The sequence below is a fragment of the Pseudophryne corroboree genome, chromosome 6 (assembly GCF_028390025.1).
Source record: "Pseudophryne corroboree isolate aPseCor3 chromosome 6, aPseCor3.hap2, whole genome shotgun sequence".
Classification (NCBI taxonomy): Eukaryota; Metazoa; Chordata; class Amphibia; order Anura; family Myobatrachidae; genus Pseudophryne; species Pseudophryne corroboree.
In genome coordinates, this window is record NC_086449.1 from 250,647,256 (window position 1) to 250,719,344 (window position 72,089).

General features: G+C 44.9%; 2 pseudogenes; one reads left to right on the forward strand and one right to left on the reverse strand.

Annotated features, from left to right (window-relative positions):
• Positions 1-22,491: 22,491 nt before the first annotated feature.
• On the reverse strand, positions 22,492-22,610 carry LOC134937509 (5S ribosomal RNA; annotated as a pseudogene).
• A 5,672-nt stretch (positions 22,611-28,282) lies between these two features.
• Positions 28,283-28,401, forward strand: LOC134937510 (5S ribosomal RNA; annotated as a pseudogene).
• Positions 28,402-72,089: the final 43,688 nt, after the last annotated feature.

A 72,089-nucleotide genomic window follows, 5' to 3' on the forward strand; every position in this document is an offset into this window, starting at 1 on the left:
GCATTGGGAAACATCCCCTAGGGTGGACAAGGCGCTCACACGCTTATCAAAAAAGGTGGCACTGCCGTCTCAGGATACGGCCGCCTTAAAGGAGCCTGCAGATAGAAAGCAGAAGGCTATCCTGAAGTCTGTGTATACACACTCAGGTACTATACTGAGACCTGCTATTGCTTCAGCATGGATGTGTAGTGCTGCAGCAGCATGGTCTGATACCCTGTCAGATAACATTGATTCCCTTGACAGGGATACTATTTTGCTAACCATAGAGCATATTAAAGACGTAGTCTTATATATGAGGGATGCACAGAGGGACATTTGCCGGCTGGCATCTAGAATTAATGCAATGTCCATTTCTGCCAGGAGAGTATTATGGACACGGCAGTGGACAGGTGATGCTGATTCTAAAAGGCACATGGAAGTTTTGCCTTATAAAGGTGAGGAATTGTTTGGGGACGGTCTCTCGGACCTCGTATCCACAGCAACAGTTGGGAAGTCGACTTTTTTACCTCAGGTTCCCTCACAGCCTAAGAAAGCACCGTATTATCAAGTACAGTCCTTTCGGCCTCAGAAAGGCAAGCAGGTCAGAGGTGCGTCCTTTCTGCCCAGAGGCAGGGGTAGAGGGAAAAAGCTGCACCAGACAGCCAGTTCCCAGGAACAAAAATCCTCCCCTGCTTCCACTAAGTCCACCGCATGACGCTGGGGCTCCACAGGTGGAGCCAGGTGCGGTGGGGGCCCGTCTCCGGAACTTCAGCGACCAGTGGGTTCGCTCACAGGTGGATCTCTGGGTTCTACAAGTGGTATCTCAGGGATACAAGCTGGAGTTCGAGGCGTCTCCCCCTCGCCGTTACCTCAAATCAGCCTTGCCAGCTACTCCCAAGGAAAGGGAGGTAATACTGGCGGCAATTCACAAGCTGTACCTTAAGCAGGTGATAATCAAAGTTCCCCTCCTTCAACAGGGACGGGGTTACTATTCCACAATGTTTGTGGTACCGAAACCAGACGGTTCGGTGAGACCCATTCTAAATTTGAAATCCTTGAACACTTATATAAGGAAGTTCAAGTTCAAAATGGAATCGCTCAGGGCGGTTATTGCAAGCCTGGAAGAGGGGGATTTTATGGTGTCACTGGACATCAAGGATGCTTACCTACATGTCCCCATTTACCCACCTCACCAGGAGTACCTCAGGTTTGTGGTACAGGACTGCCATTACCAATTCCAGACGTTGCCGTTTGGTCTGTCCACGGCACAGAGGGTATTTACCAAGGTAATGGCCGAAATGATGATACTCCTTCGAAAGAAGGGAGTTATAATTATCCCGTACTTGGACAATCTCCTTATAAAGGCAAGGTCCAAGGAACAGTTTTTAGTCGGAGAAGCACTATCTCGGGAAGTGCTACAACAGCACGGCTGGATTCTGAATATCCCAAAGTCGCAGCTGGTTCCTACGACGCGTCTGCTGTTCTTGGGCATGATTCTGGACACAGAACAGAAGAAGGTGTTTCTCCCGGAGGAGAAGGCCAAGGAGTGGTCATCTCTGGTCAGAGACCTCCTGATACCAAAACAGGTGTCGGTGCATCACTGCACGCGAGTCCTGGGAAAGATGGTAGCTTCTTACGAAGCAATTCCCTTCGTCAGGTTCCATGCAAGGATCTTTCAGTGGGATCTGTTAGACAAGTGGTCCGGATCGCATCTTCAGATGCATCGGCTGATCACCCTGTCCCCGAGGGCCAGGGTGTCTCTGCTGTGGTGGCTGCAGAGTGCTCATCTTCTCGAGGGCCGCAGATTCGGCATTCAGGACTGGGTCCTGGTGACCACGGATGCAAGCCTCCGAGGTTGGGGGGCAGTCACTCAGGGAAGAAACTTCCAAGGACAATGGTCGAGTCAGGAGACTTCCCTACACATAAATATTCTGGAACTAAGGGCCATTTACAATGCCCTAAGTCAAGCAGAACCCCTGCTTCAAAACCAGCCGGTGCTGATTCAGTCAGACAACATCACGGCGGTCGCCCATGTAAACCGACAGGGCGGCACAAGAAGCAGGATGGCGATGGCAGAAGCTACAAGGATCCTCCGATGGGCGGAGAATCACGTGCTAGCACTGTCAGCGGTGTTCATTCCGGGAGTGGACAACTGGGAAGCAGACTTCCTCAGCAGGCACGACCTCCACCCGGGAGAGTGGGGACTTCATCCAGAAGTCTTCCAGCTGATTGTAAATCGTTGGGAAAGGCCACAGGTGGACATGATGGCGTCCTGCCTCAACAAAAAGCTAAAAAGATATTGCGCCAGGTCAAGGGACCCTCAGGCGATAGCTGTGGACGCCGTGGGTGTACCAGTCGGTTTATGTGTTCCCTCCTCTTCCTCTCATACCAAAGGTACTGAGGAAATAAGAAAGAGAGGAGTAAGAACTATACTCATCGTTCCGGATTGGCCAAGAAGAACTTGGTACCCGGAACTACAAGAAATGATCTCAGAGGACCCTTGGCCTCTGCCGCTCCGACAGGACCTGCTACAGCAGGGGCCCTGTCTGTTCCAAGACTTACCGCGGCTGCGTTTGACAGCATGGCGGTTGAACGCCGGATCCTAATGGAAAAGGGCATTCCAGTTGAAGTTATTCCTACGCTGATAAAAGCTAGGAAGGATGTGACAGCAAAACATTATCACCGCATATGGCGAAAATATGTTGCTTGGTGTGAGGCCATGAAGGCCCCAACAGAGGAATTTCAGCTGGGTCGATTTCTGCACTTCCTACAGTCAGGAGTGACTATGGGCCTAAAATTGGGATCCATTAAAGTCCAGATTTCGTCCCTGTCTATTTTCTTTCAAAAAGAACTGGCTTCACTGCCTGAAGTTCAGACGTTTGTTAAGGGAGTGCTGCATATTCAGCCCCCTTTTGTGCCTCCAGTGGCACCTTGGGATCTCAACGTAGTGTTGGATTTCCTAAAATCACATTGGTTTGAGCCACTTCAGACCGTGGAGTTGAAGTATCTCATGTGGAAGGTAGTCATGCTGTTGGCCTTGGCCTCAGCTAGGCGTGTGTCAGAATTGGCGGCTTTGTCCTGTAAAAGCCCATATCTGATTTTCCATATGGACAGGGCAGAATTGAGGACTCGTCCCCAATTTCTCCCTAAGGTGGTATCAGCGTTTCATTTGAACCAACCTATTGTGGTGCCTGCGGCTACTCGGGACTTGGAGGATTCCAAGTTGCTGGACGTAGTCCGGGCCCTGAAAATCTATGTTTCCAGGACGGCTAGAGTCAGAAAAACTGACTCGCTGTTTATCCTGCATGCACCCAACAAGCTGGGTGCTCCTGCTTCAAAGCAGACTATTGCTCGCTGGATCTGTAGCACTATTCAACTTGCACATTCTGCGGCTGGACTGCCGCATCCTAAATCAGTAAAAGCCCATTCCACGAGGAAGGTGGGCTCTTCTTGGGCGGCTGCCCGAGGGGTCTCGGCTTTACAACTTTGCCGAGCTGCTACTTGGTCGGGATCAAACACTTTTGCAAAATTCTACAAGTTTGATACCCTGGCTGAGGAGGACCTTGAGTTTGCTCATTCGGTGCTGCAGAGTCATCCGCACTCTCCCGCCCGTTTGGGAGCTTTGGTATAATCCCCATGGTCCTTACGGAGTACCCAGCATCCACTAGGACGTCAGAGAAAATAAGAATTTACTCACCGGTAATTCTATTTCTCGTAGTCCGTAGTGGATGCTGGGAGCCCATCCCAAGTGCGGACTTTCTGCAATACTTGTATATAGTTATTGCTTAACTATAGGGTTATTGTTCTGAGCCATCTGTTGAATGAGGCTCAGTTGTTGTTCATACTGTTAACTGGGTATAGTTATCACAAGTTGTACGGTGTGATTGGTGTGGCTGGTATGAGTCTTACCCTGGATTCCAAATCCTTTCCTAGTAATGTCAGCTCTTCCGGGCACAGTTTCCCTAACTGAGGTCTGGAGGAGGGACATAGAGGGAGGAGCCAGTGCACACCAGATATAGTACCTAATCTTTCTTTTAAGAGTGCCCAGTCTCCTGCGGAGCCCGTCTATTCCCCATGGTCCTTACGGAGTACCCAGCATCCACTACGGACTACGAGAAATAGAATTACCGGTGAGTAAATTCTTATTATAGCAGTAAGGTACAGTAGGCCACTGCTGTACCTACCTCTGTGTCGTCAAGTATACTATCCATCCATACCTGTGGTGCATTTCATTTTTGCACAGTTTGCTGACCACCAGTATATAATATATAGCAGTACGGTACAGTAGGCCACTGCTGTACCTACCTCTGTGTCGTCAAGTATACTATCCATCCATACCTGTGGTGCATTTCAGTTTTGCACACTTTGCTGACCACCAGTATATAATATATAGCAGTACTGTACAGTAGGCCACTGCTCTACCTACCTCTGTGTCGTCAAGTATACTATCCATCCATACCTGTGGTGCATTTCAGTTGTGCGCAGTATATATAGTAGTAGGCCGTTGCTATTGATACTGGCATATAATTCCACACATTAAAAAATGGAGAACAAAAATGTGGTGGTTAAAATAGGGAAAGATCAAGATCCACTTCCACCTCATGCTGAAGCTGCTGCCACTAGTCATGGCCGAGATGATGAAATGCCATCAACGTCGTCTTCCAAGGCCGATGCCCAATGTCATAGTAGAGAGCATGTAAAATCCAAAAAACAAAAGTTCAGTAAAATGACCCAAAAATCAAAATTGAAAGCGTCTGATGAGGAGCGTAAACTTGCCAATATGCCATTTACGACACGGAGTGGCAAGGAACGGCTGAGGCCCTGGCCTATGTTCATGGCTAGTGGTTCAGATTCACATGAGGATGGAAGCACTCATCCTCTCGCTAGAAAAATGAAAAGACTTAAGCTGGCAAAAGCACAGCAAAGAACTGTGCGTTCTTCTAAATCACAAATCCCCAAGGAGAGTCCAATTGTGTCGGTTGTGATGCCTGACCTTCCCAACACTGGACGGGAAGAGCTTGCGCCTTCCACCATTTGCACGCCCCCTGCAAGTGCTGGAAGGAGCACCCGCAGTCCAGTTCCTGATAGTCAAATTGAAGATGTCACTGTTGAAGTACACCAGGATGAGGATATGGGTGTTGCTGGCGCTGGGGAGGAAATTGACAAGGAGGATTCTGATGGTGAGGTGGTTTGTTTAAGTCAGGCACCCGGGGAGACACCTGTTGTCCGTGGGACGAATATGGCCATTGACATGCCTGGTCAAAATACAAAAAAAATCAGCTCTTCGGTGTGGAATTATTTCAACACAAATGCGGACAACAGGTGTCAAGCCATGTGTTGCCTTTGTCAAGCTGTAATAAGTAGGGGTAAGGACGTTAACCACCTAGGAACATCCTCCCTTATACGTCACCTGGACCGCATTCATCAGAAGTCAGTGACAAGTTCAAAAACTTTGGGTGACAGCGGAAGGAGTCCACTGACAACTAAATCCCTTCCTCTTGTAACCAAGCTCCTGCAAACCACACCACCAACTCCCTCAGTGTCAATTTCCTCCTTACCCAGGAAAGCCAATAGTCCTGCAGGCCATGTCACTGTCAAGTCTGACGAGTCCTCTCCTGCCTGGGATTCCTCCGATGCATCCTTGAGTGTAACGCCTACTGCTGCTGGCGCTGCTGTTGTTGCTGCTGGGAGTCGATCGTCATCCCAGAGGGGAAGTCGGAAGACCACTTGTACTACTTCCAGTAAGCAATTGACTGTCCAACAGTCCTTTGTGAGGAAGATGAAATATCACAGCAGTCATCCTGCTGCAAAGCAGATAACTCAGGCCTTGGCAGCCTGGGCGGTGAGAAACGTGGTTCCAGTATCCACCGTTAATTCAGAGGCAACTAGAGACTTGATTGAGGTACTGTGTCCCCGGTACCAAATACCATCTAGTTTCTATTTCTCTAGGCAGGCGATACCGAAAATGTACACAGACCTCAGAAAAAGAGTCACCAGTGTCCTAAAAAATGCAGTTGTACCCAATGTCCACTTAACCACGGACATGTGGACAAGTGGAGCAGGGCAGACTCAGGACTATATGACTGTGACAGCCCACTGGGTAGATGTATTGCCTCCCGCAGCAAGAACAGCAGCGGCGGCACCAGTAGCAGCATCTCGCAAACGCCAACTCGTTCCTAGGCAGGCTACGCTTTGTATCACCGCTTTCCATAAGAGGCACACAGCTGACAACCTCTTACGGAAACTGAGGAAGATCATTGCAGAATGGCTTACCCCAATTGGACTCTCCTGGGGATTTGTGACATCGGACAACGCCAGCAATATTGTGCGTGCATTACATCTGGGCAAATTCCAGCACGTCCCATGTTTTGCAGATACATTGAATTTGGTGGTGCAGAATTATTTAAAAAACGACAGGGGCGTGCAAGAGATGCTGTCGGTGGCCCGAAGAATTGCAGCCCACTTTCGGCATTCAGCCACCGCGTGCCGAAGACTGGAGCACCACCAAACATTCCTGAACCTGCCCTGCCATCATCTTAAGCAAGAGGTGGTAACGAGGTGGAATTCAACCCTCTATATGCTTCAGAGAATGGAGGAGTAGCAAAAGGCCATTCAAGCCTATACATCTGCCTACGATATAGGCAAAGGAGGGGGAATGCACCTGACTCAAGCGCAGTGGAGAATGATTTCAACGTTGTACAAGGTTCTGCAACCCTTTGAACTTGCCACATGTGAAGTCAGTTCAGACACTGCCAGCCTGAGTCAGGTCATTCCCCTCATCAGGCTTTTGCAAAAGAAGCTGGAGAGATTGAAGGAGGAGCTAAAACAGAGCGATTCCGCTAGGCATGTGGGACTTGTGGATGGAGCCCTTAATTCGCTTAACCAGGATTCACGGGTGGACAATCTGTTGAAATCAGAGCACTACATTTTGGCCACCGTGCTCGATCCTAGGTTTAAAACCTACGTTGTATCTCTCTTTCCGGCAGACACAAGTCTGCAGAGGTTCAAAGACCTGCTGGTGAGAAAATTGTCAAGTCAAGCGGAACGTGACCCGTCAACATCTCCTCCTTCACATTCTCCCGCAACTGGGGGTGCGAGGAAAAGGCTAAGAATTCCGAGCCCACCCGCTGGCGGTGATGCAGGGCAGTCTGGAGCGAGTGCTGACATCTGGTCCGGACTGAAGGACCTGCCAACGATTACTGACATGTCGTCTACTGTCACTGCATATGATTCTCTCACCATTGAAAGAATGGTGGAGGATTATATGAGTGACCGCATCCAAGTAGGCACGTCAGACAGTCCGTACGTATACTGGCAGGAAAAAGAGGCAATTTGGAGGCCCTTGCACAAACTGGCTTTATTCTACCTAAGTTGCCCTCCCTCCAGTGTGTACTCCGAAAGAGTGTTTAGTGCAGCCGCTCACCTTGTCAGCTATCGGCGTACAAGGTTACTTCCAGAAAATGTGGAGAAGATGATGTTCATCAAAATGAATTATAATCAATTCCTCCGTGGAGACATTCACCAGCAGCAATTGCCTCCAGAAAGTACATAGGGACCTGAGATGGTGGATTCCAGTGGGGACGAATTAATAATCTGTGAGGAGGGGGATGTACACAGTGAAAGGGGTGAGGAATCGGAGGATGATGATGAGGTGGACATCTTGCCTCTGTAGAGCCAGTTTGTGCAAGGAGAGATTGATTGCTTCTTTTTTTGGTGGGGGCCCAAACCAACCAGTCATTTCAGTCACAGTCGTGTGGCATACCCTGTCGCTGAAATAATGGGTTCGTTAAAGTGTGCATGTCCTATTTATACAACATAACGGTGGGTGGGAGGGCCCAAGGACAATTCCATCTTGCACCTCTTTTTTCTTTCATTTTCTTTGCATCATGTGCTGTTTGGGGACAATTTTTTTGAAGTGCCATCCTGCCTGACACTGCAGTGCCACTCCTAGATGGGCCAGGTGTTTGTGTCGGCCACTTGTGTCGCTTAGCTTAGTCACACAGCGACCTTGGTGCGCCTCTTTTTTACTTTGCATCATGTGCTGTTTGGGGACAATTTTTTTGAAGTGCCATCCTGCCTGACACTGCAGTGCCACTCCTAGATGGGCCAGGTGTTTAAGTCGGCCACTTGTGTCGTTTAGCTTAGTCACACAGCGACCTTGGTGCACCTCTTTTTTTTTTTGCATCATGTGCTGTTTGGGGACAATTTTTTTGAAGTGCCATCCTGCCTGACACTGCAGTGCCACTCCTAGATGGGCCAGGTGTTTGTGTCGGCCACTTGTGTTGCTTAGCTTAGCCATCCAGCGACCTCGGTGCAAATTTTAGGACTAAAAATAATATTGTGAGGTGTGAGGTGTTCATAATAGACTGAAAATGAGTGGAAATTATGGTTATTGAGGTTAATAATACTATGGGATCAAAATGACCCCCAAATTCTATGATTTAAGCTGTTTTTGAGGGTTTTTTGTAAAAAAAAAAAAAACTAATCCAAAACACTCCCGAATCCGACAAAAAATTTCAGGGAGGTTTTGCCAAAACGCGTCCGAATCCAAAACACGGCCGCGGAACCGAATCCAAAACCAAAACACAAAACCCGAAAAATGTCCGGTGCACATCACTAGAAATAACCCACCCAAATCTAACTCTCTGCAAATGTTATATCTGCCTCCCCTGCAGTACACATGGTTTTGCCCAATTGCTAACAAACTTGATGCTGCGATCAACTCAGAATTACCCCCAAAGTGGGAAACATTGGGGTTGATTCAATTCAGCACGTTGTTAATAGCACCGGGAAGGAGGTCCTGGAGTTATTCAATTCAGTGTGCTGATAAGTCTAAGTACAGGATTCCTGCTTGCAAAAATCCGATAAAACTAGTGCTGCAATGCTGTTTTGTGCCATTGCGCAGGGCAAACAGCGTTGCAGCGGGGCACTTAAATGCTAATTCTTGCAACTAAACACCCGGTATAAGGCATGAGTACTGGCATTCTCTGATATAATAGCGCATTGAATTAAATAGGTTTCGGACTTCCTTCCTGGCGCTTTTTACATTGCGTTAAATTGAATCAACTCCATTGTTGGAAAGACCCACACCTCCTCTATAGTTATTGTAGGAGATCCTAGATTCTTTTACCTTTCCACCGGTAATGCAGAAGTAGAAAACACATTCCCAATCTATTTTTATGTCTATTTTATAGTCTATTGAAAGTGAAACTGGAAGCCCAAGTCCACTGCACATGCACAAATCTATTAATATGCTTTCCCAATGTCCTTGCTAAGTGGTAAATTTCCATTGTCAACTGGTATTGCCGGGGAACTCAGATCACTCAGCAGTTCTGGTGACATTTATTGTGAAGCCGGGTGATACAAGATTTTTTCTTACTACAATTAACAGTTATTTAAAATGGAATAAGTATGTAATGTTGGTGGCAGGGATCCCGGCGTTCATAATACCGACGCCAGGATCCCGATTTAAGAACTCCCGACAGGGGTGAGTAGAGGCTATTCCCCCCTCTCCCCAACCCTCTGTACCTCCAGCCTAACCCTAACCTCCTCCCTTCTTGCCTAACCCTAACCCCCCATCCATACTACCTAAACCTAACTGTCCCTCCACCACAGCCTGACCCTAACCAACCCTGGGGGTGCCTAAACCTAACACCCCGTCCCCGCAGCCTAACCCTAACCTACTTTACCACCGCTGCCTATCCCAAACCCCCCGTGTGACACCTAAACCTAATCCCCACCCCCTTCCCTTTCCTAAACCTAACCTGCCAGCTGGTCTTACTGTTGGGACGCCAGCCGTCGGGATTCCAGCGTTGATCTTCTGCCCATTTCAGAGTTCCGGCGTCGGGATTCCAATGTATGTCAGCATCTTCACTGCATCCCATTTTAAATATTTATTTGTCAAAAAGTGGTAGAAAAAAAGTCTAACTCTGTATTGTACATACATGAATATCTTATTTTGTAAGTGAAATGGGTAACATATGAATAGGGGAAGACCGTTTAGGAAATTTAATGGATTTCAGAACTTTGTTTCACCGCACTACAATACATTTTGAATGCAGCTGCAAGGCTAATCTTCCTAGCAAGACGTTCATCATATGCTGATCCTCTCTGTTAGTCACTCCATTGGTTGCCCATATTATGCCATGTTCAATATAAAATACTTCTACTCGCATATAAAGCTGCACTGTTGCTTGCTACAGTGCAGGCTGAGCAGTACCAGGCGGGAGCCATCCTGTTCCCTATTGCAGGTGTTAGCATGGCTCTTGGGACAGACTTGGATCCTGCTGTGAATCACACAGGTGCTGATGTACATGCAGGTGCCCCTTCAGGGCTTGGAGCCCGGAGGCAGGAGTCTCCCTTGCCTCTGGGAGCTATGCCCTGGGTTCTCATTAATGTTGTTTTTTTTTTTTTTTTTTTGGTTTGACAAGTTGACATTGTCCCTGTCAGGCTGTGGTGACGGGGTTTTCCCTACCTGATAAATGACTCCTATTGGGGTATTATTATTATTGGCCGACTGTGCATGCGTCTGAGTCACACTGTGTTTGTGCCGTGATGGTGGTCGCAGAGAGGAATGAGGCAGGGACTGTTTGGGGGGGTGACAAAAATGCAGGCATGTTGTGACCATTTTCAGTGTCTTACCTTGAAAATGAGACTGCACTCTCTTACGCAGCTACAATGGCTCCGGCTGCCATGCTGCACACCCATACGGCTACTTAGAAGTCTGATAGCCCACTGATCAGTACACAATGCTGTGTCCCTGTATGCCACCGCTGGGATTTATAGAGCCGCTAATGGGTGTCTCAGTACAAATCCAGGCGGCAGCGACATCTGCATAGCCACTGCATACACATTTGCAGCTGTGATTGCATTTACGCACACCTCTGAATCAGGCCAGAGGCTCCACCTTAGTGTGCATGCCAGCGCTCATATTCAGTGTCAGGATTTGTAATATTTGTGTATCCGACTCTGTCTCAGAACTGGATGCAGTTGGGTTAAAGGAATATGTAAAGCTGGAGGGTTTTAAATAGCTTCTTTGCGTTCAGGTGATAGTAGCCAGAACTACAGAGAAGGTACAATATGAAAACTAGCGACCGGTAAAGACCCAGATCTGGGCCGCGGAATCTTACCCCACCAGTGGTGTCCACCATGGATTCCAGTAAGGAAATTTGGGCTCAGCTGCCCCCGACGGGCTGGTTGTGCTTTCTGGCTGGGTCACCTGTGCTAGCATTAAGAAGTGAGAATGTGAATCGGTCTAGGGACAGATAACCAAGGGATATCGGACTGGTTCCGATGACTGAAGTCTTGGGACTGGTACTACGCTGAAGTAGACAACCGATAGACTAGAATTGGACAGAGCTCCAATGTTGGATGACTCCAATGATCTGGAGAGTTTGTCTGGTGGATAGGGATATTGCACCAATGATCAGGAATATCAGACTTGCACTAATGGTCTGGAATACCGGTCTTGCACCGATGGTCAGGAATGTCGGACTTGCACCGATGGATTGGAATATTGGACTTGTACCAAAGGTCAGGAATATCAGACTTGCATCTATGGTCAAGAATATCGAACTTGTACCAATTGTCAGTAATATCGGACTTGCACCGATGGTCAAGAATATCGGACTTGCTCCAATGGTCAGCAATATCGGACTTGCACCGATGGTAAAGAATATCTGACTTGCACTGATGGTCAGAAATATACACTCGATAAATGCTGATACCAGATTTAACACAGGAAGAGTCTGGGTCACAGGTAACGCCCTTATGTTGGGTACACACTGGCAGATAGCTTGGCCAATCAATTGATCAACCAATATATGTTTTGCCGATCTGTAGATTTATATGCAATATATCTGTGAAAGACGTCTTTTGGTGCCCATACACTTGTGAGATAATCGGTGCTAACCTTCGATTTCGACTGCATCTGTGAGAGAAATCGAAGGATTATATGCACATTTTAGGTACCTTTCGACGCGAGGCACGCCGGTCGAATCTCACGTCTCAAGATAGTACGTGCTACACTTAATATTTATCGAATCGCAGTGCGAGCGCATGTGTTTTTAAAAACACATGCTATATATCGCACTGCGATGTGCGATGTGCACCCGCCAGGGAGCGGCCAGAGGCCACTCCCACCCAGTGGTGATGTGCCCATCACATGACTACCATGCAATCTATCGCATGATCGCATGGTAATCACTTTGGCAGTTCAGGTTCGATTTCATCGCACCTGAACTGACGGTGTGATGCCCCGTGATGTCGCGTTGCGGGGCATTGCACAAGTGTATGGGCACCATTTCACAGATATAACAAGAAAAACAACCGGAGTGCACTATTTAATCTGTTAGTGGATTTTATTATACATTTTTTTAGAATATATCACTATAGTTGATACCGGCCAGCATCAATACACATTAGTACAATAAATATAAAAATAAACATAAAAACTACTATATTGCCATATTACTTAAAATTGACTGTTTAAGATAATGACCTGTGCAGCTGCTCCATGAACTTATAAGCAACAAAGTCTCTTTCCCTTAATCTTCAGTGATACTTTGCAATCAGCACATGTTCCTTTAACTCCACAAGCCGGATGTAATCATATAAGTCATGCACTTAAAAGTTATTTTACTTGTGATTAATACTTGCACTTAGTATAATATGGTTAATAGCTTTTCACACTCGCCTCCCAATTAGTAAATAAGAAGCATTCCTGCATGGCCATGCAACATATATTGGGCAGTCCAAAGCTTTCATGAACAGGTTAGTTACCAGAGTGTGATTGTAAACTGTTCAGCAGCTTGTAACATGGTTTAAATGATAACCCTCCCGGCTGCAGCTCTTCCAATCAGCCTTATCTGGAGTCCGTGTGTGGTCACTCTTCACTTCTTTAACCCCTATGAGCAATGGGGTAAATGGTAGCCAGCCGGCCGACAAGTGAATCTCCGCTGTGTCCCGCAATCTGGGAGAAGATACAGATGCGTTTCCCAGCCTTCCAAACCTCGGCGGCTTCCTCAGTGCATTTTTACACTGAGGAAGCCGCCGAGGTTTGGAAGGCGGGGAAACGCGTCTGTATCTTCTCCCAGATTGCGGGACAAAGCGGAGATTCACTTGTCGGCCGGCTGGCTACCATTTACCCCATTGCTCATAGGGGTTAAAGAAGTGAAGAGTGACCACACACGGACTCCAGATAAGGCTGATTGGAAGAGCTGCAGCCGGGAGGGTTATCATTTAAACCGTGTTACAAGCTGCTGAACGGTTTACAATCACACTCTGGTAACTAACCTGTTCATGAAAGCTTTGGACTGCCCAATATATGTTGCATGGCCATGCAGGAATGCTTCTTATTTACTAATTGGGAGGCGAGTGTGAAAAGCTATTAACCATATTATACTAAGTGCAAGTATTAATCACAAGTAAAATAACTTTTAAGTGCATGACTTATATGATTACATCCGGCTTGTGGAGTTAAAGGAACATGTGCTGATTACAAAGTATCACTGAAGATTAAGGGAAAGAGACTTTGTTGCTTATAAGTTCATGGTGCAGCTGCACAGGTCATTATCTTAAACAGTCAATTTTAAGTAATATGGCAATATAGTAGTTTTTATGTTTATTTTTATATTTATTGTACTAATGTGTATTGATGCTGGCCGGTATCAACTATAGTGATATATTCTAAAAAATGTATAATAAAATCCACTAACAGATTAAATAGCGCTTTCCCGTTGTTTTTCTTGTTTTTGCTGTTTAAAAGGGGTTTAAAACCAATTACCCCAGGGAAAGCAGCTTTTTTTCTGTACAATAACAGCGCAGGATTTTTTCTGTTCTTTATTTCACAGATATATTGCATCTGCTGTGTCTGCAGATATATTGGTGCATCTTTCTGTGTGTATGAACAACCCCCATCTGCATATAAAGCTGCCGATAGATTGAACAGCAGATATATCTTTAAGATATATTGGCACATCTTTTCGTGTGTATGAATAACCACCATTAGCAGATATATCTGCAGATAAGTTGAACTGCAGCCAGTGGCGGAACTAGCGAGCGGTGGGCCCAGGTGCGATAAAATGCTTTGCCACCCCCCACCCCCTCATCCCATCCAAGTCCACCCCCTCACCCCTGGAGAGGATCTGGTGAGGGGGCCCTGCTCAGGGCCAGAGAAATGCATACCTAGCATTTTAGCACTGTATGCAAGAAACAGCATCGGAGCCCCACCCCTGCATGCAAAGCAGGGGCAGTGCGCGCCGTAGGCAGCCACAAAAATACATAGGGGTGTGGCTCTGTGGGGAAGGGGTGTGGCCACAAAATAATACCAATTCATAAAACGGTGCACAGTAGTCTCCATTATTCAAATTGCGCCGCACAGTAGCAACACTACACCAGGTAGAGACCCCTTTACACCTTACGGCGGACAGATTCCCCTTTTTACACATTACGGCAGACAGCATCCCCTTTTTACATATTACGGCAGACAGCATCCCCTTTTTACACATTAAGGCAGACAGCGTCCCCTTTTTTGCACATTACGGCAGACAGCATCCCCCTTTTTACACATAACGGCAGACAGCGTCCCCTTTTTACACATAGCGGCAGACAGCATCCCTTTTTTACACATAACGGCAGACAGCGTGCCCTTTTTACACATAACGGCAGACAGCGTGCCCTTTTTACACATTACGGCAGACAGCGTGCCCTTTTTACACATAACGGCAGACAGCGTACCCTTTTTACACATTACGGCAGGCAGATTCCCCCTTTTTACACATTACGGCAGACAGTCCCCCTTTTTGAGAAAGAAAAGAAAGAAAGAATTATACTTACTCTCTCCGCTGGCTGAGGCTCCTCGGTGCAGCTTCTGGCAGAGATCACAATTCCTGGGCAGTAGAGAAGGAGGAGGAGGAAGGTGGAGGAGGGAGCCGCAGCAGCGCTGTATTATTGGTGGAGGCGCTGCTGCTGCTGCCCCAGTCCTTCACCATAGGCTGTTCTCCGCCACTGTGAATGCTGGGATGCGCTTCACAGCGGCGGAAGGCAGCCTATAGTGAAGCAGACGGACAGCAGCAGCAGCGCCTCAACCAATGAAACAGCGCTGCTGCGGCTCCCTCCTCCACCTCCCTCCTCTTCCTTCCCCTCGTGTCCGCTGAGCTCCTCTCCGGGCGGCTGTGTGCTGCGGGCAGCGGTTGCCCGCAGCACACAGCGGCATGTAATGAGTCAGTTTGACTCATTACATGCTTTGGGCCCCTGGACAGAGGCGGGCCCCAGTGCAACGCACTGGTTGCACTGGCGGTAGTTCCGCCTCTGACTGCAGCTATATCTGCCAGTGTGTACCCAGCTTTAGGACTAGACTGGTATGGAAAGAGAGCACAGCTACAATACTCACACACAGAGCTGTGTGACTTATGGAACTGACAACCTTGGCTCTGCAAAGCAGGAAGCTTTATACCCAAGGCTGAGTCTGGATTGGCTGGAGAAGTCACCTGATTGACAGATTGAGCAGGATTGGCGAGGATGACATCCTATGATGCTGGACAAGGTGGTGCCATCCATGCTTCTGCCTCGGCGGGAACACCGCTATGCGGAACACCAGGCCTGCTACCCAAATCATGCACAGTGCCTCCTTGTGCGATAACAGCGGCTTCAACAAAGTCTGCAACAGAGACCATCTTAGCATCAAGAGCTATGCGACCCCTCACCACTGAAGCACGCCAGCATTTTACCAGCGATCGACTAGGTATGGGCCTGACTATTTGACTATTACCTGGAGTCTTGCCATTCAGGCTCTGATCGATTTATATCAAGCCCCAACCCAGAGCCGGCCCTAGCCAATATGATGCCCTAGGCAAGATTTTGGCTGGTGCCCCCTAGCACCACCGCTGGTTCCACCTCTGACCTTGCACCTCTTTCCCAGCACAATCACCCCTCACCCATAGCAGTCCTTATTTTGGTGTTTGTACCCACTATAATTTAAATAGGAACAGTTTGCACATTTGGCTCACAGCCCAAAAAGGGGTGTGGTTTTGCTGGCAAGGGGCATGGCCACACAATAGTAACCCCAATTCCAATTACGCCACACAGTACTGCAACTTTATTCACATTTGATTGTGCGATAGTGTCCATAATTCATATTACATCCCACAGTAGTATTACTTTACCTTATAAACATTACTCCTCACAGTAGAGCCCCTTATTCACATTACATCACACTGAATTGCTCCTTATTCACATTACACCACACCCTATTGCTCTTTATTCATATTAGACAACACAGTAGTGCCCTTTCTATACGCAACGCCACATAGTAGAGCACCTTATACACATAATGCCACACATTAGTAATGCATTTATACACATAATTCCACACAGTAATGCCACTTACACAATATTAATGTACTTATAAACATAATGCGCCTTACACATTATGACAACCTTTATTAATGCCATTTTACACATAATGTCCCTTAGATATATGCCGCACATTATTAATACACATAATGACACACATAGTGCCCCCTACACATTTGCTGCACATTATTAGTGCCCCTATACACATAATGACACACATACAGTAGTACCCTGTTACACATATGCCACACATTATTAATGCCCTTATACACGACACACATAGTGCCCCTTACACATATGTTGCACATTATTAATGCATTTTTACATGACACACATAATGCTCCTTACACATATTCCGAACACTACTGCACAACCAACCCACTCACATGCACACAGCACTCACACTACCAATAACACTGTGACCTCTGCCTCTGCTTGGATACAGATGTGTCCTCATAAATCTTGCTTCAATGCTAACGTCGGGCACCTTTTTTTTTAATGAAAATGCATCTTATTTGCATTGATATGTGGCTAGGATGCACAAGCAGGTTCTGCTGATTAAAATGATATGCTGCATGCCTATATATTGTGTGAGACTGTGGCTGTATCTGCATAAGAAATGCTACACACAGAATATAGGCATGCCATATATCATTTTAATCAGCAGAAGCTGCTGATGCCCCTAGGCATATCAAATGCCCTAGGCAATTGCCTAGTTTGCCTATGCCTATGGCCGGCTCTGCCCCAACCTATGCAGTAGGTGTTTACAGTTACTGTATCTCCTTACCCAGCCTCTCCACTCTGCACAAGGCCTGCGTCTCTCATCCACATGGATTACTTACTCCCGCTCAAAATTACAAGAACTTTTCTGGGCTGCACCCACTCTGTGGAATGCCCTCCCATGCACAATAAGACTCATCTCTAATCTTCAAACCTTTAAGCTTTCCATGAAAACGCACCTCTTCAGACAAGCTTATCAAATTCCAGGTCCACCCACGTAACCTTCAATGTCTCCTATCTAATTATATTTGTCCAGTCAACACATAACCTCACATATTTTCTTTCTTCACTCTCACACCTTCCTGACTCTTGGTCAACATTGCTGAGTGACGATATCATACAGCCTATTAAGAACCTTTGCAATCTGGCCTGACCATTCAGAGATGGACGATATTGCAGCCACTCTAGCGTCCTTTGCAGGATCCGCGTATGTGATAATAGGTAAATGCTGGTGTCTGCCTTCCCTTTGTGCACTAGCGTACATCAGACTGGGCAAGTCCTGAGATGTCCATCATCGACGCACCATAGCATTCACCATTGATGCTTACATATACAGATGTAGCCACACTCATTGGGGATGCAACTAGGTGCAAGTGAGTCTGGTATACCGCGATACGCACGCTTGCCAGAGTGCACATGCATCTTAGTCGCACCCACGCCCCATTCACAGTGTATTGAGCAGCAAGAGTCGCAGCCCAGCGCATGTGTGACTAGGCGCACCGGGAGTGCCCATGTGGCCACATCGCAGCCACAGCGAGTGTGACTACATATGTCCCTGCAGCAGGAGCAGTGTCTCCATCTAAGCATGCAGATTTTTTGTGCTCCCGGCAGGCCATCTCCCAGACACCACCAAGGAACACCCATCGCTTTGCCTCTTAAGTTCTATTAAAAGCTCTCCTGTACACATTAGCGCATTGTATAACATGTGCCTCATAGGGAATTTCAAAATATTTTGTTCAATCCCAATAAATAATCGCTCAGCTGTGCAAAGTTCAGCATTGCGTGTGGCTTGTGTCTGCCTATGAATCAGCCCTCTAGTGTGCACCTGCAGCACCTACACCCAGTGCACCTCCACCTGCAGTACCTCCACCTAGTGCACCTCCACCTGCAGCACCTACACCTAGCAAACCACCACCTGTAGCACCTATATCTAGTGTGCGGCCGGCTCTCATTTAGGGGCATTTTTATTAAAGTGATGCAATCACTTTACTTCACGCATCACAGGGATGAGCTCCTATTAGAGCCTCTGTTCCTGGATGTGATTTTTAAACCATCCAGGCGTTAAGAAACGTCCTAATGCCACGTACACTGATGATAAGAAATTCTAATTATTGGGTCTAAAATCTGATAATAAATAGGCCCTTAGATCAGCATGGCTGCAAACTGCTCAATCATGATCTTGTAGCTGACAAATGATCCTTCTCGTGCCATTATCATTATCCCTTCCTGTGTGAACATTATGGGGCTGATGCAGAGTACTAACTACCCCAACTAGCTTAACATATGTCATGCGATTTCCCTATGCACATTGCCAAAATGTGCTGGCATGTATTTTGCTAGACTTAAACCTTCTGACCGGAGAGGCAGAACAGGGCTGGGATTATGCGTTCACATGTAGATAAAGTTCAGTAAGCGTGTTTACATACAATGCATATACTATGACGGTTCGGAGGTGCATCATTTGCACATGCTACAGTACACCTCAAGATGCGTACAGGTATGTATTCATGCACTTACTTCTGAGTAACTGTGCAATTAAACAGTCTCCCAATAGAACTCATTTTTTTCAGTCAAGCCTTCACTACTGATAGCATCATTTAGTCTGTCACTGTCCAGGCTGCTCTAACACCACGGTCAATACTGTTGCTATTAATGTATGTTTGTGTACTCATAGTGTGTAAGACATGCTGAGGTCAGTGTTCACTGTTGTCACAATTTAAATAATCTAAAAGCGAGCAGACTGTATTTTCTTGTTATTAAATTGTATTGACTGTGGAAAGTACGCCCCCTGCTGTTGCATGTACAGTAGATATGAATACAAAAGTACTTACTAAATACTTTATGGCAGTGGTTCCCAAACTCTTTTGAATCACAGCGCCCCAGAGTCATCAGTATTTTTTTCACGGCACCCCTAGGCCAAGAGTTTCTTACTGAACATTTTTTTATCAAATATTAAATGAAGTAAAATTACTTTATATTAGAGATGAGCGGGTTCGGTTTCTCTGAATCCGAACCCGCACGAACTTCATGTTTTTTTTCACGGGTCCGAGCGACTCGGATCTTCCCGCCTTGCTCGGTTAACCCGAGCGCGCCCGAACGTCATCATGACGCTGTCGGATTCTCGCGAGACTCGGATTCTATATAAGGAGCCGCGCGTCGCCGCCATTTTCACACGTGCATTGAGATTGATAGGGAGAGGACGTGGCTGGCGTCCTCTCCATTTAGATTAGGAGAGAGAGAGAGATTGACCTGAGGCTGATACTGTAGAAGAGAGTGCAGAGTTTAGTGACTGACCACAGTGACCACCAGCAGTGCAGTTGTTTTATTTAATATATCCGTTCTCTGCCTGAAAAAAACGGTACACACAGTGACTCAGTCACATACCATATCTGTGTGCACTGCTCAGCCCAGTGTGCTGCATGCCTGCATCATCTATGTATATATTATATATCTGACTGTGCTCAGCTCACACAGCTTATAATTGTGGGGGAGACTGGGGAGCACTGCAGTGCCAGTTATAGGTTATAGCAGGAGCCAGGAGTACAAGACAGTCACATACCATATCTGTGTGCACTGCTCAGCCCAGTGTGCTGCATCATCTATGTATATATTATATATCTGACTGTGCTCAGCTCACACAGCTTATAATTGTGGGGGAGACTGGGGAGCACTGCAGTGCCAGTTATAGGTTATAGCAGGAGCCAGGAGTACATATTATATTAAAATTAAACAGTGCACACTTTTGCTGCAGGAGTGCCACTGCCAGTGTGACTGACCAGTGACCTGACCACACTGACCACCAGTATAGTTAGTAGTATACTATATTGTGATTGCCTGAAAAAGTTAAACACTCGTCGTGTGACTTCACTTGTGTGGTGTTTTTTTTTTTATTCTATAAAAAACTCATTCTGCTGACAGACAGTGTCCAGCAGGTCCGTCATTATATAATATATATACCTGTCCGGCTGCAGTAGTGATATATATATATTTTTTATATCATTATTTATCATCCAGTCGCAGCAGACACAGTACGGTAGTTCTCGGCTGTAGCTACCTCTGTGTCGGCACTCGGCAGTCCATCCATAATTGTATACCACCTACCCGTGTTTTTTTTTTCTTTCTTCTTTATACATACATACTACTACATCTCTTTATCAACCAGTCTATATTAGCAGCAGACACAGTACAGTACGGTAGTTCACGGCTGTGGCTACCTCTGTGTCGGCACTCGGCAGTCCGTCCATAATTGTATACCACCTAACCGTGGTTTTTTTTTCTTTCTTCTTTATACATACATACTACGACATCTCTTTATCAACCAGTCTATATTAGCAGCAGACACAGTACAGTACGGTAGTTCACGGCTGTGGCTACCTCTGTGTCGGCACTCGGCAGTCCGTCCATAATTGTATACCACCTAACCGTGGTTTTTTTTTCTTTCTTCTTTATACATACATACTACGACATCTCTTTATCAACCAGTCTATATTAGCAGCAGACACAGTACAGTACGGTAGTTCACGGCTGTGGCTACCTCTGTGTCGGCACTCGGCAGTCCGTCCATAATTGTATACCACCTAACCGTGGTTTTTTTTTCTTTCTTCTTCATACATACATACTACGACATCTCTTTATCAACCAGTCTATATTAGCAGCAGACACAGTACGGTAGTTCACGGCTGTGGCTACCTCTGTGTCGGCACTCGGCAGTCCGTCCATAATTGTATACCACCTACCCGTGGTTTTTTTTTCTTTCTTCTTTATACATACATACTACTACATCTCTTTATCAACCAGTCTATATTAGCAGCAGACACAGTACAGTACGGTAGTTCACGGCTGTGGCTACCTCTGTGTCGGCACTCGGCAGTCCGTCCATAATTGTATACCACCTACCCGTGGTTTTTTTTTCTTTCTTCTTCATACATACATACTACGACATCTCTTTATCAACCAGTCTATATTAGCAGCAGACACAGTACGGTAGTTCACGGCTGTAGCTACCTCTGTGTCGGCACTCGGCAGTCCGTCCTTAATTGTATACTAGTATCCATCCATCTCCATTGTTTACCTGAGGTGCCTTTTAGTTGTGCCTATTAAAATATGGAGAACAAAAATGTTGAGGTTCCAAAATTAGGGAAAGATCAAGATCCACTTCCACCTCGTGCTGAAGCTGCTGCCACTAGTCATGGCCGAGACGATGAAATGCCAGCAACGTCGTCTGCCAAGGCCGATGCCCAATGTCATAGTACAGAGCATGTCAAATCCAAAACACCAAATATCAGTAAAAAAAGGACTCCAAAACCTAAAATAAAATTGTCGGAGGAGAAGCGTAAACTTGCCAATATGCCATTTACCACACGGAGTGGCAAGGAACGGCTGAGGCCCTGGCCTATGTTCATGGCTAGTGGTTCAGCTTCACATGAGGATGGAGGCACTCAGCCTCTCGCTAGAAAAATGAAAAGACTCAAGCTGGCAAAAGCAGTAGCACCGCAAAGAACTGTGCGTTCTTCGAAATCCCAAATCCACAAGGAGAGTCCAATTGTGTCGGTTGCGATGCCTGACCTTCCCAACACTGGACGTGAAGAGCATGCGCCTTCCACCATTTGCACGCCCCCTGCAAGTGCTGGAAGGAGCACCCGCAGTCCAGTTCCTGATAGTCAGATTGAAGATGAGGTTGCGAAGAGAAAGAGAGACTCTTTGTTGGGGCACGCTTGAAAGACTAAAACTTAACTTTTAATACAAAATAGATTATAATATGGTACACCAAAACAAACACACATATAAAAATTAGCTAATAAAAATGACAGTGACACCTGAGGTGAAAATATTAGAGAGTAAGTTTGATTGTCACAGGATGATGGATAATCTGTTAGGTATTAAATGCATAAATGTTGCATATGTTGCAAACATGTTGAGATTTATAATCCTTATATAGTTACCTGTGAGAAAAATATATCCAACCTGGTAATGGTTTAATCTGCTACTTAGAAATTAGTGTCAAGGGAATACCAGAGATGGGAAAGCTAGTGCTTAAGACAAAAATGGACAAAAAATCAACAAAGCTCAATGGCTAGGAGAGAAGAAATATAAGGTGTGAAGATTGGTAATGATCAAAGGTTACTCCAAAACCTCCGTTTGTCACAAATACAGAGATATTTGTTACTACACCTGATATTCCCTAGCAGTCTCCCAAATAGGTACTAATCAGGCTATTCACTGCTTAGCTTCCAAGATCAGGCGAGGTTGGGCGTACCCAGTGAAATATGGTAGTAAAAACCCCTTGATTGTGAATACAATGGTATATGGTTATTGATGTATACCAAAGAAGTACTTCTATAGTTCACTATTGTGCCCAGTCCTATTGTTGCCTTAGAATTAACAAATGGACAGGATAACTGGCATCAAATTGTGAAAAGTACTGTAGAATAGTAGAGTCTAGGAAACTTGTAGGTACAGGTCCCGTCTTCTATTCTCTATTGTCAACCACATATCTCACATGGTAGAGAAGGGATCAAAGAGACGGGTTTCCTGTGCCCAGAAAAAATAGGAGTGAAATTACACAGATATCTTAAGCCCTGACGACAGTAAATGATAAGGAATTTAGGGTTCTTCACTGAGTGATTAATATTACTCAGATGGAATAGACAAATAGCAGATTACGCAAGGATTACACAGTCAATTGAAAAAGATTTCACATTATACGATACCAGTGGATGAGTGGGCTGAGCCGTGCACTGCTCAGCTCCACAGGACACAGACGGCCGTTTCACCGGATGGTGGCTTGTTCACTGTGTGAAGAAGTGGTGGAAGGCAAGGTATTTGAGTCAATAGTGGGAGTGGTCTAATTGGATGGACCAATAATAAGACAGGGGAAGGGGTGGAGGTAATGTTATATAACCTCCTCCATGTCAGTTCCTGTTTCAGGACCCGGAAGTGATATTATGTGACCTCAGTAAGCAGTCTCTAGATATCTTTATCTATTAGGACTTTATTTTGAGAAAAGTTTAATACAAATAAAGTTAAAAATTGCTGAGGTCAGTTATAATATAGTAGGTAGAGAATAGGAGGGTTATTGGAGTGATAACTTTAATGTGGACGCATCGTCAGACAAGTATGCGTCACTTCCGGTCGCGAAGGCCGGAAGTCGTGTAATGCCGTGATGAGGAGAGTTTGAATAGGTTAGTATATAAGTCTAACAAAGCCCACAATCGCAGGGAGTGCCTTACCCAGAGGGAAGATAAAAGAATGGTTATAGTATCATTGCCCATACCGGAATATGCCCCGCATGAATTGGCGTGGACACGTCGTCCGGCAGATATACGTCACTTCCGGTCATGACGACCGGAAGTCGTGTGGAGCCGTAATTTGAATAGTTAAATAAAGTTAGTTATAAGGCTAGCTATTACAGAGTGGGCCGGGTCACAGGGGTAAGTAACGGGGTGGCTGTGATGGCATAGCCTAGTGCGGAACGAGACCTAATTGTTAGGAAGTGATGTAGACGTAAAGTTACATCACTTCCTGTTGAGAAAATGTGCCGTGGAATTCGGCTTTGCGACCGGATATGACGAGGACGATGTCCTGCAAAGAAAGTGTCCGTATATATCAGTCCATGTTTAAGATAAGACCGGATATACCGTGTGTACCATGAGTATGGGGGAATTATAGGGTTATATAAATGGCTGGTAAATAGGTAAAAATAAACATAAATGAAATTCATTAGGTGACAAGAAATAGAATTAAAATTAAATGGAAAGAAAATCATAGTGGAAATAAATAATATATGAAATAATATTTAAATCATAGATACCCTGTGTGTATATATTAGGTATATAGGTTATAAAGTGAGATGGTAATGAGAAACGTGACAGCTTGCAATTATTAAAAAATTAGTGACAGGGATGAAATTGAGCCAAATGAAATAAGGAGTATATTATAAAGATTATATTGGTAATTTTAATTGGACTAATGATAATAGTGGGTTAAAACTGAATTGGAAGTGTGGGTGTAAAGTGAGGGACAATATGTTGAAGATGAAAAGGTTGGGTTAAATTTGGTATAACAGAATAGGGAGAGACCTAAGGCATTATGTAAATAAATGTGTGTGAGGTAAGTATAAGGGTGGGATTGATTGGAGGTGCCAAAAGGGGTGGTGTAGAGATGGTGTGGAAGTGTGATGGTTCTGGGTATGGAAGGAGGGAAATAAGGGGAAAGAATAGGTGTGTTAATGTGTAGGTGATGTGACGCTATAAGCTAAGGGGAGGGGTGCCAATAGTGGTAAGGGGATGAAGAGAAAAAGTGTAGTGTAGGTATATGATTATTGTGAAGGTGACTAGTTGAAATTTTTGGGAAAATATGGTTTATAGGAAAAAAATTTTGATAGAAGATGATTATTGTGTGGAAGTGGAAGGTACAAGGATTCAAATAAAGACTCCATAATTGATATATTCATTCATGCCCATTGGAGCAAGGCAATTGAGTTTAAAGGTCCATTCTGATTCATGTTTTAAAAGTTCTTGCATCAGGTCTCCTCCCCGTATTCCTAGGCTCACTTTTTCCAAGCCAAAGGCTTTAAGTTCTTTGGGATTGGCCTGATGATGGTTAAGGAAATGGCGTGCCACTGATGTTAATTTTTTCATTTTTTGAAGATCGGATGTTGCATTTCTCACTGAGCCTACATGTTCCAAGATGCGTTGTTTCAAGGCTCTAGTGGTAATGCCAACATATTTCATATTGCAACTGCATGATATACAGTACACCACCCCAACCGCATTGCAGTTGATAAATTGGTTGATGAATTTTTCTTCACCATATCGGTCCAATACTGATGATGTCTTGACCATATGTGGACATGCTTTGCAGGTTCCGCATGGGAAGGACCCCTTAATAGTTGACTGTTTTTTAGGGTTTTTGGAAAAATGACTGCTTGTGAGTTTATCTTTAAGATTTCTAGATCTTCTCCAACTCATGGATGGTTTAGGTCCTATACTTTCTGCCAGATCTTTGTCTAAAAGTAAGACTGGCCAGTGTTTGTTGATGGATTCCTGTATCTCCCTCCACTCTCTACAGAAGGTGCCCACGAATCTGAGCTTGTTGTTTTGTTCCAAGTGTTTTTTGGTTGTGGTATGTGGGAAGATCAATGTGTCCCTTGATACCTGGCTGACATGCCATTTGGCTTTTTTAATTGATCTGTGACTATAGCCACGTTCCCGTAATCTTACTGTTAATTCCCTACTTTTCTGTAGGAAGGTTGAAGAGTCTGAGCAGTTGCGTTTTAAGCGTAGGAACTCCCCCTTGGGGATATTTTCTACTGTAGGGGGGAAGTGCGCACTAGTCTGGTGTAGGAGACTATTGGTAGATGTCTCTTTGCAAAGCATGTCCACATATGGTCAAGACATCATCAGTATTGGACCGATATGGTGAAGAAAAATTCATCAACCAATTTATCAACTGCAATGCGGTTGGGGTGGTGTACTGTATATCATGCAGTTGCAATATGAAATATGTTGGCATTACCACTAGAGCCTTGAAACAACGCATCTTGGAACATGTAGGCTCAGTGAGAAATGCAACATCCGATCTTCAAAAAATGAAAAAATTAACATCAGTGGCACGCCATTTCCTTAACCATCATCAGGCCAATCCCAAAGAACTTAAAGCCTTTGGCTTGGAAAAAGTGAGCCTAGGAATACGGGGAGGAGACCTGATGCAAGAACTTTTAAAACATGAATCAGAATGGACCTTTAAACTCAATTGCCTTGCTCCAATGGGCATGAATGAATATATCAATTATGGAGTCTTTATTTGAATCCTTGTACCTTCCACTTCCACACAATAATCATCTTCTATCAAAATTTTTTTCCTATAAACCATATTTTCCCAAAAATTTCAACTAGTCACCTTCACAATAATCATATACCTACACTACACTTTTTCTCTTCATCCCCTTACCACTATTGGCACCCCTCCCCTTAGCTTATAGCGTCACATCACCTACACATTAACACACCTATTCTTTCCCCTTATTTCCCTCCTTCCATACCCAGAACCATCACACTTCCACACCATCTCTACACCACCCCTTTTGGCACCTCCAATCAATCCCACCCTTATACTTACCTCACACACATTTATTTACATAATGCCTTAGGTCTCTCCCTATTCTGTTATACCAAATTTAACCCAACCTTTTCATCTTCAACATATTGTCCCTCACTTTACACCCACACTTCCAATTCAGTTTTAACCCACTATTATCATTAGTCCAATTAAAATTACCAATATAATCTTTATAATATACTCCTTATTTCATTTGGCTCAATTTCATCCCTGTCACTAATTTTTTAATAATTGCAAGCTGTCACGTTTCTCATTACCATCTCACTTTATAACCTATATACCTAATATATACACACAGGGTATCTATGATTTAAATATTATTTCATATATTATTTATTTCCACTATGATTTTCTTTCCATTTAATTTTAATTCTATTTCTTGTCACCTAATGAATTTCATTTATGTTTATTTTTACCTATTTACCAGCCATTTATATAACCCTATAATTCCCCCATACTCATGGTACACACGGTATATCCGGTCTTATCTTAAACATGGACTGATATATACGGACACTTTCTTTGCAGGACATCGTCCTCGTCATATCCGGTCGCAAAGCCGAATTCCACGGCACATTTTCTCAACAGGAAGTGATGTAACTTTACGTCTACATCACTTCCTAACAATTAGGTCTCGTTCCGCACTAGGCTATGCCATCACAGCCACCCCGTTACTTACCCCTGTGACCCGGCCCACTCTGTAATAGCTAGCCTTATAACTAACTTTATTTAACTATTCAAATTACGGCTCCACACGACTTCCGGTCGTCATGACCGGAAGTGACGTATATCTGCCGGACGACGTGTCCACGCCAATTCATGCGGGGCATATTCCGGTATGGGCAATGATACTATAACCATTCTTTTATCTTCCCTCTGGGTAAGGCACTCCCTGCGATTGTGGGCTTTGTTAGACTTATATACTAACCTATTCAAACTCTCCTCATCACGGCATTACACGACTTCCGGCCTTCGCGACCGGAAGTGACGCATACTTGTCTGACGATGCGTCCACATTAAAGTTATCACTCCAATAACCCTCCTATTCTCTACCTACTATATTATAACTGACCTCAGCAATTTTTAACTTTATTTGTATTAAACTTTTCTCAAAATAAAGTCCTAATAGATAAAGATATCTAGAGACTGCTTACTGAGGTCACATAATATCACTTCCGGGTCCTGAAACAGGAACTGACATGGAGGAGGTTATATAACATTACCTCCACCCCTTCCCCTGTCTTATTATTGGTCCATCCAATTAGACCACTCCCACTATTGACTCAAATACCTTGCCTTCCACCACTTCTTCACACAGTGAACAAGCCACCATCCGGTGAAACGGCCGTCTGTGTCCTGTGGAGCTGAGCAGTGCACGGCTCAGCCCACTCATCCACTGGTATCGTATAATGTGAAATCTTTTTCAATTGACTGTGTAATCCTTGCGTAATCTGCTATTTGTCTATTCCATCTGAGTAATATTAATCACTCAGTGAAGAACCCTAAATTCCTTATCATTTACTGTCGTCAGGGCTTAAGATATCTGTGTAATTTCACTCCTATTTTTTCTGGGCACAGGAAACCCGTCTCTTTGATCCCTTCTCTACCATGTGAGATATGTGGTTGACAATAGAGAATAGAAGACGGGACCTGTACCTACAAGTTTCCTAGACTCTACTATTCTACAGTACTTTTCACAATTTGATGCCAGTTATCCTGTCCATTTGTTAATTCTAAGGCAACAATAGGACTGGGCACAATAGTGAACTATAGAAGTACTTCTTTGGTATACATCAATAACCATATACCATTGTATTCACAATCAAGGGGTTTTTACTACCATATTTCACTGGGTACGCCCAACCTCGCCTGATCTTGGAAGCTAAGCAGTGAATAGCCTGATTAGTACCTATTTGGGAGACTGCTAGGGAATATCAGGTGTAGTAACAAATATCTCTGTATTTGTGACAAACGGAGGTTTTGGAGTAACCTTTGATCATTACCAATCTTCACACCTTATATTTCTTCTCTCCTAGCCATTGAGCTTTGTTGATTTTTTGTCCATTTTTGTCTTAAGCACTAGCTTTCCCATCTCTGGTATTCCCTTGACACTAATTTCTAAGTAGCAGATTAAACCATTACCAGGTTGGATATATTTTTCTCACAGGTAACTATATAAGGATTATAAATCTCAACATGTTTGCAACATATGCAACATTTATGCATTTAATACCTAACAGATTATCCATCATCCTGTGACAATCAAACTTACTCTCTAATATTTTCACCTCAGGTGTCACTGTCATTTTTATTAGCTAATTTTTATATGTGTGTTTGTTTTGGTGTACCATATTATAATCTATTTTGTATTAAAAGTTAAGTTTTAGTCTTTCAAGCGTGCCCCAACAAAGAGTCTCTCTTTCTCTTCGCAACCTCACCATATACCATTGACTCTGGGTGCACCACCAACAATTACCTTATTTACCTATACAGGCAAGTTCAAAATATTTGCACTGTTGGTCTACAAGGGACAAATTATTTAAGAGCCCATTCCAAAGAATTTTATACCATCCTGTGCGGCACCAATCCCTTCTTTCTTCAGTCAGATTGAAGATGTCAGTGTTGAAGTACACCAGGATGAGGAGGATATGGGTGTTGCTGGCACTGGGGAGAAAATTGACCAGGAGGATTCTGATGGTGAGGTGGTTTGTTTAAGTCAGGCACCCGGGGAGACACCTGTTGTCCGTGGGAGGAATATGGCCGTTGACATGCCTGGTGAAAATACCAAATAAATCAGCTCTTCGGTGTGGAACTATTTCAACAGAAATGCGGACAACAGGTGTCAAGCCGTGTGTTCCCTTTGTCAAGCTGTAATAAGTAGGGGTAAGGACGTTAACCACCTCGGAACATCCTCCCTTATACGTCACCTGCAGCGCATTCATAATAAGTCAGTGACAAGTTCAAAAACTTTGGGTGACAGCGGAAGCAGTCCACTGACCAGTAAATCCCTTCCTCTTGTAACCAAGCTCACGCAAACCACCCCACCAACTCCCTCAGTGTCAATTTCCTCCTTCCCCAGGAATGCCAATAGTCCTGCAGGCAATGTCACTGGCAATTCTGACGAGTCCACTCCTGCCTGGGATTCCTCCGATGCATCCTTGCGTGTAACGCCTACTGCTGCTGGCGCTGCTGTTGTTGCTGCTGGGAGTCGATGGTCATCCCAGAGGGGAAGTCGTAAGCCCACTTGTACTACTTCCAGTAAGCAATTGACTGTTCAACAGTCCTTTGCGAGGAAGATGAAATATCACAGCAGTCATCCTGCTGCAAAGCGGATAACTGAGGCCTTGACAACTATGTTGGTGTTAGACGTGCGTCCGGTATCCGCCGTTAGTTCACAGGGAACTAGACAATTTATTGAGGCAGTGTGCCCCCGTTACCAAATACCATCTAGGTTCCACTTCTCTAGGCAGGCGATACCGAGAATGTACACGGACGTCAGAAAAAGACTCACCAGTGTCCTAAAAAATGCAGTTGTACCCAATGTCCACTTAACCACGGACATGTGGACAAGTGGAGCAGGGCAGGGTCAGGACTATATGACTGTGACAGCCCACTGGGTAGATGTATGGACTCCCGCCGCAAGAACAGCAGCGGCGGCACCAGTAGCAGCATCTCGCAAACGCCAACTTTTTCCTAGGCAGGCTACGCTTTGTATCACCGGTTTCCAGAATACGCACACAGCTGAAAACCTCTTACGGCAACTGAGGAAGATCATCGCGGAATGGCTTACCCCAATTGGACTCTCCTGTGGATTTGTGGCATCGGACAACGCCAGCAATATTGTGTGTGCATTAAATATGGGCAAATTCCAGCACGTCCCATGTTTTGCACATACCTTGAATTTGGTGGTGCAGAATTATTTAAAAAACGACAGGGGCGTGCAAGAGATGCTGTCGGTGGCCAGAAAAATTGCGGGACACTTTCGGCGTACAGGCACCACGTACAGAAGACTGGAGCACCACCAAAAACTACTGAACCTGCCCTGCCATCATCTGAAGCAAGAAGTGGTAACGAGGTGGAATTCAACCCTCTATATGCTTCAGAGGTTGGAGGAGCAGCAAAAGGCCATTCAAGCCTATACAATTGAGCACGATATAGGAGGTGGAATGCACCTGTCTCAAGCGCAGTGGAGAATGATTTCAACGTTGTGCAAGGTTCTGATGCCCTTTGAACTTGCCACACGTGAAGTCAGTTCAGACACTGCCAGCCTGAGTCAGGTCATTCCCCTCATCAGGCTTTTGCAGAAGAAGCTGGAGACATTGAAGGAGGAGCTAACACGGAGCGATTCCGCTAGGCATGTGGGACTTGTGGATGGAGCCCTTAATTCGCTTAACAAGGATTCACGGGTGGTCAATCTGTTGAAATCAGAGCACTACATTTTGGCCACCGTGCTCGATCCTAGATTTAAAGCCTACCTTGGATCTCTCTTTCCGGCAGACACAAGTCTGCTGGGGTTGAAAGACCTGCTGGTGAGAAAATTGTCAAGTCAAGCGGAACGCGACCTGTCAACATCTCCTCCTTCACATTCTCCCGCAACTGGGGGTGCGAGGAAAAGGCTCAGAATTCCGAGCCCACCCGCTGGCGGTGATGCAGGGCAGTCTGGAGCGACTGCTGATGCTGACATCTGGTCCGGACTGAAGGACCTGACAACGATTACGGACATGTCGTCTACTGTCACTGCATATGATTCTCTCACCATTGAAAGAATGGTGGAGGATTATATGAGTGACCGCATCCAAGTAGGCACGTCACACAGTCCATACTTATACTGGCAGGAAAAAGAGGCAATTTGGAGGCCATTGCACAAACTGGCTTTATTCTACCTAAGTTGCCCTCCCACAAGTGTGTACTCCGAAAGAGTGTTTAGTGCCGCCGCTCACCTTGTCAGCAATCGGCGTACGAGGTTACATCCAGAAAATGTGGAGAAGATGATGTTCATTAAAATGAATTATAATCAATTCCTCCGCGGAGACATTGACCAGCAGCAAATGCCTCCACAAAGTACACAGGGAGCTGAGATGGTGGATTCCAGTGGGGACGAATTGATAATCTGTGAGGAGGGGGATGTACACGGTGATATATCGGAGGGTGATGATGAGGTGGACATCTTGCCTCTGTAGAGCCAGTTTGTGCAAGGAGAGATTAATTGCTTCTTTTTTGGGGGGGGTCCAAACCAACCCGTCATATCAGTCACAGTCGTGTGGCAGACCCTGTCACTGAAATGATGGGTTGGTTAAAGTGTGCATGTCCTGTTTTGTTTATACAACATAAGGGTGGGTGGGAGGGCCCAAGGACAATTCCATCTTGCACCTCTTTTTTCTTTTATTTTTCTTTGCGTCATGTGCTGTTTGGGGAGGGTTTTTTGGAAGGGACATCCTGCGTGACACTGCAGTGCCACTCCTAAATGGGCCCGGTGTTTGTGTCGGCCACTAGGGTCGCTAATCTTACTCACACAGTCAGCTACCTCATTGCGCCTCTTTTTTTCTTTGCGTCATGTGCTGATTGGGGAGGGTTTTTTGGAAGGGACATCCTGCGTGACACTGCAGTGCCACTCCTAAATGGGCCCGGTGCTTGTGTCGGCCACTAGGGTCGCTAATCTTACTCACACAGTCAGCTACCTCATTGCGCCTCTTTTTTTCTTTGCGTCATGTGCTGATTGGGGAGGGTTTTTTGGAAGGGACATCCTGCATGACACTGCAGTGCCACTCCTAAATGGGCCCGGTGTTTGTGTCGGCCACTAGGGTCGCTAATCTTACTCACACAGTCAGCTACCTCATTGCGCCTCTTTTTTTCTTTGCGTCATGTGCTGATTGGGGAGGGTTTTTTGGAAGGGACATCCTGCGTGACACTGCAGTGCCACTCCTAAATGGGCCCGGTGTTTGTGTCGGCCACTAGGGTCGCTTATCTTACTCACACAGTCAGCTACCTCATTGCGCCTCTTTTTTTCTTTGCGTCATGTGCTGATTGGGGAGGGTTTTTTGGAAGGGACATCCTGCGTGACACTGCAGTGCCACTCCTAGATGGGCCAGGTGTTTGTGTCGGCCACTAGTGTCGCTTAGCTTAGTCATCCAGCGACCTTGGTGCAAATTTTAGGACTAAAAATAATATTGTGAGGTGTGAGGTATTCAGAATAGACTGAAAATGAGTGGAAATTATGGTTTTTGAGGTTAATAATAATATGGGATCAAAATGACCCCCAAATTCTATGATTTAAGCTGTTTTTTAGTGTTTTTTTAAAAAAACACCCGAATCCAAAACACACCCGAATCCGACAAAAAAAATTCGGTGAGGTTTTGCCAAAACGCGGTCGAACCCAAAACACGGCCGCGGAACCGAACCCAAAACCAAAACACAAAACCCGAAAAATTTCAGGCGCTCATCTCTACTTTATATGCCATCCTTAGGTTCAGTTATGTGGTGAGGAAAAAGATTTGCCTCTGTTTGTCCTCATATTTTATGATTGGCAGCCACCAGCACTAGCTGTGCCTATTACATTGACCATTAGTAGTCCTGGACCACCAATCCAAGGCACCTCAGCAAGTGTCCCAAGGCACCCCATGGTGGGAACCACTGATGTCTGATAATAACCTGTGAAACAAGAATCCACTACTAAGGATATAATGTCAGGCTTTGATACATTTCATTATTATTATTATTATTATTATTATTATTATTATTATTATTTGAGGGTTTGTGTGAACACATGTTCTTGCTGAAATTTTCAATAACAACGTTGCGCGTTAACGACATTGAGTGTACACACTGGATGAGATTGTAATAGATCTCGCTCAGATCGGTCCTTCTGAGCAAGATCTTTTACTTTCTCATCTAGTGTGTATGGGGTGTAAGAGATAACAAGCAAACTGGTTCTGGCATTATATGAAATTTGCTGAAATCCAAACATTGTCCGAAAAGATAAGAGACACGTGCCTGCACACATACCTTTCAACCAGTTCCACCCCTGTATGGCTCTGCATTGCAAGAGTTTGGCCAGAAGATTGTGTGGAGGGAGGGGTAGTCAAGCGGTGTCAAATGCAACTAATGAACAATGATACTAACAATTTGCCTGTACACCCTAGGTCAAATCCCATTGTAAGCTCTGTGTGACCATGAACAAGCCACTTTGTCTCCCTGTGCCTCTACAACAAAAAATAGATAGCTATTTCCAGTATGCTGGAAAATGTTCCCTGGAAAACTCTGTATCAAATTGCAAGTGCTATATTAAAATAACGCATAAATAACAAAAAAAAATATTCTCGTGTAAGCCTGCAAGACATAAGATACAATTTAAATTGGTTTGCATATCTAAAGATTGAGAGGCAACCATGAATTTATTTATATTTAAATAGCTGTGATCCTTATAAGTATCACATGACCTTTTCATCTCCAACAACCTCAATCTGCTGGCTATAACAGAAACATGGCTCACACAATCAGACACGGCCTCCCCTGCAGCACTGTCACATGGTGGTCTCCACTTCACACATACCTCCAGGAAGTAAGAGAAGGAGAGAGAGAGGGGGAGATGGAGGGAGAGAGGAGGGGAGAAAAGAGAGACAGAGGGAGAGAAAGAGAGAGATCCCTGTGTGAAAAGAACTGATCTTACACCCAGTCCAGAACATGCACTAATCCACGGCAGGTAACCTTGGCTGACACAGCAGGGGCAAACTCTGGGCCTAACAGATGAGTGATGGAGGAGAAGAATCTTCTAAAATGTATATGGTGCTTATATATGTTTGATAGATGTCCTGCCATATTATTATAAGTACGGTTATATATTTTAGAACCACTGTTTCATGTTTACTTGTTGCTATGGTGATGGGTGTCACTTGAGAATGAGGTCATCAAGTTCCGCCGGAAAGGAGGAGGGTTCACCTCGGCTCCAGGTGCGGCATGAGGTGTATAGGTATATAAGGTATGTAATTTGCTTTTTTGAACTATATAAACCTGACGATAGTGCTTGCGAGCACTGAAACGTTGTTGAAATACATCTGGTTTCCAGAGTCTTTGTTACAGCAAGCTGAGTGCCGCACGGTGGTAAATATATTATTGTACAAGCAGTACATGTGAGGGCACCAGCAAAGCAGTTTCATTAATCGAGGAGTGCCGGACCTATGCTCATTTATATATATATATATATATATATATATGTAGGTTGATCGGCGGCACTCCTAGGGAATTTTCGTAAGGATAAATAATGACAGAGACTGCGCCCTGAATCACCAGTAACGTTTCAGCTTTATGTAGCTTTCGTCAGACCAAATGAATACAATACACTATACAAACATTTATACCCCCCCGCCTCACCTCGTGCCAATCGTTCCCAGCTGCACTGCACCGGCGGCGTTGGATGACGTACTGCATGTTCCGCTTTGAGTCAGAGTCCACACACCCCTTCTGCTCCGGTCACCTGACATCTCACCCTCTGTCATTCCCGGCCCGGCTCACAGTCGGGGGTGAATTCCGTCATCACGTTCTCCTCATGTGTTACGCTCCTCATCACAGCCGTGCAATGGTTACCTAGGAGACCATAACAAAAACATGTAACATCAACATAAGTGAAATTAACATACCCCTTCATACCAAATGGATCAAAACCATAGCTATGCCTATTCATTCTATTTGAAATGAACTTAATTCATAACTACATAATAATGACATGAATTGGACTATAATTGACCAATATATATACTCCCCTACGTATGCATAGTTATTTAGTACATCAGTAGGCAGTTAAACCTGTTCGGTCCTCGTTCAAAATATCCTCCACTATAACACATCTCAACAATCGAATTAGCCATACAATAATAAATTATAAAAATCACAATGTTCCTTATTTACAGAAAGCAATTTAATGATAGCTGTTCATTCAGTCCAGCTGGAGTCTGGGTGTTTAAGAAGTGTATCCACCTCGCTTCCCGTTGTAATAACAGCTTATCTCTATTGCCTCCTCTAATAGATTCTGGTTGTTGATCAATAATCTTGTATTTTAAACTCGCTAAATTATGCTTGTATTTAGCAAAATGTTTTGCCACAGGTTGAGATTGACTTTCTCCTCCTAAGGCTGCCCTGATGGCTGACCTGTGCATGGCCATTCTCTCCCGAAATTGTCTTATCGTTTTCCCTACGTAAAACAAACCGCAGGGACAACGAATGTTTGTATAGTGTATTGTATTCATTTGGTCTGACGAAAGCTACATAAAGCTGAAACGTTACTGGTGATTCAGGGCGCAGTCTCTGTCATTATTTATCCTTACGAAAATTCCCTAGGAGTGCCGCCGATCAACCTACATATTTGCGGTTCACAACCACGGATGGCACCGGGGTGGATGTCTTTGCTATAGCTGAGTGCCGGTCATATGGAAATATAATTATCCGAGCTCCCAGGATCTACACGCAGATGTAGGAACAATTGGGAACGGATTAGACAAGGCACCAGCAGTTTTTCTTATTCATACCTTCAGTCCTAGAACTCTTGCACTTTCAACACTTGTTTTTTGCACTTTATGGTTACACATCTGTGAGGATGTCAGTAACAGGGGATACCTCTGACACTAGTGGATTTCGCCATTTGGACGTCACGGCATGTGAAACCTGGTCCTTCTCAGATGCGGATGCGGAGAGCATCAGATTTAAAGAGGACTTGGCTACAGCTGGTGGCACGGACAGTAATGATCTTTTATTTGTGAAGCTGCTACGACTGCACAAAAAGCAGGTTGATTTTTATATGCACGGTGTCACTTTATCAGACTATCATCGTAACCGCCAAATACCACGCGGTTTTAGAGTCCGGAACATTCCTACTATTGGTAGACATAACATTGAGTTCTGCCGTAAATGGATCGGAATACTGAACAAATGTAGTTTAGATTTGATCCTATTGGTAATTGAAGAGTCGACACGGGAGTTGAATTTATTGAAAGAAATGACGACAACATTTGAGACGAAATATACCACCATACTCAAGGCAGATGTGGACAACAAGTGGTTTGACAAATTGACCAGTCAAGTGGAGGCCTATAAACAGGAACTTGTGCAATTTAAAAGACAGAAACTGAACACGGTCCAGAAGGATTATCTGGAAGGCCGTGTATACAGCTGGGTTAACAACCCTGAAGGAGGCTCGCAACCTAAACGGTATAACAAATACAGAGCCCGGAGAGGCCGTTACGCGGATACCTCAAGTGGTGAAGGTACATCACAAAGTGAGAGTGAAACCACAAGTAACAAACGAGGTGCTGCTAAGCCCCCTTTAGGGGTGAATACAAGGGCCATGCTAGGCCCAAAAAAAGATGTTGCACAATGCGGGGCAAGCAAAATCAAAGACTCCACCAAGAAAGGACCGAAAACCAAGAAAACCACAACATAGTTTTCAATTTGTCTCAACGGACGTTGACTCCAGATGAACTGTCGGTTCTCAATAAGGGACTATCATTCATCCCAGTTTCTACCTTTGAAGATTTTCAGTGGAAAGTAGATTCATATAAAGTGAATAGAAGATTACGTTTACAGGAACACTTTGCACATAATTTAAATCCTGTAGTGGGGAGTGATCTCCCTACTAGTCTTAAACCTGTGTCTCAGTTTGATCCCCAGAGTAGCAATGCGTCACTCAAATGTTTCGCCCGTGTATTGGATTCTAAGGTTATGGAATCTGTAAAAACACAGAAACATCATTTTGATAATTTAACAAAGGGCGAGAGAGAGGCATTACATACTCTGAGTAAAGATCAACAGATTGTAATCCGCCCCGCGGACAAGGGCGGGGGAATCATTATCCAGGATATACAACAATATAGAACAGAAGCATATAGACAATTACTGGATAGTACTGTTTACAATCAGTTAGGGAAGGATCCCACTAATAAATATAACGATGAATTACATCAACTGTTATTACAAGCGGTCAGTAATGGTATTATTACTAAAGTTGTAGCTGAAGCATTATGGCAGGACCACCCGGTGGCACCGGTATTCTACACCATTCCCAAGGTGCATAAGAATGCTACGGTGCCACCGGGACGTCCTATCATTTCAGCAAGGGACTCCGTATATTACGGGGTCTCTAAATACATAGATCATTATTTTCAGCCGGTGATCCAAGCCCAACCGACGTATCTTAAAGACACAACATCTCTAATTGTTAAATTGGAAAATTTACCCAGGCTACCCTCCAATAGTGTTTTGTGCACACTGGACGTGGTGAGCCTCTACACCAACATCCCACATGGGAGGGGTGTAGAGGCTGCCAAGGGTCTTTTGTCCACAAGTACACTATACACAGGTCCAGATTTACAGTTTTTTCTTGATTTACTTAAACTCACGCTAACCCGAAATTATTTTTTATTTGATGGAAAATGGTTTGAACAGAAACAAGGGTGTGCTATGGGCAGTTGTGCCTCACCGGCATTTGCAAACTGTTTTATGTTTGCAATTGAGAAAAGTATATTTTTTTCTGATCCAGATATCGCGAACAAAATATTATTTTTCGTTCGCTTTATAGATGACCTATTCTTGATTTGGTCAGGAACACAAGATGAATTTGAAATTGCATTGTCTAGATTTAATCAGATGGATGAGAACATTAAGTTCACAGCCCACAGCAGTACACAACAAGTCAATTATTTGGATGTAACTATCTCTTTAAACGAGGGACAGATCCACACTAATTTGTTTAAAAAACCGACAGACAGAAACACACTGTTACATGCCTCGAGTTTCCATCCACCTTCGACTAAATATAGTCTGCCCTATTCCCAATTTCTGAGAGTCCACAGAATCTCTGATAATGTGGAAAACACAGAAAAGGAAATACATGAGATGGCTCTCAGATTTAATTCTAGGGGGTATGATTGGTCTGATTTAATGCAGACCAAAAAGAAGGTACTAGACATGGATAGGAAACAATTATTAGAAGAAAAGGTTACACAAACTACGACAATGCAAAATAGAATTCCATTTGTACAGAGATGGTCTACAGCAAGTGGTGCGGTAAAGAAACATGTTAAAGATTGTTGGCCAGTAGTAACCACCGATAGGGACTTGTCCTTCTTAAAACAGAAATCTCTATTATCTAGTTATACTAGAAATAAAAACATAAAAGATCGGGTGGTGCACAATGATATTTCTGGCTATAAGAATGCAACCCCCAAAACTTTTCTCAGTAAGAAACCTGGATGCTACAAGTGCATGGGCTGCACGACTTGTAGCTACATGGAAGTAGGTCCAGGTTTCTCACATCCACATACAGGGAGGTTCATTAAGATTAACAAAATTCTGACCTGTACGAACACCCATGTAATCTACTTTATTCGTTGTCCCTGCGGTTTGTTTTACGTAGGGAAAACGATAAGACAATTTCGGGAGAGAATGGCCATGCACAGGTCAGCCATCAGGGCAGCCTTAGGAGGAGAAAGTCAATCTCAACCTGTGGCAAAACATTTTGCTAAATACAAGCATAATTTAGCGAGTTTAAAATACAAGATTATTGATCAACAACCAGAATCTATTAGAGGAGGCAATAGAGATAAGCTGTTATTACAACGGGAAGCGAGGTGGATACACTTCTTAAACACCCAGACTCCAGCTGGACTGAATGAACAGCTATCATTAAATTGCTTTCTGTAAATAAGGAACATTGTGATTCTTATAATTTATTATTGTATGGCTAATTCGATTGTTGAGATGTGTTATAGTGGAGGATATTTTGAACGAGGACCGAACAGGTTTAACTGCCTACTGATGTACTAAATAACTATGCATACGTAGGGGAGTATATATATTGGTCAATTATAGTCCAATTCATGTCATTATTATGTAGTTATGAATTAAGTTCATTTCAAATAGAATGAATAGGCATAGCTATGGTTTTGATCCATTTGGTATGAAGGGGTATGTTAATTTCACTTATGTTGATGTTACATGTTTTTGTTATGGTCTCCTAGGTAACCATTGCACGGCTGTGATGAGGAGCGTAACACATGAGGAGAACGTGATGACGGAATTCACCCCCGACTGTGAGCCGGGCCGGGAATGACAGAGGGTGAGATGTCAGGTGACCGGAGCAGAAGGGGTGTGTGGACTCTGACTCAAAGCGGAACATGCAGTACGTCATCCAACGCCGCCGGTGCAGTGCAGCTGGGAACGATTGGCACGAGGTGAGGCGGGGGGGTATAAATGTTTGTATAGTGTATTGTATTCATTTGGTCTGACGAAAGCTACATAAAGCTGAAACGTTACTGGTGATTCAGGGCGCAGTCTCTGTCATTATTTATCCTTACGAAAATTCCCTAGGAGTGCCGCCGATCAACCTACATATTTGCGGTTCACAACCACGGATGGCACCGGGGTGGATGTCTTTGCTATAGCTGAGTGCCGGTCATATGGAAATATATATATATATATATATATATATATATATATATATATATTAGAGATGTGCACCGGAAATTTTTCGGGTTTTGTGTTTTGGTTTTGGATTCGGTTCCGCGGACGTGTTTTGGATTCGGACGCGTTTTGCCAAAACCTCCCTGAAATTTTTTTGTCGGTTTCAGGTGTGTTTTGGATTCGGGTGTTTTTTATACAAAAAACCCTCAAAAACAGCTTAAATCATAGAATTTGGGGGTCATTTTGATCCCATAGTATTATTAACCTCAATAACCATAATTTACACTCATTTTCAGTCTATTCTGAACACCTCACACCTCACAATATTATTTTTAGTCCTAAAATTTGCACCGAGGTCGCTGGTGTTGAAATATGGACAACAGACTATGGTTTTGTTTATATGCATGTAGTTACCGTACAGGGGCAGCAGATGGCGCTGTATAGTTACAGAGATGTAGTGTTTGTCTGTTGCATATGTTATGTACTTGTTTGTTTTACCTCACATGTGTTCTTTCTAGAAGAGTCTCTGAGGGAGAAAGAGATAAGCTGATGATACTGAAACCTGTTGTATTGATCCTGCTATTTCAGTACTATATAAACAAGATATACATCTTAAGTCTCGTTCTGTCTGTATACAAGGTAACTCCTGAGGTAATACTTTATCTAAGGCTCCCCACTGCACACCTATGGTATCGATCCATCGCACTATACCAACAGGTTATGGGCCCAGACTGGAGTCTGTACAAGATAAAGTTTTCAGGAGTGCATCCTAAGCAGCATCCAGATCACGAGTCGCACTGCAAGTCCCAGCAGGCGCAGACAGCAGACTGTGTAACGCACAAGAAACAACCCAGGAGAACCTTGGAAAGAAAACTGTGAGTAAAACAAGTTTAATACCACAGAAGAATAGAGAGATCTATACAAGGAAGGGTTATGGCAAATTACACAGATCTCAGACTAGCTGCAAGCAAGCTTTCTAATGAGAACTATCAAACATGGAAGTTTAAAGTAGAAATGCTATTAACCAGAGATGATTTATGGGATGTTATAAATGCAGACAGACCTGAAGGAGAGGATCAGCAGTGGATTAAGAAGGACAGACAGGCAAGAGCCACTATAAGTTTACTAGTGGAAGATGAACAGCTTATACACATAAGACAAGAGAGTACAGCTAAAGGCATGTGGTGTGCTTTGCAGAGAGTGCATGAAGGAGCAAGTTTGAACAGCAAACTATTCCTATTAAGAAAATTATATCAAATGAGATTTAATAAAGGCAAGACAATGCAAGAACACATCAGTGCACTACTAGAGATAACCATACAGCTCAGGTCAATGGGAGAAGAAATCAAAAGCAACCACATAGTAGCCATCCTCCTTTGCAGTTTACCAGATACATACAGTGCACTAATAAACGCACTAGAAATGAGACCTGAAGCAGAAATCACACCAGACTTTGTGAAGAACAGGCTCATAGAGGAGTATCAACGCAGAAAGGAGCTTACAGAGTGCAATACTGAAAGTGACACAGAGAAAGCACTTAAAATGGCGGACACTAAGCCACACACCAGGGAAACAAGAGCATGTTTCAGATGCAAGAAAGTGGGTCACCTGAAAAGAGATTGCACCATATGGAAGACAGAGCAGCACAAACCACCAGAAAGATTACACAAACAAAGAGCCAAAGCCACACTTACAGATACAGGAGCACACAAGTGGAATGGAACATTTAAAGCGACAGTAAACCAATTATCAGAAAAGTGGTATGTAGACTCAGGAGCGACTAGTCATATGACAAATAACAAGGACTTCTTTACTGAACTTGATTTGAACCATAAAGAAACAATCTACCTAGCAGATGGAACAAATATCATTGCAGAAGGGAAAGGGAATGGTCAATTCCTATGCTCCAAGGGTAATGGCAGCTATACAGAAATACCCGTAACAGATGTGCTATATGTTCCCAAGCTTGAGGGAGCACTGCTATCAGTAAAGAATCTAGTAGAAAAAGGACTTACTGTAAAGTTTCAGAATAATAAGTGTTTTATCCAAAACGGAAGAGAAACACTAGCTACAGCCAGAATAAAAGAACATTTATACTGTCTGGATATCGCAGCACAGCAGGCAAAGCTGAGTACACAGAAACACGCTGACTGTATTCACAAGTGGCATAGAAGATTAGGACACAGACACCCAGATTGCCTAAAGGAAATGCAGAAGAGAGACCTAGCCAGGGATCTCAAAGTGTCAGACTGTTCAGAAATGATGAAGTGTCAATGCTGCATAAAAGCGAAAGCGACAAGGACAACAATTCCTAAGAAAAGTGAAAACAGAGCTTCCAGACCACTAGACCTGGTACATAGTGATGTATGCGGACCTATGAAAACGCGAACCGTAGGAGACAAAAGGTATATACTGACATTCATTGACGACTACTCCAGGTTCACAGTCACTTATCTAATAAAAAGTAAAGATGAAGTCTTAGAAAAGCTGCAAGACTACGTGAACATGACCAGAAACAGGTTCAAGAGGAATATGCTAACTCTTCGCAGCGACAATGGAGGCGAGTTCACAGGACAGAAAATAGAACGGTACTTAAGAGGACTCGGTATTGAGCATCAGAAGACAGTACCATATACACCAGAGCAAAATGGCGTATCTGAGAGGAAAAACAGATCACTAACAGAAATGATAAGGTGCATGCTTACAGATTCAGGACTACCTGATAAATATTGGGGTGAAGCAGCAGCAACAGCCACCTATCTTCAAAACAGACTACTTTCCAAAGCAGTAAGGAAGACACCATATGAGCTGTGGTACGGTAAGAAACCCAGCTTAAAGCACATTAGAGTTTTTGGATGCAGAGCCTTCGTTTACATTCCTGCTGAAAAACGAAGCAAGTTGCAGAACCGAGCAGAAGAGGGAGTTCTAGTCGGTTATAGTGAACATTCAAAAGGCTACAGAATCTTAAATCCAAGAACTGGAAAAGTAGTTATAAGCAACAGTGTGACATTCATAGAAGAAACACGAGATGATGTCATAATTCCAGTAGACTCTACTGAAGAAGAAGAAAGCACCAAATCCAAAGAAACAGATGATGTAGAGATCACTCAAGAAGTTGAAGTACAACACAAGACAAATACCAGCGACACTCATGAGAGTGCATCCGAGGGGGTGAGACGCTCTTCAAGAGAAAATAAGGGAAAAGCACCTACACGTTTATCTTACAAAGCAAAAGCCGTTAACATGCAAGAACCTGCATCACGAGAAGAAGTTGCTAAAGGATATTCACAGAAATTTGGAGAAGATTATGATGAAACGTTTGCTCCAGTTGTGAAGCACACTACCATTAGAACCTTACTCCTAACAGCAGCCATAAAGGGTATGAAAGTGAAACATTTCGATGTAAAGACGGCTTTCCTACATGGTGAACTAAAGGAAGATATATACATGGAACAACCACCAGGCTTCGTGAATTCTCAGAACCCAGATCACGTATGTAAACTGAACAAGAGTATATATGGTCTTAAACAAGCAGCAAGAGCATGGAATACAAAGATAAATGGAGTTCTGACAGAAAAGGGATTCATCAGAAGCAAAGCAGACCCATGTCTCTATACAAAGTTGATAGAGGAAAGATGGTTCTATGTATTAATTTACGTGGACGATTTGCTAGTTTGTTTCGAACAAGAAGGGGACGAAGTTGAATTGTTACAAGAACTAAACCGTCAGTTTGAAACAAAAGACCTCGGCCACATAACGCATTACTTGGGAATGCAAATCTCAAGAGAAGGTGATGGAACATTCACACTAAGTCAAGAAGTGGTATGGTTAATGCAACTACTATCAGACCTAGGAATGCCTCAAGAAGAACCTATCAAGATATATGAGGATAATCAAGGATGCATTGCATTAGCGCAAACAGAAAGAGTGAACCCAAGAACCAAGCACATTGAAGTCAAGCATCACTTCCTGAGGGATCTACAGGAACAAGGTCTTATAGAGTTGAACTATTGCCCAACAGAAGACATGACAGCTGATATCATGACCAAGCCTCTTACCAGAGAGAGACATTGGAGACTTACGTCAAAGATGGGTCTAACTGAAGAAACCCAGTCTGTTGAGAAGGGGTGTTGAAATATGGACAACAGACTATGGTTTTGTTTATATGCATGTAGTTACCGTACAGGGGCAGCAGATGGCGCTGTATAGTTACAGAGATGTAGTGTTTGTCTGTTGCATATGTTATGTACTTGTTTGTTTTACCTCACATGTGTTCTTTCTAGAAGAGTCTCTGAGGGAGAAAGAGATAAGCTGATGATACTGAAACCTGTTGTATTGATCCTGCTATTTCAGTACTATATAAACAAGATATACATCTTAAGTCTCGTTCTGTCTGTATACAAGGTAACTCCTGAGGTAATACTTTATCTAAGGCTCCCCACTGCACACCTATGGTATCGATCCATCGCACTATACCAACAGCTGGATGGCTAAGCTAAGCGACACTAGTGGCCGACACAAACACCTGGCCCATCTAGGAGTGGCACTGCAGTGTCAGGCAGGATGGCACTTCAAAAAAATTGTCCCCAAACAGCACATGATGCAAAGAAAAAAAGAGGCGCACCAAGGTCGCTGTGTGACTAAGCTAAGCGACACAAGTGGCCGACACAAACACCTGGCCCATCTAGGAGTGGCACTGCAGTGTCAGGCAGGATGGCACTTCAAAAAAATAGTCCCCAAACAGCACATGATGCAAAGAAAAAAAGAGGCGCACCAAGGTCGCTGTGTGACTAAGCTAAGCGACACAAGTGGCTGACACAAACACCTGGCCCATCTAGGAGTGGCACTGCAGTGTCAGACAGGATGGCACTTCAAAAAAATTGTCCCCAAACAGCACATGATGCAAAGAAAAAAAGAGGCGCACCAAGGTAGCTGTGTGACTAAGCTAAGCGACACAAGTGGCCGACACAAACACCTGGCCCATCTAGGAGTGGCACTGCAGTGTCAGACAGGATGGCACTTCAAAAAATAGTCCCCAAACAGCACATGATGCAAAGAAAAATGAAAGAAAAAAGAGGTGCAAGATGGAATTGTCCTTGGGCCCTCCCACCCACCCTTATGTTGTATAAATAGGACATGCACACTTTAACGAACCCATCATTTCAGCGACAGGGTCTGCCACACGACTGTGACTGAAATGACTGGTTGGTTTGGGCCCCCACCAAAAAAGAAGCAATCAATCTCTCCTTGCACAAACTGGCTCTACAGAGGCAAGATGTCCACCTCATCATCATCCTCCGATTCCTCACCCCTTTCACTGTGTACATCCCCCTCCTCACAGATTATTAATTCGTCCCCACTGGAATCCACCATCTCAGATCCCTGTGTACTTTCTGGAGGCAATTGCTGCTGGTGAATGTCTCCACGGAGGAATTGATTATAATTCATTTTGATGAACATCATCTTCTCCACATTTTCTGGAAGTAACCTCGTACGCCGATTGCTGACAAGGTGAGCGGCTGCACTAAACACTCTTTCGGAGTACACACTGGAGGGAGGGCAACTTAGGTAGAATAAAGCCAGTTTGTGCAAGGGCCTCCAAATTGCCTCTTTTTCCTGCCAGTATACGTACGGACTGTCTGACGTGCCTACTTGGATGCGGTCACTCATATAATCCTCCACCATTCTTTCAATGGTGACAGAATCATATGCAGTGACAGTAGACGACATGTCAGTAATCGTTGGCAGGTCCTTCAGTCCGGACCAGATGTCAGCACTCGCTCCAAACTGCTCTGCATCACCGCCAGCGGGTGGGCTCGGAATTCTTAGCCTTTTCCTCGCACCCCCAGTTGCGGGAGAATGTGAAGGAGGAGCTGTTGACGGGTCACGTTCCGCTTGACTTGACAATTTTCTCACCAGCAGGTCTTTGAACCTCTGCAGACTTGTGTCTGCTTGAAAGAGAGATACAACGTAGGTTTTAAATCTAGGATCGAGCACGGTGGCCAAAATGTAGTGCTCTGATTTCAACAGATTGACCACCCGTGAATCCTGGTTAAGCGAATTAAGGGCTCCATCCACAAGTCCCACATGCCTAGCGGAATCGCTCTGTTTTAGCTCCTCCTTCAATGTCTCCAGCTTCTTCTGCAAAAGCCTGATGAGGGGAATGACCTGACTCAGGCTGGCAGTGTCTGAACTGACTTCACGTGTGGCAAGTTCAAAGGGTTGCAGAACCTTGCACAACGTTGAAATCATTCTCCACTGCGCTTGAGTCAGGTGCATTCCCCCTCCTTTGCCTATATCGTGGGCAGATGTATAGGCTTGAATGGCCTTTTGCTGCTCCTCCATCCTCTGAAGCATATAGAGGGTTGAATTCCACCTCGTTACCACCTCTTGCTTCAGATGATGGCAGGGCAGGTTCAGGACTGTTTGCTGGTGCTCCAGTCTTCGGCACGCGGTGGCTGAATGCCGAAAGTGGCCCGCAATTCTTTGGGCCACCGACAGCATCTCTTGCACGCCCCTGTCATTTTTTAAATAATTCTGCACCACCAAATTCAATGTATGTGCAAAACATGGGACGTGCTGGAATTTGCCCAGATGTAATGCACGCACAATATTGCTGGCGTTGTCCGATGTCACAAATCCCCAGGAGAGTCCAATTGGGGTAAGCCATTCTGCGATGATGTTCCTCAGTTTCCGTAAGAGGTTGTCAGCTGTGTGCCTCCTATGGAAAGCAGTGATACAAAGCGTAGCCTGCCTAGGAACGAGTTGGCGTTTGCGAGATGCTGCTACTGGTGCCGCCGCTGCTGTTCTTGCTGCGGGAGGCAATACATCTACCCAGTGGGCTGTCACAGTCATATAGTCCTGAGTCTGCCCTACTCCACTTGTCCACATGTCCGTGGTTAAGTGGACATTGGGTACAACTGCATTTTTTAGGACACTGGTGACTCTTTTTCTGACGTCTGTGTACATTTTCAGTATCGCCTGCCTAGAGAAATGGAACCTAGATGGTATTTGGTAACGGGGACACAGTACCTCAATCAAGTCTCTAGTTGCCTGTGAATTAACGGTGGATACCGGACACACGTTTCTCACCACCCAGGCTGACAAGACCTGAGTTATCCGCTTTGCAGCAGGATGACTGCTGTGATATTTCATCTTCCTCGCAAAGGACTGTTGGACAGTCAATTGCTTACTGGAAGTAGTACAAGTGGTCTTCCGACTTCCCCTCTGGGATGACGATCGACTCCCAGCAGCAACAACAGCAGCGCCAGCAGCAGTAGGCGTTACACTCAAGGATGCATCGGAGGAATCCCAGGCAGGAGAGGACTCGTCAGACTTGCCAGTGACATGGCCTGCAGGACTATTGGCTTTCCTGTGTAAGGTGGAAATTGACACTGAGGGAGTTGGTGGTGTGGTTTGCAGGAGCTTGGTTACAAGAGGAAGGGATTTAGTGGTCAGTGGACTGCTTCCGCTGTCATCCAAAGTTTTTGAACTTGTCACTGACTTCTGGTGAATGCGATCCAGGTGACGTATAATGGAGGATGTTCCTAGGTGGTAAACGTCCTTACCCCTACTTATTGCAGCTTGACAAAGGCAACACATGGCTTGACACCTGTTGTCCGCATTTGTGTTGAAATAATTCCACACCGAAGAGGTGATTTTTTTTGTATGTTGACCAGGCATGTCAATGGCCATATTCGTCCCACGGACAACAGGTGTCTCCCTGGGTGCCTGACTTAAACAAACCACCTCACCATCAGAATCCTCCTTGTCAATTTCCTCCCCAGCGCTAGCAACACCCATATCCTCATCCTGGTGTACTTCAACAGTGACATCTTCAATTTGACTATCAGGAACTGGACTGCGGGGGCTCCTTCCAGCACTTGCAGGGGGCGTGCAAATGGTGGAAGGCGCAAGCTCTTCCCGTCCAGTGTTGGGAAGGTCAGGCATCGCAACCGACACAATTGGACTCTCCTTGGAGATTTGTGATTTAGAAGAACGCACAGTTCTTTGCTGTGCTTTTGCCAGCTTAAGTCTTTTCATTTTTCTAGCGAGAGGATGAGTGCTTCCATCCTCATGTGAATCTGAACCACTAGCCATGAACATAGGCCAGGGCCTCAGCCGTTCCTTGCCACTCCGTGTCGTAAATGGCATATTGGCAAGTTTACGCTTCTCATCAGACGCTTTCAATTTTGATTTTTGGGTCATTTTACTGAACTTTTGTTTTTTGGATTTTACATGCTCTCTACTATGAAATTGGGCATCGGCCTTGGCAGACGACGTTGATGGCATTTCATCGTCTCGGCCATGACTAGTGGCAGCAGCTTCAGCACGAGGTGGAAGTGGATCTTGATCTTTCCCTATTTTAACCTCCACATTTTTGTTCTCCATTTTTTAATGTGTGGAATTATATGCCAGTATCAATAGCAATGGCCTACTACTATATATACTGCGCACAACTGAAATGCACCACAGGTATGGATGGATAGTATACTTGACGACACAGAGGTAGGTAGAGCAGTGGCCTTCCGTACCGTACTGCTATATATACTGGTGGTCACTGTCAGCAAACTGCAAAACTAAAATGCACCACAGGTATAGAATCTAGATGGATAGTATACTTGATGACACAGAGGTAGGTAGAGCAGTGGCCTTCCGTACCGTACTGCTATATATACTGGTGGTCACTGTCAGCAAACTGCAAAACTAAAATGCACCACAGGTATAGAATCTAGATGGATAGTATACTTGACGACACAGAGGTAGGTAGAGCAGTGGCCTTCCGTACCGTACTGCTATATATACTGGTGGTCACTGTCAGCAAACTGCAAAACTAAAATGCACCACAGGTATAGAATCTAGATGGATAGTATACTTGACGACACAGAGGTAGGTAGAGCAGTGGCCTTCCGTACCGTACTGCTATATATACTGGTGGTCACTGTCAGCAAACTGCAAAACTAAAATGCACCACAGGTATAGAATCTAGATGGATAGTATACTTGACGACACAGAGGTAGGTAGAGCAGTGGCCTGCCGTACCGTACTGCTATATATACTGGTGGTCACTGTCAGCAAACTGCAAAACTAAAATGCACCATAGGTATAGAATCTAGATGGATAGTATACTTGACGACACAGAGGTAGGTAGAGCAGTGGCCTTCCGTACCGTACTGATATATATACTGGTGGTCACTGTCAGCAAACTGCAAAACTAAAATGCACCACAGGTATAGAATCTAGATGGATAGTATACTTGACGACACAGAGGTAGGTAGAGCAGTGGCCTTCCGTACCGTACTGCTATATATACTGGTGGTCACTGTCAGCAAACTGCAAAACTAAAATGCACCACAGGTATAGAATCTAGATGGATAGTATACTTGACGACACAGAGGTAGGTAGAGCAGTGGTCTTCCGTACCGTACTGCTATATATACTGGTGGTCACTGTCAGCAAACTGCAAAACTAAAATGCACCACAGGTGGGAGGGGCTGTGATTGAGGACCTCACTCAGTGCATGTCATGCAAGATGTATGCACACCTAAAGCTACCGGCCCAGTGTGAATACATCTGCACGAGGTGTGTGCGAACGGTTGCCCTGGAAGCCCAAGTAACTGATCTAGAGCAAACCGTTATGCGACTGAGGGAGATTCACAATCTCGAGCGTAGTTTAGACAGAACGGTGGAGGAGTTGCGGGAGGGGTCACTGGTAGAAGAGGATGATGATCAGGTAGCCAGTTGGGTCACAGTTAGAAGGAAGAAAAAGAGGGGGAGGCACGACATCTCCGAACTATCAAACCCGAACAAATTTGCCCGATTGGACGAGGAATCGGAGGATGATAGTGAAGAAATGACGGTGCCGGAGGAGACTGCTCCCTCTAGCATCCAGAGGTGCGGTCCCTCTGGCGCGGTTGGGATAATAGAGAGGTACCTAGTCAGATGGTGGTGGTAGGGGATTCTATCATCAGGAAGGCAGATAGGGCAATCTGCTACCGGGACCGTGATCGCTGTACAGTCTGTTGTCTCCCGGGTGCTCGGGTACGGCACATCGCGGACTGGGTAGATAGATTGTTGGGAGGGGCTGGCAAAGACCCGGCGGTCTTGGTGCACGTTGGCACCAATGACAAAGTTAGCGGAAGGTGGGATGTCCTTAAGAAAGACTATAGGGACTTAGGAAAGAAACTGAAGGCAAGGACATCTAAGGTAATATTCTCGGAATTATTACCCGTGCCACGCGCTAGTCCAGAGAGGCAGAGGGAGATTAGGGAGGTAAATGTGTGGCTTAGGGATTGGTGCAGGAAAGAGGGGTTTGTGTTCCTGGAACACTGGGCGGACTTCTCAGTCAGGCGCCATCTCTTTTGTCGTGACGGATTGCACCTGACTGAGGAGGGGGCAGCGGTGCTGGGGGGAAGGATGGCTAGAAGGTTGGAGGAGATTTTAAACTAGGAGCCTGGGGGGAGGGTTTAGCTAGAAACTACGGGTCATGCAGTGAGAATAGTGGGGATGGCGGTAGTAAACGAAATGGGGGAGAAGTTGGGGGGAGGGTAAGAGCAGGCGGTAAGGTTACTAACATGGGTACTAAAAGGGATTTTACCAAAGCACTAACCAATGACGATTACAGGTCATCCTTGCTACATAAGGTGAAAGATGTCCCTAACGCAAGGGAAAATACTTATCTTAGTTGTATGTATGTAAACGCCAGAAGCATTACTGGTAAAAAGGGTGAACTAGAAATACTTGCAGCAAGCAAACAGTATGATATTATAGGCATTACTGAAACTTGGTGGGATGAATCTCATGATTGGACAGTCAATCTAGAGGGCTATATACTGTTTAGGAGAGACAGACTAAATAAAAAGGGTGGAGGGGTGTGTCTGTACGTAAAGCCGTTTTTAAAACCTAATATATGGGAAGATATTCAGGAGGGGACTGTAGACACTGTTGAGACATTATGGGTAGAAATTGCATGCGGGGAAAAAGGAATAAAAAAGTTAGTATTGGGTGTATGCTATAGGCCGCCTGGTATCAACGCATCTGATGATGAATTGTTACTAAAGCAAATTGAAGGAGCAGCAGGAGTAGGAGACATAGTAGTGATGGGAGATTTTAACTATCCAGAGATAAACTGGAAAAACGATTCATGTGATACTGCTAGGGGCAATATGTTTTTAAACACACTAAATGATAACTACTTAGTCCAACTAATTGAGGAACCAACTAGGTACAATGCAATCTTAGACCTGGTATTAACAAACAATGGGGATTTGGTATCAGGTATTATAGTAGGGGAACCCATAGGAAACAGCGACCACAATATGGTCACATTCAATATCAGTTTCTACAAACAGCCCTATACTGGCTCAACTAGGACTTTAAACTTTAGAAAAGCAAATTTTGAAAAGATGAGGGTATTTTTCAGGGATATTGAATGGAAAGGTTTGTTTTTAGGAAAAAATACTACGGAGAAATGGGAGGTACTAAAATTCCTGCTAGCTAAAAATACACTCAAATACATTCCTATGAGTAGCAAAAAAGGGAATAAAAATCATAAACCGATGTGGCTTAACAAAAAGATTAAGGAACTTATGGGCAAGAAAAGGCGAGCATTTAAAAAATACAAATCTGACGGGGAAGCAGAGTCATTTCAGCACTATAAGGAATGTAACAAAAATTGCAAAAAGGAAATAAGAGCGGCTAAAGTAGAAACTGAAAAACTAGTAGCAAAGGAAAGCAAAGCGAATACCAAAAAATTATTTAAATACATTAATAGCAAGAGATTAAAGAAGGAGAGTATAGGCCCTTTAAAAGACAAGTTGGGAGTCTTAAGCAAAAATGCTAATGACATAGCGGACACACTAAATGAGTTTTTTCAACAGTATTCACTAGAGAGGACACAATTCAGGGACTGACACACAATCTCAATAATGAGAATATCACACTGATAGGTACTTATTTAAGCGAGGAAGTAGTCTGTGACCGATTAAAACATTTAAAGATTAATAAATCACCAGGGCCCGATGGTATTCATCCAAGGGTTCTAATGGAGCTTCACTCTGAACTGGCAAAACCGCTATCTTTGATCTTTGAGGATTCAGTTATATCAGGTATGGTTCCCAAAGACTGGCGTATAGCGGAAGTAGTGCCTATATTCAAAAAGGGAAGTAAAGCTGAACCAGGTAATTATAGACCAGTTAGTCTTACATCTATAGTGGGGAAAGTATTGGAAGGTATTCTAAGAGATAGTATTCAGAAGTTCCTTGAAACCAATAAGGTCATTAAAAGGAATCAACATGGGTTTATGAAGGACAGATCCTGTCAAACCAACTTACTTGGCTTTTATGAAACAGTAAGCGCAAACCTAGATCAGGGTAAAGACGTGGATGTAATCTTTTTAGACTTTGCCAAAGCGTTCGATACTGTACCACACATGAGACTTATCTACAAGCTACAAGAATCAGGGCTAGGAAGCACAATATGCACTTGGGTCAAAAACTGGTTAGATAATAGGAAGCAGCGCGTTGTGGTTAATGGATCTTTTTCAACTTGGACTGAAGTGCTAAGTGGTGTGCCGCAAGGCTCAGTATTAGGACCGCTATTGTTCAATATTTTCATTAACGACCTAACAGAAGGTCTAGAGAGCATGGCGTCAATTTTTGCAGATGATACCAAATTGTGTAAGGCTATAAATACAGAGGAGGATGCCGAGTCTCTTCAGAACGACTTAGTTAAATTAGAAGCATGGGCAGCCAAATGGAGAATGCGCTTCAACACAGACAAGTGTAAGGTAATGCACTGTGGTAACAAGAACAAAAATTACACCTACCTACTAAATGGGGTAAAATTAGGGGATTCTGTACTGGAAAAAGACTTAGGTGTCCTCATAGATAGCAAGCTAAGCAGTAGTACCCAAAGTAGGACTGCAGCAAAGAAGGCTAATAAGATATTAGCATGCATAAAACGGGGTATTGATGCTAGGGACGAGAGTATTATACTCCCGTTATATAAATCACTAGTGAGGCCACACCTTGAATACTGTGTACAATTCTAGGCACCATACTACAAAAAGGATATCCTGGAGCTTGAAAAGGTACAGAGGAGGGCGGCCAAACTAATTAAGGGCATGGAGACGATGGAATACAAGGAAAGGCTTGAAAGACTAGGCATGTTTACATTGGAAAAGCGGAGACTAAGAGGGGATATGATCAACATCTACAAATATATAAGGGGACAATACACAGAGCTTGCGCGGGACCTGTTTTTGGTTAGATCAACACAGAGGACTCGTGGACACTCGCTCAGGTTAGAGGAGAGGAGATTCCGCACAATACGGCGTAAAGGCTTTTTCACGGTAAGGACAATACGTGTTTAGAATTCCCTGCCCGAGGGAGTTGTAATGGCGGAATCTGTCAACACCTTTAAGAATGGGTTAGATAAATTCCTATTGGATAAGGATATCCAGGGGTATGGTGCATAGTCATGCATTATAGTTACTATAAATAGGGATAAAATGCAATGGCTGACGGCAGCATCAGTCAGAAATTTTAGTCAAATCATCATGCATAGGACACCACAAATAGGTTGAACTCGATGGACAATTGTCTTTTTTCAACCTCAGATACTATGTTACTATGTTACTATGTATAGAATCTAGATGGATAGTATACTTGACGACACAGAGGTAGGTAGAGCAGTGGCCTTCCGTACCGTACTGCTATATATACTGGTGGTCACTGTCAGCAAACTGCAAAACTAAAATGCACCACAGGTCTAGAATCTAGATGGATAGTATACTTGACGACACAGAGGTAGGTAGAGCAGTGGCCTTCCATACCGTACTGCTATATATACTGGTGGTCACTGTCAGCAAACTGCAAAACTAAAATGCACCACAGGTATAGAATCTAGATGGATAGTATACTTGACGACACAGAGGTAGGTAGAGCAGTGGCCTTCCGTACCGTACTTCTATATATACTGGTGGTCACTGTCAGCAAACTGCAAAACTAAAATGCACCACAGGTATAGAATCTAGATGGATAGTATACTTGATGACACAGAGGTAGGTAGAGCAGTGGCCTTCCGTACCGTACTGCTATATATACTGGTGGTCACTGTCAGCAAAACTCTGCACTGTACTCCTCCTATATAATACTGCTGGTCCCCAGTCACCACAATAAAGCAGTGTGATCACAGATATATGCAGCACACTGAGCACAGATATGGAGCGTTTTTCAGGCAGACAACGTATAATACTGGTGGTCACTGGTCAGCAAAACTCTGCACTGTACTCCTCCTATATAATACTGCTGATCCCCAGTCCCCACAACCACAATAAAGCAGTGTGAGCACAGATATATGCAGCACACTGAGCACAGATATAGAGCGTTTTTCAGGCAGACAACGTATAATACTGGTGGTCACTGGTCAGCAGAACTCTGCACTGTACTCCTCCTATATAATACTGCTGGTCCCCAGTCCCCACAATAAAGTAGTGTGAGCACAGATATATGCAGCACACTGAGCACAGATATGGAGCGTTTTTCAGGCAGAGAACGGATAAAACTGGTGGTCACTGATCAGCAAAACTCTGCACTGTACTCCTCCTATATAATACAGCTGCTCCCCAGTCCCCACAATTAAGCAATAAGCACAAATATTTGCATCAACATTAATAAACGGAGAGGACGCCAGCCACGTCCTCTCCCTAACATTTCCAATGCACGAGTGAAAATGGCGGCGACGTGCGGCTCCTTATATAGAATGCGAATCTCGCGAGAATCCGACAGCGGGATGATGACGTTCGGGCGCGCTCGGGTTAACCGAGCCATACGGGAGAATCCGAGTATGGCTCGGACCCGTGTAAAATGGGTGAAGTTCGGGGGGGTTCGGTTTCCGAGGAACCGAACCCGCTCATCACTAATATATATATATATATATATATATATATATATATACTGTATATATAAATGCGAAAGCCCTCACTCACTCACTCACTCACTGACTGACTGGCTGACTGATTGATCACTAATTCTCTTACTTCCCGATATGTTAGGAAGATGAAATTTCACATAGGTATTCTGCAGGTGGGAAATAGGAAAACAACGTAATTAGAATTTTAATAAAGCTCCCCTAAGGGGATGAAAAGGGGGTTGACATAATGACGTCATTACCGATGCGTGGCTTGCGTTTTGTGAATGATAACGCCCAAAAGTGCAATCAGATAAAAATTTGGATTGCACCCGCAGTGTGTAGAATTTAATAAACAACAAAAATGCGAAACGTTTGCAGGATGCTACTGATACTGGACTATATAGGCAAGTACATGGGATTCATTCAGTGGGTTATCATTCTTTCCTAATTGCACACTTTCCACACAGGAGACAACATGTAATATACTTATGCTGGGTAGAAATGGCTGCATATTAAACTTTTATTCCAGCACATAAAATGTAATGCTTACTAAGGTTCCGGTGTTCTGCTTTATGCTACGCAGTACTGGGTTTTGCAGCTGGAAATGTTAATATTGAATTCAGCCCCATGGTGCACATTAGATAACCTAATTACAAGGAATAATAGCTCCTGCTGCTGTTTTACTGCAGTTATAGCACAGTAAGAAAGATGATGGCCTTCACATTGTCTTTGCTTTTCTTGTTAAGAGCAGGTCATTTAGCTTTGTATTAAAAGACAAAGGGCTTGATTTGCCTGCAGCATCGTCTATTGGCGGTCACCAGTCTGCGACTTTATGCAAATGCCACTGCAAACCATACTTGCCTGCCCACCCGGAAGCTGATAGGTATCTACTTATAGGCTCCCATTTGTTGCACTCTGGTAGGTGCAGTTTCTCTACCTGACCAAGGCCTCCCATGCTTGTGTCTGTACATTTAGGAACACAGCTGCTTGCATCGACATGCCTGTGACACCCCTATAACACACCCACTAAACGGACCATTGTTGCATTCACTACCAGTCATCGCCCTGTAGACCCCATCACTTTTTAGCCAAAATTTCTGATACCATCTCACATGATTGCTAAATACATGTGCATACACATTTTGTAATGCCAGGGCCATAGAGAGACACATGGCCCCAGTAAAGGGGGGTGGGGGGGGGGGTTGGGGGCATGGCTTAAAACAGGGGGCATGACGATGACCTTTACTATTACCACGGGGCGCTATTTTAACAAATGGGGGGGCACAGGGGAGGTCACCCACTTCCTAACTTTATTAGGAAGCGCGTCCCTCCGCTCCGCCCAGTGCCATCTTCCCAGTGATATTTGGGAAGATGACACTGGCCACTAGAGAGCAAAGACTCGGGCACAGTGCCAGAGTCTTTGCATTCTATGTGTGGCGCCATCTTCCCGAAAAAATCACCGGGAAGATGTCGCAGTCACTGCCGGCTACACTACATGTATAGAGGGGGATGGGGGGGGATCAGACCCGGGCTCCTCTAGCAGCCTGGGCCTGGGTAATTTGTACCCTCCCTTCTGCGCCACTGTGTAATGCATGCACCATGGGGGATTTCAGAAAGGTTACTGCATGCACAGCTGCATATAATCACTCAGCTACATGAACATTGGCATTGCTTGTGGATTGGGTATGACTCAGAATGAGGCCCAAAATCATCTGAGCTGATTTATCACTGAAAGTTACTAAAACAGATATTGTTAGACAGCAATATTTACAGGACAATAATATAGTTTCTTTTTATCATTTAACAAAATTCAAAGTGAATGAACAGAATAGAAATCTAAATCAAATCAATATTTGGTGTGACCACTGTTATAGGAGACTTTCTTTCACCATACTAGTGATATAGTACTTGGGTATTATTAATAACTAATCTCTTTAATTATTGGGATTTGGTGCAATTTGTACAACCTTTTTTAAAACATTCGCCTTGTACCTCGCTAATCATAAACAAAGAGTCCCAGTGCAATGCTAATACATCCCAACTATAAATCCGTAAGACCAATTTACGCAATTCCTTTGTTTGACCTGGTTTTGTACCACCAAAGTAATACACATAATGACCTTTGCATCAAGTATCCCACAATTAGGTGTTAATTGCTAAATACATACCAGTCTCTTGTCCAGTTCACTATACTGCATTATCAATATAAACAAACCTTTCATTCATTCTTTCTCACAGTTATCTAAACATACGTACAAAAAGAGGTAAGATATAAAATCTTTATTTTACAAAGATCATTTACACAATACGTAAAATGTTTACACACAATACAGATAATGCATTACAGATTAAACAAACATAATGATATATGTATTTCTAAGCTACTTCAGAAGTGAGTTTCCAGTTCAAATCGTATAATGTAATTCTGTTCCTAAATTAACTTTGTATTTTATTAATCATCATTTATATATTTCTCTGATGTCCTAGTGGATGCTGGGAACTCCGTAAGGACCATGGGGAATAGCGGCTCCGCAGGAGACTGGGCACAAAAGTAAAGCTTTAGGACTACCTGGTGTGCACTGGCTCCTCCCCCTATGACCCTCCTCCAAGCCTCAGTTAGATTTTTGTGCCCGAACGAGAAGGGTGCACACTAGGGACTCTCCTGAGCTGCTTAGTGAAAAGTTTAGTTTTAGGTTTTTTATTTTCAGTGAGACCTGCTGGCACAGGCTCACTGCATCGAGGGACTAAGGGGAGAAGAAGCGAACTCACCTGCGTGCAGAGTGGATTGGGCTTCTTAGGCTACTGGACACCATTAGCTCCAGAGGGATCGAACACAGGCCCAGCCATGGAGTCCGGTCCCAGAGCCGCGCCGCCGGCCCCCTTACAGAGCCAGAAGCAAGAAGAGGTCCGGAAAATCGGCGGCAGAAGACATCCTGTCTTCACCAAGGTAGCGCACAGCACTGCAGCTGTGCGCCATTGCTCCTCAGCACACTTCACACTTCGGTCACTGAGGGTGCAGGGCGCTAGGGGGGGGCGCCCTGAGCAGCAATAAAAACACCTTGGCTGGCGAAAATACATCACATATAGCCCCCAGGGCTATATGGATGAATTTTAACCCCTGCCAGATTACACTGAAAAACGGGAGAAAAGGCCGCCGAGAAAGGGGCGGAGCCTATCTCCTCAGCACACTGGCGCCATTTTCCCTCACAGCTCCGTTGGAGGGAAGCTCCCTGGCTCTCCCCTGCAGTCACTACACTACAGAAAGGGTTAAAAAAGAGAGGGGGGCACTAATTAGGCGCAGTATAAACAATACAGCAGCTATAAGGGGAAAAACACTTATATAAGGTTATCCCTGTATATATATATAGCGCTCTGGTGTGTGCTGGCAAACTCTCCCTCTGTCTCCCCAAAGGGCTAGTGGGGTCCTGTCCTCTATCAGAGCATTCCCTGTGTGTGTGCTGTGTGTCGGTACGTTTGTGTCGACATCTATGAGGAGGAAAATGATGTGGAGGCGGAGCAAATTGCCTGTAATAGGGATGTCACCCCCTAGGGGGTCGACACCTGAGTGGATAAACTGCTGGAAGGAATTACATGACAGTGTCAGCTCTTTACAAAAGACAGTGATTGACATGAGACAGCCGGCTACTCAGCTTGTGCCTGTCCAGACGTCTCATAGGCCGTCAGGGGCTCTAAAGCGCCCGTTACCTCAGATGGCAAATACAGACGCCGACACGGATACTGACTCCAGTGTCGACGGGGAAGAGACAAATATGACTTCCAGTAGGGCCACACGTTACGTGATTGAGGCAATGGAAAATGTTTTACACATTTCTGATAATACGAGTACCACCAATAGGGGTATTATGTTCAGTGAGGAAAAACTACCTGTAGTTTTCCTGAATCTGAGAAATTAAATGAGGTGTGTGATGAAGCGTGGGTTTCCCCCGATAAAAAACTGATAATTTCTAAAAAGTTATTGGCATATATCCTTTCCCGCCAGAGGTTAGGGTGCGTTGGGAAACACCCCCTAGGGGGGATAAAGCGCTCACACGCTTGTCAAAACAAGGGCTCTACCCTCTCCTGAGATGGCCGCCCTTAAGGATCCTGCTGATAGAAAGCAGGAGGGTATCCTAAAATGTATTTACACACATACTGGTGTTATACTGCGACCAGCAATCGCCTCAGCCTGGATGTGCAGTGCTGGGTTGGCGTGGTCGGATTCCCTGACTGAAAATATTGATACCCTAGATAGGGACAGTATATTATTGCCTGTAGAGCATTTAAAAGATGCATTTCTATATATGTGTGATGCACAGCGGGATATTTGCCGACTGGCATCAAGAGTAAGTGCGCTGTCCATTTCTGCCAGAAGAGGGTTATGGACACGACAGTGGTCAGGTGATGCGGATTCCAAATGGCATATGGAAGTATTGCCTTATAAAAGGGAGGAGTTATTTGGGGTCGGTCTTTCAGACCTGGTGGCCACGGCAACAGCTGGGAAATCCACGTTTTTACCCCAGGTCGCCTCTCAACATAAGAAGACGCCGTATTATCAGGCGCAGTCCTTTCGTTCCCATAAGGGCACGTGGGCAAAAGGTTCCTCATTTCTGCCCCGTGACAGAGAGGGAAACGGCTGCAGAAATTAGCCAGTTCCCAAGAACAGAAGCCCTCCCCCGCCTCTGCCAAGCCCTCAGCATGACGCTGGGGCTTTACAAGCAGACAGGGAGGCAGTGTTGGAAGCCATTCACAAGCTGTATTCCCAGCAGGTGATAATTAAGGTACCCCTCCTGCAACAGGGAAAGGGGTATTACTCCACACTGTTGTGGTACCGAAGCCGGACGGCTCGGTGAGACCGATTTTAAATCTAAAATCTTTGAACACTTACATACAGAGGTTCAAATTCAAGAGAAGGGGACTACATGGTGTCTCTGGACATCAAGGATGCTTACCTTCATGTCCAAATTTACCCTTCTCACCAAGGGTACCTCAGGTTTGTGGTACAAAACTGTCACTATCAGTTTCAGACGCTGCCGTTTGGATGGTCCACGGCACCCCGGGTCTTTACCAAGGTAATGGCCGAAATGATGATACTCCTTCGAAGGAAGGGAGTTTTAGTTATCCCTTACTTGGACGATCTCCTGATAAGGGTAAGATCCTGGGAACAGTTGGAGGTCGGTGTAGCACTATCTCAGGTAGTGTTGCGACAGCACGATTGGATTCTCAAAGTCTCAGTGCATCAATGCACAAGGGTTCTGGGAAAAATGGTAGCTTCCTACGAAGAAAAGCCATTCGGCAGATTCCACGCAAGAACTTTCCAGTGGGATCTGCTGGACAAATGGTCCGGGTTGCATCTTAAGATGCATCAGCGGATAACCCGGTCACCAAGGACAAGGGTGTCCCTCATGTGGTGGTTGCAGAGTGCTCATCTTCTAGAGGGCCGCAGAGTCAGCATTCAGGACTGGGTCCTGGTGACCACGGACGCCAGCCTGCGAGGCTGGGGAGCAGTCACACAGGGAAGAAATTTCCAGGGCTTATGGTCAAGCCTGGAGACATCATTTCACATAAATATCCTGGAGCTAAGGGCCATTTACAATGCTCTCAGCTTAGCAAGACTTCTGCTTCAAGGTCAGCCGGTGTAGATCCAGTCGGACAACATCACGGCAGTCACCCATGTAAACAGACAGGGTGGCACAAGAAGCAGTCAATGGCAGAAGCTGCAAGGATTCTTCCCTGGGCGGAAAATCATGGGATAGCACTGTCAGCAGTATTCATTCCGGGAGTGGACAACTGGGAAGCAGACTTCCTCAGCAGGCACGGCCTCCACCCGGGAGAGTGGGGACTTCACCCAGAAGTCTTCCACATGATTGTAAACCATTGGGAAAACAAAGGTGGACATGATGGCGTCCCGCCTAAACAAAAAATTGGACAGGTATTGCGCCAGGTCAAGGGAACCTCAGGCAATAGCTGTGGACGCTCTGGTAACACCGTGGGTGTACCAGTCAGTGTATGTGTTCCCTCCTCTTCCTCTCATACCAAAAGTACTGAGAATTGTAAGACGGAGGGGAGTAAGAACTATACTCGTGGCTCCGGATTGGCCAAGAAGGACTTGGTACCCGGAACTTCAAGAGATGCTCACGGAGGACCCGTGGCCTCTACCTCTAAGAAGGGACCTGCTCCAGCAAGGACCCTGTCTATTCCAAGACTTACCACGGCTGCGTTTAACGGCAGGGCGGTTGAACACCGGATCCTGAAGGAAAAAGGCATTCCGGATGAAGTCATCCCTACCCTGATCAAGCCAGGAAGGATGTAACCGCAAAGCATTATCACCACATTTGGCGAAAATATGTTGCGGGGTGCGAGGCCAGTAAGGCCCCGATGGAGGAATTTTCAACTAGGTCGATTCCTGCCTTTCCTGTAAACAGGAGTGTCTATGTGCCTAAAATTGGGGTCCATTAAGGTTCAAATTTCGGCCCTGTCAATTTTCTTCCAGAAAGAACTAACTTCAGTTCCTAAAGTTCAGACGTTTTGTAAAAGGGGTACTGCATATACAGCCTCCTTTTGTGCCTCCAGTGGCACCTTGGGATCTCAATGTAGTTTTGGGGTTCCTAAAGTCACATTGGTTTGAACCACTTGAATCTGTGGAGTTAAAATATCTCACATGGAAAGTGGTCATGTTGTTGGCCCTGGCCTCGGCCAGGCGCGTGTCAGAATTGGGGGCTTTATCCTGTAAAGGCCCTTATCTGATCTTCTAGACAGGGCGGAATTGAGGACTCATCCTCAATTTCTCCCTAAGCTGTTTTCAGCGTTTCACGTGAACCAGCCTATTGTGGTACCTGCGGCTACTAGGGACTTGGAGGACTCCAAGTTGCTGGACGTAGTCAGGGCCCTGAAAATATATGTTTCCAGGACGGCTGGAGTCAGAAAATCTGACTCGCTGTTTATCCTGTATGCACCCAACAAGCTGGGTGCTCCTGCTTCTAAGCAGACTATTGCTCGTTGGATTTGTAGCACAATTCAGCTTGCACATTCTGTGGCAGGCCTGCCACAGCCAAAATCTGTAAAAGCCCATTCCACACGGAAAGTGGGCTCATCTTGGGCGACTGCCCGAGGGGTCTCGGCTTTACAACTTTGCCGAACAGCTACTTGGTCAGGGGCAAACACGTTTGCTAAATTCTACAAATTTGATACCCTGGCTGAGGAGGACCTGGAGTTCTCTCATTCGGTGCTGCAGAGTCATCCACACTCTCCCGCCCGTTTGGGAGCTTTGGTATAATCCCAGTGGTCCTTACGGAGTTCCCAGCATCCACTAGGACGTCAGAGAAAATAAGAATTTACTTACCGATAATTCTATTTCTCATAGTCCGTAGTGGATGCTGGGCGCCCATCCCAAGTGCGGATTGTCTGCAATACTTGTACATAGTTATTGTTACAAAAATCGGGTTATTGTGGTTGTGAGCCATCTTTCCAGAGGCTCCTCTGTTATCATGCTGTTAACTGGATTCAGATCACAGGTTGTACGGTGTGATCGGTGTGGCTGGTATGAGTCTTACCCGGGATTCATAAATCCTTCCTTATTGTGTACGCTCGTCCGGGCACAGTATCCTAACTGAGGCTTGGAGGAGGGTCATAGGGGGAGGAGCCAGTGCACACCAGGTAGTCCTAAAGCTTTACTTTTGTGCCCAGTCTCCTGCGGAGCTGCTATTCCCCATGGTCCTTACGGAGTTCCCAGCATCCACTACGGACTATGAGAAATAGAATTATCGGTAAGTAAATTCTTATTTTAAATTTAGAGATACTTTTGTGTTACTGTCAGTGCTGCAAGTATGGCGGTACGGGGCGGTACTGCATACCTGTAAGAAATTTCCAGCCAGTACGCAGTACCGCTGGGCCGCCACCTTGCAGGCACTGTGTCGGGGAGAGGAGAGCGCAGCAGGCGCCTCTCCTGTCCCTCTCCTGCCCAGTCAGTCTGGCGATGGTCTCTCCACCTCTGAGTCCAGCGGTGGCGTCTGTACAATCAAATGCTGATTGGTGAGCCAATCAGAGCTCGCCAACCGCAGCCAATCAGGAGCCACCGCTGCAAGACCATGAGCGCTGATTGGTTCACGGACCGGCACCTGATTTCAGATACAGGATACCACCGCAGGAGGAGACTGGACTGAGGGCAGGAGAGGCGCATGCTGCGCTCTCCTCTCCCTGAGATTTACACTGCACAGCTGGCCCCAGGTAGCAGCAGCAATGGTGCGTTGCACTGCTGGGGGCATATCTGTTACCGTGGGGGCATATCTTGCACTGTGGGGGCATATCTGGAACTGTGCAAGAATATGTGTATCTGGCACTGTGGGCGCATATCTGTCACTGTGGGGGCATATCTGTCACTGTGTGGGCATATCTGGCACAATGGGGGCATATCTGGCACTGTGGGGGCATATGTGTATCTGGCACTGTGGGGGCATATATGGCATTGTGGTGGCATATGTGTATCTGGCACTGTGGAGGCATACGTATATCTGGCACCATGGGGGCATATGTGTGTATGGCACTGTGGGAGCATATCTGGCATATGTGTATCTAGCACCATGGGGGCATATCGGGCACTGTGGGGGCATATCTGGCATATGTGTATCTGGCACTGTGGGGGCATATCTGGCACCATGGGGGCATATGTGTATCTGGCACTGAAGGGAGATATGTGTATCTGGCACTGTGCAGGCATATCTGGCACTGTGAGGGCATATATGTATCTGCCACTGTGTTGGCATATCTGGCACGGTGGGGTCATATGTGTATCTGGCACGGTGGGGTCATATGTGTCTCTGGCACTATTGGGGGCATATGTATATCTGGCACTGCACTATTGGGGTCATATGTGTATCAGGCCCCCGTTTTCATTGGCCATGCCCCATGTGGCATGTGGCCACACCCATTTTTTCCAGTACCACTAAGACATTTTTTCTACTTGCACCACTGGTTACTGTGTGTATGCTAAAAGGATATAAATAATGTGTGTGTGTATTATCAGTCTTTGCTCTTTGTATATGTGTGTATTTATATATAGAGAAAGAGAGAGTGTAAGCATGCATGAGTTTGTATGAATGAAGAAATATGGGCGCTAACATGTGGTATGGAAATATGGACGCTAACATGTGGCTTGTAACATGTGGCTGTGTAGTTTATGTGCTTATGTATATAAGGTAATAAGAAAACACAAGGGATTTTGTGTGTGTGCGTCTGCTGCATGTATGTGTAAGTGTTTATGTATACGGTATAGATGTTTCATTCATATACTTGACTAAGCTGAGATTATTGATACATTAGGGAAGACAATCTATCTGAAAGAAACATTTGGGGGAGATTGCGTGTGTATGTGTCTACTGTACACATGAGAGATGTGTAAGCAGGCTTGGAAGTAAGTCTGTATGTATGTGTAAGTAAATATGCAAAGATATGGAGGAGAAAGGAATATACATTGTATTGCAAAAAGGATACAGAGCAGTGAATAGATTGCAGAATTATGAATATAATATACACTGCTCAAAAAAATAAAGGGAACATTAAAATAACACATCCTAGATCTGAATGAATTAAATATTCTTATTAAATACTTTGTTCTTTACATAGTTGAATGTGCTGACAACAAAATCACACAAAAATTATCAATGGAAATCAAATTTATTAACCCATGGAGGTCTGGATTTGGTGTCACACTCAAAATTAAAGTGGAAAAACACACTACAGGCTGATCCAACTTTGATGTAATGTCCTTAAAACAAGTCAAAATGAGGCTCAGTAGTGTGTGTGGCCTCCACGTGCCTGTATGACCTCCCTACAATGCCTGGGCCTGCTCCTGATGAGGTAGCGGATGGTCTCCTGAGGGATCTCCTCCCAGACCTGGACTATAGCATCCGCCAACTCCTGGACAGTCTGTGGTGCAATGTGGCGTTGGTGAATGGAGCGAGACATGATGTCCCAGATGTGCTCAATTGGATTCAGGTCTGGGGAATGGGCGGACCAGTCCATAGCATCAATGCCTTCATCTTGCAGGAACTGCTGACACACTCCAGCCACATGAGGTCTAGCATTGTCTTGCATTAGGAGGAACCCAGGGCCAACCGCACCAGCATATGGTCTCACAAGGGGTCTGAGGATCTCATCTCGGTACCTAATGGCAGTCAGGCTACCTCTGGCGAGCACATGGAGGGCTGTGCGGCCCCCCAAAGAAATGCCACTCCACACCATTACTGACCCACTGCCAAACCGGTCATGCTGGAGGATGTTGCAGGCAGCAGAACATTCTCCTTGGCGTGTCCAGACTCTGTCACGTCTGTCACATGTGCTCAGTGAGAACCTGCTTTCATCTGTGAAGAGCACAGGGCGCCAGTGGCGAATTTGCCAATCTTGGTGTTCTCTGGCAAATGCCAAATGTCCTGCACGGTGTTGGGCTGTAAGCACAACCCCCACCTGTGGATGTCTGGCCCTGGCCCTCATACCACCCTCATGGAGTCTGTTTCTGATCGTTTGAGTAGACACATGCACATTTGTGGCTTGCTGGAAGTCATTTTGCAAGGCTCTGGCAGTGCTCCTCCTGTTCCTCTTTGCACAAAGGCTGAGGTAGCGGTCCTGCTGCTGGGTTGTTGCCCTCCTACGGCCTCCTTCACGTCTCCTGATGTACTGGCCTGTCTCCTGGTAGCGCCTCCATCCTCTGGACACTACGCTGACAGACACAGCAAACCTTCTTGCCACAGCTTGCATTGTTGTGCCATCCTGGATGAGCTGCACTACCTGAGCCACTTGTGTGGGTTGTAGACTCTGTCTCATGTTACCACTAGAGTGAAAGCACCGCCAGCTTCCAAAAGTGACCAAAACATCAGCCAGAAAGCATAGGAGCTGAGAAGTGGTCTGTGGTCACCACCTGCAGAACAACTCCTTTATTGGGGGTGTCTTGTTAATTGCCTATAATTTCCACCTGTTGTCTATTCCATTTGCACAACAGCATGTGAAATTGATTGTCAATCAGTGTTGCTTCCTAAGTGGACAGTTTAATTTCACAGAAGTGTGATTGACTTGGAGTTACATTGTGTTGTTTAAGTGTTCCCTTTATTTTTTTGAGCAGTGTATATTGCAGGCACCCGCTCAGGGATGCAAAGCAGGTAGGAGCCAGGCTGGAGAGGTCTTCTCCCTGCTCTGCATCCCTGTGCTGTGCGCTGTTGCTGCCGGCTTCTGCTGCACCTATCACTGTACAAGCAGCTGGCACCCTAAACCTCGGCTTTTCTAGTCCCCAGTGTACTCATCCATCCACACCGCTAATGTTATCTCCTCGGACTCCTCCAGTCCTCCTGTGACCTCGCAGTGGCTCTAGCAGGAGAAGGTGTGAGGGCGGGCCTACCTCCAGGAGCAGAAAGCTGCACTTACTACTGACTGCAGTACTGCCAGGAGCCACTAGATGCCCCCATCTCCATAGAGACATCTCATCACCTGCCAGGAGTCCAGAACTCAGGAACAACAGAGATACTGCCTGGGACCGGTACAGAGGAACTAAGTGAGTTTCCTTTTTATGTGTGATTGTCTTTCTGTCTGTTATCTATCTGTCTATCTATCTATCTATCTATCTATCTATCTATCTATCTATCTATCTATAATTTTTGTATCTCTTTATGTGTCTATCTATGGGGTATATTTACTAAGCTCCCGATTTTGACCGATTTGGTGTTTTTTCTTCAGTGTCATCTCGGGAATTTACTAAACTCAAATCTCGGCAGTGATGAGGGCATTCGTATTTTTTTGGAAGTCAAAGAAAAAAAATACGAATGAATACACCATCGGTCAAACGCGGCTGTTTAGGTATACAACTCTGTAATTTACTATGCATTCATATTTGAAATCTCTACCGTGAAAGTACATTAGCGGCCGTGAAAAAAAGCGAATCGTAAAAAAAGGTAGGGAAAAAATAGACCTGCTTTTGAGAAGCGTGTTTACATGTGTTTCAAAGTCTACATTAATCACACCTGCATTTTTGGTCCTTTAAAAGGGACCCAAACACATTTTTCAAATCTCTCACTCTGAAATGGCTGCTGCCATGTGTAGTACTGATTTCTTGTTTGCTGTGGGTTACCTGAGACTGCTTCATCAGGCTACAATAAACCAGGGCCAGGAAACTGAACATGGTCAGCAGGTTGTCCAGGTTCCGCGGAGGCTGCGCAGGCCTCGTTTTTTTAGGGGGTGTTTAAACTTAAACGCATTGGCTGATGACCAGGTCATACAGATGTTTCGGCTAAATACAAACATAATTTTGCGTCTGTATGACCTTGTCAAACTGGGCCTAGACCCTGAGACAGCATGCTCTCGCTCTGTCTCAGGCCTGGGCAAACTCCTGGCTGTGTTGCACTTTATGACTACTGGCAGCTTTCAGGCTGTGACTGGCGATGTAATTGGTATCTCACAGCCCACCTTTTCTAATTTTTTAAATCAGGTGAGTAAACACATACATACTCCTCTATGTCTAAGTTGTGCTTCTGTTATGTAATATTATACAGTATTGTATTTTTTACAGGTCATGACACTCACCTTATATTTTGTAATGTCCACTCAGGTTTTGGATGCTTTGTATCCACACATAGATGCCTCTATCTGCTCCCCTACCCAGGAGTCGCAGTGGCATGCAGTCAGGGTATCTTTCTATGAGCTTGCTGGCATGCCCAATGTGCTGGGTGCAATACATTGCACACACGTTGAGCTGAGACCACCTAGGGGCAGGCAATACATTTATACCAATAGACATCTGGTGCACTCCACTAATGTCCAGGTGGTTTGTGTTGCATATCTAAAAATGATGAGTGTTGTTGCGGGTTACGCTGGCGGCTGACATGACTCCTTCATCCTCAGTCAGTCATCCCTCTTTGAGAAATTTGAGGCCGGACAAATGCCTGATGGATGGCTGCTGGGTATGTTCCAAATTTGTTGTGTGTATGTGTGTTAACCTCAACATCGTCATTATGTTTTTATTTATTTACCTAAACCACATGTTCTAATGTTGGCTATATCTGTCTTTCAGGTGATGGGGGATATGGCTGCTTCTCTTGGCTTCTTACTCCATTGTCCCAACCTGATTCCCCTGCTGAACACAATTACAATAATGCACATAAGTCCACGCGGAATGTGATAGAAAGATGTTTTGGTGTGCTGAAATCTAGGTTTCGGTGTCTGGCACGGTGGGGTCATATGTGTATCTGGCACGGTGGGGTCATATGTGTCTCTGGCACTATTGGGGGCATATGTATATCTGGCACTGCACTATTGGGGTCATATGTGTATCAGGCCCCCATTTTCATTGGCCATGCCCCATGTGGCATGTGGCCACACCCATTTTTTCCAGTACCACTAAGACATTTTTTCTACTTGCACCACTGGTTACTGTGTGTATGCTAAAAGGATATAAATAATGTGTGTGTGTATTATCAGTCTTTGCTCTTTGTATATGTGTGTATTTATATATAGAGAAAGAGAGAGTGTAAGCATGCATGAGTTTGTATGAATGAAGAAATATGGGCGCTAACATGTGGTATGGAAATATGGACGCTAACATGTGGCTTGTAACATGTGGCTGTGTAGTTTATGTGCTTATGTATATAAGGTAATAAGAAAACACAAGGGATTTTGTGTGTGTGCGTCTGCTGCATGTATGTGTAAGTGTTTATGTATACGGTATAGATGTTTCATTCATATACTTGACTAAGCTTAGATTATTGATACATTAGGGAAGACAATCTATCTGAAAGAAACATTTGGGGGAGATTGCGTGTGTATGTGTCTACTGTACACATGAGAGATGTGTAAGCAGGCTTGGAAGTAAGTCTGTATGTATGTGTAAGTAAATATGCAAAGATATGGAGGAGAAAGGAATATACATTGTATTGCAAAAAGGATACAGAGCAGTGAATAGATTGCAGAATTATGAATATAATATACACTGCTCAAAAAAATAAAGGGAACATTAAAATAACACATCCTAGATCTGAATGAATTAAATATTCTTATTAAATACTTTGTTCTTTACATAGTTGAATGTGCTGACAACAAAATCACACAAAAATTATCAATGGAAATCAAATTTATTAACCCATGGAGGTCTGGATTTGGTGTCACACTCAAAATTAAAGTGGAAAAACACACTACAGGCTGATCCAACTTTGATGTAATGTCCTTAAAACAAGTCAAAATGAGGCTCAGTAGTGTGTGTGGCCTCCACGTGCCTGTATGACCTCCCTACAATGCCTGGGCCTGCTCCTGATGAGGTAGCGGATGGTCTCCTGAGGGATCTCCTCCCAGACCTGGACTATAGCATCCGCCAACTCCTGGACAGTCTGTGGTGCAATGTGGCGTTGGTGAATGGAGCGAGACATGATGTCCCAGATGTGCTCAATTGGATTCAGGTCTGGGGAATGGGCGGACCAGTCCATAGCATCAATGCCTTCATCTTGCAGGAACTGCTGACACACTCCAGCCACATGAGGTCTAGCATTGTCTTGCATTAGGAGGAACCCAGGGCCAACCGCACCAGCATATGGTCTCACAAGGGGTCTGAGGATCTCATCTCGGTACCTAATGGCAGTCAGGCTACCTCTGGCGAGCACATGGAGGGCTGTGCGGCCCCCCAAAGAAATGCCACTCCACACCATTACTGACCCACTGCCAAACCGGTCATGCTGGAGGATGTTGCAGGCAGCAGAACATTCTCCTTGGCGTGTCCAGACTCTGTCACGTCTGTCACATGTGCTCAGTGAGAACCTGCTTTCATCTGTGAAGAGCACAGGGCGCCAGTGGCGAATTTGCCAATCTTGGTGTTCTCTGGCAAATGCCAAATGTCCTGCACGGTGTTGGGCTGTAAGCACAACCCCCACCTGTGGATGTCTGGCCCTGGCCCTCATACCACCCTCATGGAGTCTGTTTCTGATCGTTTGAGTAGACACATGCACATTTGTGGCTTGCTGGAAGTCATTTTGCAAGGCTCTGGCAGTGCTCCTCCTGTTCCTCTTTGCACAAAGGCTGAGGTAGCGGTCCTGCTGCTGGGTTGTTGCCCTCCTACGGCCTCCTTCACGTCTCCTGATGTACTGGCCTGTCTCCTGGTAGCGCCTCCATCCTCTGGACACTACGCTGACAGACACAGCAAACCTTCTTGCCACAGCTTGCATTGATGTGCCATCCTGGATGAGCTGCACTACCTGAGCCACTTGTGTGGGTTGTAGACTCTGTCTCATGTTACCACTAGAGTGAAAGCACCGCCAGCTTCCAAAAGTGACCAAAACATCAGCCAGAAAGCATAGGAGCTGAGAAGTGGTCTGTGGTCACCACCTGCAGAACAACTCCTTTATTGGGGGTGTCTTGTTAATTGCCTATAATTTCCACCTGTTGTCTATTCCATTTGCACAACAGCATGTGAAATTGATTGTCAATCAGTGTTGCTTCCTAAGTGGACAGTTTAATTTCACAGAAGTGTGATTGACTTGGAGTTACATTGTGTTGTTTAAGTGTTCCCTTTATTTTTTTGAGCAGTGTATATTGCAGGCACCCGCTCAGGGATGCAAAGCAGGTAGGAGCCAGGCTGGAGAGGTCTTCTCCCTGCTCTGCATCCCTGTGCTGTGCGCTGTTGCTGCCGGCTTCTGCTGCACCTATCACTGTACAAGCAGCTGGCACCCTAAACCTCGGCTTTTCTAGTCCCCAGTGTACTCATCCATCCACACCGCTAATGTTATCTCCTCGGACTCCTCCAGTCCTCCTGTGACCTCGCAGTGGCTCTAGCAGGAGAAGGTGTGAGGGCGGGCCTACCTCCAGGAGCAGAAAGCTGCACTTACTACTGACTGCAGTACTGCCAGGAGCCACTAGATGCCCCCATCTCCATAGAGACATCTCATCACCTGCCAGGAGTCCAGAACTCAGGAACAACAGAGATACTGCCTGGGACCGGTACAGAGGAACTAAGTGAGTTTCCTTTTTATGTGTGATTGTCTTTCTGTCTGTTATCTATCTGTCTATCTATCTATCTATCTATCTATCTATCTATCTATCTATCTATCTATCTATCTATAATTTTTGTATCTCTTTATGTGTCTATCTATGGGGTATATTTACTAAGCTCCCGATTTTGACCGATTTGGTGTTTTTTCTTCAGTGTCATCTCGGGAATTTACTAAACTCAAATCTCGGCAGTGATGAGGGCATTCGTATTTTTTTGGAAGTCAAAGAAAAAAAATACGAATGAATACACCATCGGTCAAACGCGGCTGTTTAGGTATACAACTCTGTAATTTACTATGCATTCATATTTGAAATCTCTACCGTGAAAGTACATTAGCGGCCGTGAAAAAAAGCGAATCGTAAAAAAAGGTAGGGAAAAAATAGACCTGCTTTTGAGAAGCGTGTTTACATGTGTTTCAAAGTCTACATTAATCACACCTGCATTTTTGGTCCTTTAAAAGGGACCCAAACACATTTTTCAAATCTCTCACTCTGAAATGGCTGCTGCCATGTGTAGTACTGATTTCTTGTTTGCTGTGGGTTACCTGAGACTGCTTCATCAGGCTACAATAAACCAGGGCCAGGAAACTGAACATGGTCAGCAGGTTGTCCAGGTTCCGCGGAGGCTGCGCAGGCCTCGTTTTTTTAGGGGGTGTTTAAACTTAAACGCATTGGCTGATGACCAGGTCATACAGATGTTTTGGCTAAATACAAACATAATTTTGCGTCTGTATGACCTTGTCAAACTGGGCCTAGACCCTGAGACAGCATGCTCTCGCTCTGTCTCAGGCCTGGGCAAACTCCTGGCTGTGTTGCACTTTATGACTACTGGCAGCTTTCAGGCTGTGACTGGCGATGTAATTGGTATCTCACAGCCCACCTTTTCTAATTTTTTAAATCAGGTGAGTAAACACATACATACTCCTCTATGTCTAAGTTGTGCTTCTGTTATGTAATATTATACAGTATTGTATTTTTTACAGGTCATGACACTCACCTTATATTTTGTAATGTCCACTCAGGTTTTGGATGCTTTGTATCCACACATAGATGCCTCTATCTGCTCCCCTACCCAGGAGTCGCAGTGGCATGCAGTCAGGGTATCTTTCTATGAGCTTGCTGGCATGCCCAATGTGCTGGGTGCAATACATTGCACACACGTTGAGCTGAGACCACCTAGGGGCAGGCAATACATTTATACCAATAGACATCTGGTGCACTCCACTAATGTCCAGGTGGTTTGTGTTGCATATCTAAAAATGATGAGTGTT